Source organism: Neofelis nebulosa, chromosome 3, assembly GCF_028018385.1.
Source record: "Neofelis nebulosa isolate mNeoNeb1 chromosome 3, mNeoNeb1.pri, whole genome shotgun sequence".
NCBI classification, from domain to species: domain Eukaryota; kingdom Metazoa; phylum Chordata; class Mammalia; order Carnivora; family Felidae; genus Neofelis; species Neofelis nebulosa.
The window spans coordinates 156,336,577-156,408,665 of NC_080784.1; the positions used below are offsets into that span (position 1 = coordinate 156,336,577).

A 72,089-nucleotide genomic window follows, 5' to 3' on the forward strand; every position below is an offset into this window, starting at 1 on the left:
TTTGCCCGGTCTACATTGAGCAATGTCCTCCACTCCATTGGTTTGAATTACAATGTGTCGATGTCTAGGAATCACAAATATATCATCCCCAGTCTAGTACTCCTATCTGTGCTCTTAAACTGTGAAAACAGTGATCTTCACCTGAAAGTATCTGTGATACAAAACACAGTGTTTGTAAAATTAAATACATGATTTCCCCACTCCTAATTTGTCCCTTATCCAATTTGTCCTCTCAGTTTATGGTTTACATGGCTTTCATGTATGCCAGGGTTTTAGAGGAATCATGATACCCAAGCTTGGTCATCTATCATTCCAGTCATTCACCAGCAATATTCCTTTTTCCCTTCAAAAGTTTTCTTAAACCTATCCATTCATTTTCATCTTTACTCTACCACCTTGAGCCCACCATTTCTCCTAGGCTCTGCACTGACGTCCTATTCACTTACTCCCTGTCAGTTCCTCACGTGGAGGCCACCATTACCCTTATGCTTAAAAGAGAGAGAGAGAGAGACAGAGAGACAGAGAGAGAAGAGAAGAGAAGAGAAGAGAAGAGAAGAGAAGAGAAGAGAAGAGAAGGGAAGGGAAGGGAAGGGAAGGGAAGGGAAGGGAAGGGAAGGGAAGGGAAGGGAAGGGAAGGGAAGGGAAGGGAAGGGAAAATAAATTTCTAGGAAGTCTTCTAAGTGCTCTAGGGTAGATTACAATGACTTCATTTGGGTAAAATTTGAAACCTTAAACATAGTGTAAGATGCTCTTAACTGCTGTCTATCTTTTAAGAGTCTTTTAAGAAGAATTATACCATTCTTTCTTCTTAACACTTGTTCTCTAGACATTACTATTATTTCCATTTCTTAATCTCACTGTGGTAGGCAGAATAACCCCTTCACCACACACACACACACACACACACACACACACACACACACACACCCCTAAAGTATCCACTTTCTAAACCCTGAAACCTGTGAATGTATTATCCTACATGATAAAAAGGACTTTAAAAATGTGACTAAGTTAAGGATTTTGAGATTGGGGAGGGGGGGCAATCCTGCATTATCCCAGTGGACCCAATGTAAGCACAAGGGTCCTTATAAGTAAAACAGGGGAGGCAGGGGAGGCAGAGAAGACTTTGAGATAATATTATCACTGGTTAGGAGGGGGTCACAAGCCAAGAAATAATACAGGCAACACCTAGAAGCCAAAAAGGCACTGAAACAGATTTTCCTCTTAATTCTCCAGAAGGAACACAGTCTTGTCAACACCTTGATTTTAGCCTAGTGAGACTGATTTTGCACTTCCAACCTTCAGAACTGTTATATAATAAATTTGTGTTGTCTTAAGTCACTGACTATGTGGAATCTGTGACAGATACAACAGGTAACTCTTCATTTTCTTTCTTACCTCAAAACTTTACCTGCACTATATTCACCTTACCTGGGTATTTTTGCTCCTCTTTACCCAGCTAATTTTTGCTTTTTCTTATGCATCAGATTAAATATCATTTCATATAGAAAACTTCTCTGCCTCTCTCCTATAATATTAGGTCCCTGAATCAGTTTCCTACTTATCATTCACTTAGTGGCTTAAAACAACACACACTCATGACCTTACAGTTCTGGAAATCAGAAGTCCAAAATCATTTTGAAAAGGCTAAAATCAAGGCACTGGCAGGGCTGATTCCTGCTGGAGACTTGAGAGAAGGATCTTATTTTCTTGTTTTTTTGTTTTGTTTTGTTCTGGATTCTATAGGCCTTCTGAATTCCCTGGTTAATGGTTTCTTTCTTCCTTCATTTCAGTCTCTTATTTCCATAGTCAAGTCTCCTATGAGTAACTCTGATCTGCTCTTCTAAGGGCTCTTAGAACCCTTAGAACCTACTAGGATAATGCAGGATAATGAATAGGGAGCCAATTCAAGATTCTTAAATTAATCACATCTACAAAGTCAAGTTTACCAAAAAAAAATGTAATATTCATAGATTCTGGGAGTTAGGATGTAGACATCTTTGGGAGGCCATTATTCATCCTATCATTGCCTCCCATTATATGCTCCACAAGATACCCTGTAATTATTTTTAAATCCAAAAACATCTTGTAATGCTTTGCATAATCAAAATAATTTATTATCATTTGTTTAATATTTACTGTCCATGTTGGCCATATTCTCTGCGAGTGCATTGAAGAAAACATACATGCCTGGCATATAATAGAGAGTGGATATTTTTTGACTACTATGATTTCTATATTTTGAAGCTTGAAAATATTTCCAAATGGCAAAAATAAACATTTTAAGGTATATTTTATGAAACTTGTGTTCCTTGTCACTTTCAAACTTTTAGACTTCTGCCTACCTTTTGAAGCTCATCTCTGAGGAAAAAAAAAGTAGGTAAAGCCATGTCATATCTAAATATAATGAAGGGGATGGGCAAGGTATCAGAAGTGAATTTAAGTTGGGAATAGTGGTTTTTAGTTCACTAAAAGAGGCTAAAGCAAGCTGAGTTGCAACATGAGACATTAGCTATTAATTAATAAAAGTTGATGGGAGCAGTGGTAAAAAGGAAGCAGGATCCAGAATTGGAATAGAGTATCAGAGAATGCTTCAGAACAGTGACTTGTAAGCTATATTTAGCGAAGGACTACTTTCATTAGTTTAAATTAATAATCAGTCATGTTTAGAGAGCTTTGTAAAATACAACAATAAATTAGTAGGAAAAATAAAATAAAAATATAAGGATGAAAGACCAAATTCTATACATATAAGGAAAAAGAAACACACACACGTTGTCCACTGACTGTTCAAAAGTGCTAGTGTAGAAAATGACAAATTCGTACCTATCATTTCAAACAGTACCTTAGCGAAAAGTTATGAGCAAACTGGCTGGTTTTTGTGTTAAACCTTTTTACAAAAACTTTGATGAATTACATGTGTATCAGTACATTTAATAGGATGAATGAGTTTGCTTCTTGCTTGTTAGCTTATCTAATCTAGGTGAGATTGATGGCAGTGGTGCTTGCTTGGGATAATGTATATTTACATGGTATTTATATTTCATTTTAATAACATGGGTAGAGATTCTCCAAAGGTGTTTTGAATTGAATGCAAGATGAAATATAAATCATTTTAGTCAGTCTCTGTATGTTTATTTTTAACTTTTATCCAAATCAAGAAAGTTATGATGATTTTCAAAATTCCTCTTCAATTAAATATAAGTAGCAATTCCAACGATTTATTCTATCAAATTATGATTAAATTTAAATCACTCTATGATTGGGGCACCTGGGTGGCTCAGTCGGTTAAGTGTCTGCCCCTTGATCTTAGCTCAGGTCAAGATCTCATGGTTGTGTGATTGACCTATGCATAAGGCTCTACCCTGACAGCACGGAGCCTGCTTGGAAATCTCTCTCTCCCCCTCTCTCTGTCCCTGCCCACTCATTCTCTCTCTTTCTCTCAAAATAAATAAACATTAAATTATTCTATAATTAAAGAAAAGAATTCCAGATTCATAGACATCCTATTTGTGAATAGGATTTTCTGTTGGAAAATTCAAATGAAAATTTTCTGTAAAATTCTTAAGTTTTGCAATGATAACTTTTCTCAGATATGCAAAATCAACATCCTTCGAGAATCCTTCTTAAATTAAGAAACATGTTACAGAATCTGTGGAAATGGTTCTTCTAGACTTCTACCTTTCATTTCTGCTCTTTGGTCTTCTCTGCCTTTGAAAACTATATTGTATTCATCCTTTGTATGCAGAAAATCAAAAGATTACAAATGCTGAATATATGCAATATGAAAACTAAATGTCCAATTTCTAACTCTAAAAGTTTGGGACAAAACTGACTTTTGTAGAAATACTAAATGTTCAGTAATTCAAACATTTTGAAAAGAATGTTTGATTTCTAATATGCAAATTGCTATTTATGATTAGCTTCCATATTATCACTTAATAATCTCAACTTTAATATTTTAGCCTTTTGTTGTAACTAATAAATATTACTAAGTCTTGAGACACTTTTTGTTCCACAGCAAATCTTTCTCCATGAAGGAAGCAGGGTATCAATTTTCAATCTGGCATAAGCTTACTCTTTCATCTATATAACTACTTCAGAAGGTTTTTCTGATATCACAACTGTTTCTCCAGAACCCATTCCTGTACAAACTTAATTTTGAAACAATGTAACATTTTATACTTTTATGAGATCTTTCAAAAGTTAGTTGTGTTTCCAGAAATTAAGCTGAAAAAGACATATTCTTCTTTCCCATCACTACTATGTTCAAAACTATGTGTGTGTGTGTGTATATGTGTGTGTGTGTGTGTGTATTCTTTTTTTAATTGTCATGTTAGCCATATCTGGAAATTTGCCAAGTTGCAATGAAAGATACTTTAATAGTTAGTTGGTGCTCTAAGATGCCCTCCTATGATCAGCCTGTTCCACAATACGTCATTGTATATTGGTGTAAAGTGGTATTTTCATTGCCTTCTCTACTACAAATTCACCTAGTATTTCTCACCAAATATAACAACATGGTAATTGTATATTTTTAGCCTTCGTTAATTGCTACTTTATTAGAATGCTTAGCAGTAATGTTCATAGGTAAACTATGAAACATCTATCTGCTTTGAATTCAATACACTTACATTTTCCTTCAAATAATTTTTGGGAGTTTTGAAATTATTTATTTATGATTTGTTCATAATTACTTCTAAGACTTCGATGGTTTTATTGCTTCCTTAGTCACATCCTGACCCTATCAACAAGATACTCATTTTAACATTCTCCATCAATTATGGCTATAAGCTCAAACTTGGTACACAAGATATCATATTTCTCAGTAAAATTAGTAGGTGGTAACTTTTAGGATTTCTTCAGAGTTAGTGTCATTGCCATAATTTGGCTTATGACTGACAAAGTGGATCCTTACATAGGCCCAGTGCTCCTGGAAACAGCAACAGCTAAGAACTGGCCCTCAACACACACACATGTACATGTACACACACACATACACACACACACACACACACACACACACACACACTCACACACTTTGCTTACTGCAAAGAACGACCTATTATCATAGGACTCAGAAAAGGCTCAAGAATGCCCTGGTTTACCTATCTCAAGGCCAGACACAGAGCCTCCAAATTTTCATTCTTTGTCCAGATTGGTCAGTGTGTTAGAACTGTTTGTATCCAGTGACCAATCTGGACAAAATACCTGCCAACATGACAAACTTTAGTTAGATTTCTCTCCTACTTCCAGGACCCTGAAATTTACCCACTCTTAGACTGGGCCATCTGCAAAATGTGAAACAACCACCACAAAAGACCCTCCGAATTATCAGTGGAACATAGGAAAATTAGTTCTCTGATCAAATGTCTGATCATATCACCTGTTCAACCCATATCCCCATACCCAATTCTATCTAGCCTTGTTTACCTTTCCCTACAAAAGAAAATTCCTTTTTGCCTGAAATTTGAGACATTTGCAGATCTTATTGTTGAAAAGCTCTTCCTAACACAACAGTCTACCCCTTCATATTGCAATGGTCTTTTCAAATAAAATCCTTCCTTGTCTAGGTCCTAATTTGTTTTTATTTGAAAGCTTTGGGGTACTGAGACTCAGATGGAGTGCTGATGACTACAAGAACCTGCTATCTTCATCTGAATTCATTCCAACTTCTCTGGTCCTTTGTGTCCTTTCCCAGCTGGGGAACTCACCACAGTGGTGAGTCTTGAATCCTCATCTCTTGTTCCAGACATTTGTCTGTTGTAACATGGTAAGGAGTTACTTTGATTATTTCATGCATAAGGAATGTTTTTGACCTTCTGTGGAGTGAGGGATTATGTGAGGGAATTTCCTTAGCTCCTTGACTGGGTTATGCTTGGAAGAATTCCCTTGGTTCTTTGAGGATTGTGTGAAGAAAATCATCAAGTGGACCTCTTTCTCAGCTCACTTAAGGTTGTATCTTTGATTTAATTATCTATTCTTATGGGTAATTCTCACTCTGTTAGGATCCCTGCCTCCTCTACTTCCATTGACTATGTGTTTTCCCATTATGTCACTGATATAGTCTGGTCTGGCTGCTATAACAAAATGCCATACATCAGGGGGCTTAAACAACAGAAATTTACTTTATCACAGTCTGGAAGCTGGAAGTCTGAAATCATGGTATCAACAAGGTCAGGTTCTAGTGAGAATTCTCTTCCTTGCTTGCAGATGGCTGTCTTCTGGCTATGTATTCACATGGCTTTTCTCAGAGAGAAAAGCTCTCTGGTATATTTTCCTATAGGGCACCTTCATTCCATCCTAAAGCCCTATCTTCAAATACCATTGCCTTGGAAATTATGGCTTCAACATATGAATTCGGGAGATACACAAACATTTAATTCATACAGGCACTAATTCAGTTCAATATCTTGAGAAAAAGCAAAATGTCACTATAGAACCATTTAAAACTTCAACATTCTAGGGGCGCCTGGGTGGCTCAGTCAGTTAAGCGTCCGACTTCAGCTCAGGTCATGATCTCACAGTCTGTGGGTTCGAGCCCGCATCAGGCTCTGTGCTGACAGCTCAGAGCCTGGAACCTGCTTCTGATTCTGTATCTCCCTCTCTCTCTGCCCCTCCCCTGCTCATGCTCTGTCTCTCTCTGTCGCAAACATAAATAAAAACATTAAAAAAAATTTTTTTTAAAATAAAACTTCAACATTCTACATGTTTTGGAAATTTGGGACTGTCTCAAACTGCTTATAATTTCCCATTCCCATGACCCACCCCTTCTCTTTTTTCTTTTTTACCGACTTTGATCTTCCTTTAAGCTCAACATCTCCAACTTCTCCAGTCCTCTATCCACTTCTGCCAGACCTTTCCCTTTCCACTCTGGCCCTTCAACTTCCTATAGCCACTCCACACTCCAGTTTTAGGTGACCCTCCCCTTTACTGGGGACTTTGGAGAGGGTCAGAAACCCCAAAAGCAACTACTTAAGACTGAAAAAGCTAATTAGAAGCAGGCTGGATATAATGTCACTCATAACAGAGCTTTGGAAGCACAATGGCCACTTGGTCTCTCCTTGGTCCCTTGTCCAAAATTTAACCTGCAGACTAAATAAAATCATTCACCAGATTAAAAAAATAAATAAAAGGGGGCACCTGGATGGTTCAGTCAGCAGAGCATGTAACTCTGGATTTGCAGGCTGTGAGTTAGAGCCCCACATTGGATTTAGAGACTACTCTAAAAAGTTAAAAGTCTCTCTCACAAATGTTTGTGGGTATTCTTTAAATCTTATATTGAGCAAGTGACTTCAAATTGTCCCATAAGCCTGAAGCACAGTTCTGATGATATACAAGAGGAGCAAAGATGAGAGCCAGTCCTTTCCTATAAACCTGTGAGTTTTGTATTTCTGTGTTTATGTCTGACTCATAGCTGAAATTTTAGAACTGAACCCATACTCTCTGTATTTGGGTGTGTTTGTAATATATATATTATCACACATGTGTGTGATATATATATAGATATAGATATAGATATATAGATATAGATATATGTTTATATATATATAAACACACATATATATATGTTTATATATATATATATACATATATATATATATATATGTTTGTGTGTGTCTATATGTATATATATATATATATATATATATATATATATATATATAATTGTGCCCCCCCCTTACCCACTCACCCCCACCAATTCATATATTAAAGTTCTGGTCCCCAGTGTGACTGTATTTGAAGACAGGGCCTTTAGAGAGGTAATTATGATTAAATGAAGTCATAAGGCAGGGGGAGTCTCATAAGGCTGACATCCTTCTAAGAAGAGAAAGAGACACTAAAATGATTTCCCTCTCTCTACCACTACCCCCCTACACACACAGAAGAGAGGCCATGTGCAAAGCAGTAATTTGCAAGCCAGAAAGAGAGTTTTCACCAGAACCTGAACATGCTGGCACCTTGATCTTAAACTTCTAGCATGCAGAACTGTGAAAAAACATATTTGTTCTTTAAGCCAATCAGTCTGTGGTATTTTGTTATGCTACCCCTTTCAGACCAGTATACAAATTTTGGTTCTGTGAAGTGAGGCACTGCTATAATGAATACCTATATAGGTGGAAACAGCTGCAGAACTGAGTGATGCAGAGGCCAGAAGAGTTTTGAGGTGCATCCTAGAAATAGCCTAGATCCTCTTGAAGAAACTGTTGATAGAAACATGGATGTTAAAGGTAAGTTTGTGAGGTTTCAGATGGAAATGAGGTGTAGCTTATTGGCAACTGGAGGAAAGGTTATCCTTGTTATAAAGTGGCAAAGAACCTGGCACTGTTCAAGTGTTTTGTGGAATTGTGTTGTAGGGTTTGGTAGAAGGTAGAACTGGAGAGGAATACATTTGGATATTTGGCTAAGGAAATTTCTTTGCAAAGTACTGAAGGAGAAGTTTGGTTTTTCCTTACTTTTTACATACATTACAAGAGAAAAGACAGTTTGAAGGAATTGTTAAGCAGAAATGAACCAGAACTTGAAGATTTGGGAAATTCTCAGCCTAACCATATTATAAAAAACAAGGAAACATGTTCTGACAAGAACACTAAGAGTGCGGCTGTACAACCATTTGGTAAAGAAATCATGGATCCAGTTCATGGATCTAACTGGTTTCAGCCATCTCAGCAGAAACCAGGGATAGAAATGGGATCACATAAGCAGAAACAATGTTAGCTAGAACTAAAAGGGACAGAGAATGCTATCAGATTTCTGGGGTTCTAGAGCATAGGACCATAAATGTATCCAGTGGTGAAGAGGCATGTGTCCTTCTTCAAGAATAGGGGGAAATGACTCAAAAGGCAATTCAGAGATCATCAGGGCTGCCACTCCCACCACAGACCCAGAGGGTAAGGCTGACTCCTCGTTGATTTCAGAGGGTGGAATCGCCCCTTTGGTTACAGCAGGCCAGGCTGCCCTTCTAAAGAGCTACAGGAGAGGGGCCCCTACAGAGAGCCATTGGTCAGGGCCACTACAAAGAGCCACAAAGAATACTTTGTTCTGCCTGCCCAAGCTGACTGACATGGTAGTATTTATGAGTTATATATGTGTACTATTTCCCTACCTCTAGATGATTACCAAATTAAGTTATAAAATGCCTTCAAGGAGCTTTATTCTAATTGGCTCAGAGATCAATAGTACTTATATAAATGGAATAGTCTTAAAATAGTCAGAAATTGAGGATAATACAATCTTTTTTTTCCTATTTGTATATTCTTCCGAAACTTATGTTACTAAATAAATTTGCATTATATCTACTAGACATTTAAGATGATGAAAATGTAAATTTGTGATTAATCAAATTGAATAATTCTAACAAACTTTATTTCAACAATAATTCTGTTTTTTTCATATGTCCATATGAAGATATAATCTTCAAGTTCTTTTGGTAACTTAAAATCTTAGATATAACATTAGGTTAATTAATGACTATTCTTTAAATACCTAACACATTTCTAAAATAAAATACTGAAATGTAAATTACTAAACCTAACCTTAAGGCTGTATGTATTTGGGTCTGTTAATGAATGTATTCAGGGGTGCCTGAGTGGCTCAGTCGGTTAAGTGTCCAACTCGTGATTTCAGTTCAGGTCATGATCTCATGTGTCGTGAATTTGAGCCCCATGTTGCCCCTGTGCTGACAGTGTGGAGCCTGCTTGGGATTCTCTCTCTCCCTCTCCCTCTCCACCCCTCCCCCACTCATGCTAATTTGCACTCTTTCTCCCTCTCATAGTAAATAAACTTAAAACAAAAACATATTCACTTAAAAAAAATGTATTCATTTGTGGCCACACTGACAAATTGTATTACAAGGACATATATGGTTATAAAAGTGATAAAAGGTATATTCCTAAGCTCTACAGCAAACCCTGATGGAAGACATTCGCAATTATATTCTTTATACATTTCTCTGTGAAATAGAAGTTAATGTATTTAAAATTTATAATCACTAAATGCTAATGAGGTTCTACCAGGAGAAACAGTGGCACAGAAAAACAGTTTTCCATACAAGGTATGCAGGAAGTGTTTTTGTTAAAGGAAGAGGGGGTTGTTTTGTCCAATGTAAAATAATTCATTATTCCATATGAGAAAGGGGAGAGTGTAGGACAAAACTTGCATGGGTATAGAAAATTATAAAGTTCCACAGAAAAATAATTTTACTTTTTGTACTCAAAGCTATCAAAGCTCTGATGGGTTTATTTATAAGAAATTTTTGTAAAGGATTTTTGTATAAAATGTTGCAGTTGACCCTTGAACAACATGAGTTTGAACTGCAGGGATCCACTTATATGCAAATTTTTTCAATAAATACAGTGGAGTACCATAAATGTATTTTCTCTTCCTTATGATTTTCTTACATTTTCTTTTCTCTAGCTTACCTCATTGTAAGAGTAGAGTACATAATACTCAGAACATACAAAATATGTTATCAGTAGGGCTTCTAGTCAACAGCAGAGTATGAGTGGTTAAGTTTTGGGGGAGTTGAAAGTTTTACATGGATTGTGGATTGCATTGTAGGTCAGTGATCAGGGTCAACTGTATATTGATGCAAAACGAGAATCTGGTTTTCTCTGTTAAAATAACAAAATTCTTGAATTATTGGTCTGCTCTTAAGAAGAGGTTAGAAAAGGTGTATCTTTACCTTCTGTATAGTCTGCCTAGAAGCCAAAAGTTCTGTGTCATATCAGAATTGTTTCTTGGGGCTCCTGAGTGGCTCAGTCAGTTAAGTGGCCAACTTTGGCTCAGGTCATAATCTCATGATTCATGAGTCTGAGTCCCATGTCGGGCTCTGTGCTGACAGCCCAGAGCCTGGAGCCTGCTTCAGATTCTGTGTCTCCCTCACTCTCTGCCCCTCCCCACGCTGAGTCTCGCTCTAGCGTGCGCTCTCTCTCTCTCTCAAAAGTAAATAAACATTAAATAATTTAAAAAAAGAATTGTTTGTGTTTTCTTTTGACTTTATCATGGTCTTAATTACTTAAGAAAATAAGTTTTCTCACTTTTGTACTAAGATTCAATCATGTTACATTTTATGTATACTTTTAAAATTTTTTCACTTTGATTTTTTTTTAATTTTTTTAAATGTTTATTCATTTCATGAGAGTGAGAGAGACAGAGTGCAAGCAGGGAAGAGGCAGAGAGAGAGGGACACAAAGAATCCAAAGCAGGCTCCAGGCTCTGAGCTGTCGGCACAGAGCCTGATGTGGGGCTCGAACCCACGAGCTGTGAGTGCATGACCTGAGCTGAAGTCTGATTCTTAACTGACTGAGCCACGCAGGTGCCTCTCACTTTGATTTTCAATCAACTTTGTTTTGCATGCCACAAAACAAATTTCCTTGTCAGTTGCATTATTTTCAAATGTGCTTTTATCAGATTTCCACTTTAGAAAATTATGAAAAGTAGGTTAATCACAACTATTTTGAAGTCTTGCATCCTTTACACATAGTTTTATCTCTTGTCCTTCCCTAAAAGCACTTGCAAATCAGCTACAGGCCAGAAAGATTTTTCTCCAAAAAAAGACTCTCTGAGACCCTTAGAAAATGATTATGCCAGGTACTCTCTAGCATAGGTTTAAGATGCTCAAGTCCTAAATAACTTTGAAATTATATTATTAGTTTGAGTCAGGATTTCTTAAATGGTAGTGTAGAAGCAGATGGGTTCATAAGACTGTTAACCCTAAATTGATGAGAACAAAATTAACTATATAGGACTGAATGAACTGATAAAGGATGACTATGGGTTTTCCTTGGAATACTGCTGATAATAACCCTGTTTTCTAGATACAATGAACCCCTTTCTCTTTTCTCTTTTGCTCTTTGTAACTCCTAAAAATTTAGTAGGCTGTACTTTCATAAACAGAAATGAAACCTCTGTCTACCTCATCCCTCCAGATTTTTGAAACACTTATTGATTAAATATTATTTCATGGCAATATAATTTTTGCTTGTTTGATAAGAATCTGTCTTCCTTTGTTAACAGGACATAATTGGAAACATTGGTAATAAACCAAAGCTTTGACTGAAATGTCATATTGGAAAATGATGCTTTTCAGTCATATATGACTAGGAAATTTTTTTAAAAACAAGTTTTAAGGTTATTTATTTTGAGAGAGTGAGTGGGGGGAGAGGGAGAGAGAGAGGGAGGGAGAGAATCCCAAGCAGGCACTGCATTGCCAGCATAGAGCCCAACATGAGGCTTGGGCCCATGAACATTGAGATCATGACCTGATCATGAGTCACCCAGGAGCCCCATGACTAGACACTTTTATTTAAGGGGTTAAAGTTAACTTCATGGAGCCAATGTTCACAAGCCTACTAGGAAAACTGGTGAGGTAATGACTAGCATATGGAGATCCCAACCCTATAGGTGAGTAAGAAAGAGACTTTCTTTGCAGGCAAGGAAAACTTAGAATATTTGGGAGACCTCTACAAGATGGAAATTCGCCCAAACCTATAGATATTACAGGTGAAATATGATGGAGAGTCTTTGGCTTGGCTTCTAGCCATAAGAGAATTTTAAAACGTTGATCTAAGATTCCTTACAAAAATTTTCAGCAAAGTAAATATTTTAACATTCCTCCCTGTAAGGTAAATCACCATTCTTACTACAAGCATGCAATTAATAAAGCCAAGTCTAATGAGAGGAGCTTTAATTTATGATCTATAATCTGTATTTGACATCTTTGATCAAAAGAAGGACTATAGAGAGAAATTCTGTGTTTCAGTGAGAAACCACAGTACATCCATGCAGGTTATCATTATCTGGCCCTGTTAACAGTCTTTGTGCTATTTTGTACCTCTTTACAAATTCTAAGTAACTGTTGGATATGATGGATTTCCAATTTTATTACCTACATGGAAATTGGACTAAATTCTTTCATCTGGTATGCATTGTTAAACCTTATAATATTTTTGACTCTTCCAGTTTCCTTCAGTGTCTGGGCATATCCCCAACTAATGTTTTCAGCTGCTCCCCTTCCTAACTTGGTATCACCAAGAGCTAAACCTTGCCTAACCAGATTCTTATTTGAACTCCAGGTTGTCTTATAGTGGAGTTTACTCTCAACATCTGAAGTACTGGGAGCTAAATTCTGAAGACTTGGTACACTTGAAGGGCTCATCACTGTAGTAGACCAAACAGAGGAAAGATTTCTCCCTGTACAGTCTGCTGTCTAGGTCATCAAGGAAGTCTGATAAAATGTGTAGGTCATGCAGGCTCTTAGAGGAGAGATAATGTACATCTCCAGGACTATCAGCATCTTCCTGGCCTTGAGAAATTCAACAAGCAGGACTGCCTCGCAGAAAGATTTGTATCCATCACATTCTTGGAACTCACTGGACTGGTTACCTTTCAGTGTTCAACTTTGCCTCTTTATTTTAATCAATGTTTTACATTAATCTTTTTTATTTTAGACATCCCTATTTAAAGACATGTAAACTTAACACAACTGGCCTTTGCCACTACCTCTCAAAAAATGGTTTAACTGATTTTACAAACAATGCCAGCAAGAGTCGTCAGGAGCTGATTTCTTAGAACCTGCTTTGCTCTGCTCTGGTTTTTTGCTCACCTCTGAATTGTTCAGAGATGAATGATATTCATTTGGCTTAAGCAAATGGAGGGACTGACAATGTTAAACCCTACCTGAGCCCCGTGCTCCTGGAAAAATCAGTGACGGTTAAGAAATTACCGCTGATTCTTTTGTGTTCTATAAAACAACTTAGTGCACAGCACCATTCTTCCTTATATGACTCAGATAAGAGTCAAGGAGGCCCCCTGATTTGTTTACCTATGACAAGGATAGACACAGACCACACTCCCATTCTTTGTCTCATCCATGATTAGCTGAACCATTTGTATTCACTGACCAACCTGGACCACACATCTGCTAACTTAACTTGTGGGTACACTTAAATTTCTCTCCCCTTTTCAGAACATACTGAACCAAACTTTTAATCATGCCCAGCCTGAGCCATCATCAGAATGTGAACCAATGTTTCCATACAGAATTCTGGAGGACCAAGTTGACCTCAAGGGAAGATGTTTTCTGATCAACTGTTTCATCCCACCACCCATTCATTCCCCTCCTCCTCACTTAGTTCTTTCTAGCCTTGTGGGAAAATTCCTTTCTTCCTGATGTCAGAAACTTGTAGATCTTATGGTCAAAGTCTCCCTCGCCCTATTGCAACAGCACCCTTCTTTCTATTGCAATTGTCCTTTTGAATAAAGCTCTTTACCTAAGCTCAGATTTGTTTTTACACTACCATTCTGTGACATTTAGAAAAAGTTTTGTATTGTCTTCAAAAGTAGTTCAGTAAAGAATGTTTCATCATCACTTCATTAGGAGTGAAAATAATGTAAATGTCACTTCTGCATTTTATCCAATACTGTTCAACTGTAAGTTTAAAGCCAATGTTAATTAAAACACAAAATAAAATGACCTTGAAATAGTAAGTCATTTAAAAAATGATATATTGTCCCTGATTTATGTATCATTTTGAGTCTTACTTTACAGACTAACTCTGAAGTACCACATGTATCGTGATCCTACTACACATAAGCATTTCAGTCTACATCAACTTAATTCACAAGATGAACTTCACCAAAACTGGTACAAACCTGCTCAATGAAATGATCTCATGCTCATACACAGTATGTTGTCAAATAAGCATAAATTTACTAAAAAGGATTCTAACCTCTTCTTCTCAATTTTAGTATTTCTCTGTTCACGTACCAGTAACAAATACATTATAGGCCAGTCCTACTGGCCTTTCAATCCAGGAATACAGAATATTTTTCCTTTTATTTGTGTCTTCCTTCCTTTCTTTCATTAATGTCTTACAGTTTCCAGTGTACATGTCTTTTATCTCTGGGGTTATTTATTCTTAGGTATTTTACTCTTTTTGATGCAATTATAAATGGATAGTTTTCTTAATTTCTCTAATAGTTAATTATTAGTGTATAGAAATGCAGATTTTTGCATAGTGATTATGTATCCTGCAATTTTATGAAATTTATTAGTTCTAACAGTTTTTCAATGGAGTCTTTAGAATTTTCTGTGTGTATTATCACATCATCTGCAAATAGTGACAATTTTACCTCTTTCTTTCCAATCTGAATGGTGATGAACTACTTTAGCTTTTATTTGTCCTGAAAACTCTTTATCTGTCCTTCAATTCTGAAAAATTTGGACATGTAGGCTATTCATGGTTGGAAGGGTTTTTCTTTCAGCACTTGAATATATCACGACACTCCCTCTGGCATACAAAGTTTCTGCTGAAAAATCTGATAGTCTTGTTCCCCTGTTCCTAACAAGTTGTTATTCTCTTGTGGCTTTTAAGATTCCATCCATGTCTTAAATTTTGACTTTTTAATTATAATGATTTTGGCTTCCTTTAATTATAATGTATTTTGGTTCACCGTGTTTGGAACTCTGTAGGATTCCTGGGTCTACATGTCTGTTCCTTTCCTAGGTTAGGGGAGCTTTCATTGATTATTTCCTTAACTAAGTTATCTGTTCCTCTCTCTCCATAATGTGAATCCTATAATACGAATGTTAGTTCTTTTGATATTGTCCTGTAAGTCCCTTAAACTATTTTCACTTTTTTTCATTCTTTTTTTCTTTCTGCTGCTCTGACTGGGTGAGTTCCACTGCCTTGTCTTCAAGTTGACTGAATTTTTCTTCTGTTTCATCTACTTGGCTATTAAATTCCTTTAGTGTATTTTTCAATTCAATCATTATACTTCTACTCTGTGACATTTATTTGGTACTTTTTTATTTTTCCATCTCCTTGTTGAAGTTCTCACTCCTCCCCAGTTTGGTGACCATTGATTTGAACTGTGTGTCAAGTAAACTACTTATCTCCATTTCATAATTTTTTTTTTCCTGAGGTTTTATCTTGTTATTTAATTCTTACTATTTTTGCTATTTCTAGTACTTATTGATACATAAAGTCAGGAAGCATATCACTATTCACCAAACACTCACCTTGAATGAAATCATATGTACATTAGTGTTAAAGTACACCCAAACTGGCTCACAATATAACCCCTCCTCTTTAAAAAAAATTGCAATGTTTATTTTTGAGAAAGAGAGACAGAGAGAGAGCATGAGGCGGGGTGGGGGGGGGGGCAGAGAGAGAGGGAGACACAGAATCCGAAGCAGGTTCTAAGCTCCGAGCTCTTGGTACAGAGCCCAACACGGGGCTTGAACCCACAGACCATAAGATCATGACCTGAGCTGAAGTAGGATGCTTAACCACCAGGCTGAACCACCCAGGTACCCTGATAACCCCTCTTCTTATTCCCAACTCTCCTTGCAAGGCCACAGTCAGAAATGCCAAGTTCATAAAATAAGTGGTAATCAAATAAAAAATCTCTTATCCTACGGCATGAGGTTTTCATTGATAAAGAGCCATCAAGTATAATTCTCTAATATCTGTACAGTGTGTAAGCCAAGTTATTATTCAGTCTGCACAAATTGTTTCATTCTATTGTTTAGCAAAATATCTGCAGGCAGTTACCACATAATTATTCTCCTTCCTTTAATACATAATTAACATTATGCATCATCCTAAAATATCATTTGACAAAGGTTTTTCAACAATAACTTCTTATGCTTTCTCTTTGAGTGTAAAATTTGTCATTAATATTGCAGTTGGCTATTGTTTCTAAGTTGCTTCTGCTATAAAGAGTAGAGCCATAAATGCTTCCCAACTTTTGGTCTCTTCTGTAAGTCTAACAACAAAATCAGTGTTATTGCATGAAAATTATTTTATGCATGTTATGTTTAAAAATCTCCCTCAGCTTACTGAATCAAAAATAGAAAAATCAATGGCTTTGAATAGATTCCACTGGTCAAGTATTCTAGCTTCTTCTTTCCAGCTCCCCCAACTCCCACCTTGCAACGGGAGTATCGCCATCACCACTACCACTCCATCATACGGTTGGTGTCTAAGTTGCCCTCACTGAGGGAATGCAGAATGTGCCCCAAACTATAGAGTGGCGGATCAGTCACAGATAATGAGACATTTAAAAGTGGGTAAAACTAAGTTAGAGTCCTTAGGTTATAGGACAGTTCAACTGCAACTGGATGTTCAAATCAAAGGGCTGCAATTTATCTGTTGGTGGACATCTCCATGGAAAACAAAAACAACAGCTACACAGTTAGCCAGAATCCATGCATTTCTGCTGGTTAAGTGAAGGTATATTTTCTGCCTACTCTTCAAACAAGATTGTGGGCTTTTAAGGCCTTCCTCTTTTCTCTGTCCTCTCCTTTTCTTTCTCTTATGCCCCCTCTTGATTTCTTCTCTTCCTTCTTTTCTCTTTTCTTCTCTTCCGTTATGATTTAGGCTTTTTTTTTTCTTTAAATGGGTGATTTCCCTAACTCACGTGGTCCAGGAAAGTGGAATATTTCTCAGGGTACAAGCTGGAAACTTCACAAGAAAGCAGAGGGAACACATCAATTAATCCTTCAAGAAATAGCCTTGCCAGACATTTATGCCCCTGTTTGACAAGGCTTTATAATGGAAAATGAACTGGGGAATTGTGGCAAATTAATCTCCAGTCAAATATAATTCAATTTTTTAAGATATTCATAAATGTACTTCCTATTTGCACTTTTCTTTTCCTGTCGCATATGTGAAATCATGACACTCGAAGATTTATGTGTCCCAGCATATACAGATTTGCATTCCATATTCACCACGAGAGACCACTTCACTCTTTGTTTATGATGTTATTTTGGGCTGTACTATTTGTTACTCTTTTCATCACTTTTTATGCTTCAGTAAACCACATTTTAGTCATGGGTCCATTTTTTGAGAACTGAAGATATAATGCAGCACAAGCATAAAAAACAAAATTACAAATTTAAAAATGTTAACAGTAGCATGAAAATGGCATGAAAATATATTAGGTGAGACAAACTGTATCCTATTAGCTACTTATTTGCAGACAAACAAACCAATGTGGTCCTTAAAAGGACATGTATAACCTTAGAGGACATAATTAGCATTAACTGTATGAGCAATGGGATTTCTATGCAAATAAAAATTAATCTTACATTTCAGGTTTAAGGCTGTGAACAAAATAGTTTCATGGATTTTGGATTTTTGTTCTTTAAACCGACACCTTCTCCAACATGGCTACAAACCATATTTTAATACATGTTTTTCTGGCTGTCATAGTATCATGTCTCCTTTCATATCTCTTGTCTCTAAATCCATTAGACATTACTTTTTCCCCTTTTTCCTTGGAGACATTATTTGTGTATCCACATACACAAATATACACAGAGACACACATACATAATAATTAGGAAATAAATTAGAAGGACCCCTGTGTTTTGACCTCTTATTATAATTTAAAGCAATTAATAAAGAGCACAGGAGCATAAAAATTTATCTTGACCTGAGAGTGCTTATCTCTAAGAAGCCAGATAAAACACAGCAGTGATTTTCATCTGTCCATGGCTTACATCTTCTCCATAGAATATGCAATCACTGCATCCTTACTCAAGAGGGGTGCCGTGTTATCTCAACAGCACAAATAATCTGAAGGAAGGAGACTGATACCACAGGACAGGAAAATTATTGCTGATTACAACAATAATGATATTGCACATCCATTTAGAGAAGAACCTTCTGGAAAGATCCAAAATTCACCTCTCATGACACATACCCAATGTTATGTCGAATAAGTATAGGGGTTTACCTATAAAAATGCTTTGATGATTTTTCTAAACATCAATATTTGGCAAGTTAATTTTGTTGCAAAAATAACTATTCACCACTTCAACATCAATAAACTGGTTGATTCAAATTAACTTCAATCTTCTTTTGTAAACTAGGAATACTAATATCTACTTTTCCTTTCTGAAGATGTAAAGATCAAATGAAAAAATGTTTGTGAAATTCGAAACCTGAAAGCAGTTAAGTATAAAATTTTGACACAGACCTCTGTTCAAATAAAATATCATAGTTGAAAATAAAAGTGATTATCCTAACTAATCCATAATTTATTTATTTGAATAAGTTTACATATGTGTTAAAGAGTGTATATACAAGGACTTTAAGTATAATGAACATGTAATCATACCTAAATCTTTATATAGCTGCATATGTATGAATAAAATGGTATGACTGTACACGGATTGATTCAGTCAGCATGTACTGAACTCATACCTTGAGCATTAGTCAAGGTAGAGACCCTCACTGTGTGCTCGGGCATCGCTACATGTTCCTAAAAAATTCATTGCACTGAAATTTATAGAAGGCAGAGAAAAGAACAGCATTTACTGAGTTGTCAGCATTTCAATTTATGTTATAGCATTAATTTCAAAAGTTATATTGAGTGAGATACCTTACTTTATCTGGTGGCATTTATGGCAGGATCATTTGGCTCAGAAATGAATAGGAGGAAGGAGTAAGAATGCAGCCAAAGATGTCTTTACAGCAGGGTCAGCGCGGCAAGTATTGGGTTGCTACATATAAAGGATTAGTGCTGATAGCTTCCAACCTCAATGGCGGACGATTCCTAAGCAAAACTTTCTTGGTACTCATGGCTAGATATATTTCTACAAGGTATCATCATAAAGAAATTGCCAAAAATGTCATTGTGTCAATACTTTCTAAGATCTTTTGTAAGGTTTTACCGTGTTTGGTTTTATCCATTTGGAGCCTCTTATAAATAATGAAACTTCTAGCATCTCTTCTATATTGACAGAATTCTAAATTCTATTATGATGGTAAAATGATGTCATCTGTGTCAAAAGTCAGCCATTATGACAAATATATTTCACAAATCTGAGAAGAGGGGGATATGAAAACTTCTTAGCTCTTATTTTCAAGAACTAGAGGATTCCTAAGGCAGTCAGCCTAATGGGTACATGATCTGAAAAGGTGGACACTTTAGGAACTAAAAAAAGAAGAAGACGAAGACGAAGAAGAAGGAGGAGGAGGAGGAGGAGGAGGAGAAGGAGAAGGAGGAGGAGGAGGAGGAGAAGAAGAAGAAGAAGAAGAAGAAGAAGAAGAAGAAGAAGAAGAAGAAGAAGAAGAAGAAAACTAAAAAACATAGAAGGAAAAAAGGGCGTGTGCTTTTTTAGGGGCAACTACGAAAAAATATAGACTGAGAAATATAGACTCTGCTTTAAGTGATTCTGTCAAGGGTCTTATTAGATATATACAGTTATGACCACTTTTGCCACTTAATACTTAGCAGAATGCTTTACAGTCATCACCATATAAGCATGTACAACAAAGAGATAAAGACACGGACTTACTTGTTTGTTACCAAATATCACACGGGAGGTCAGATGAGGAAGGCGAGAAACCCAGGGTTTTTCTTTTTCTTATAAACTCTGATGACACATAGTCTCAATAATGAAAGATTTCAGGGACAAAGAAAAGCTACTGAGATATGTAAATGCAGTTATAAGAAAGCAATAGGTCAAATAAAGGTTTTAAATAACTTAATGAACACATATGAGACCAAGTTTGAGAAGACAAGGTTTGACTTGCCTTTAACAAGTCAATTTCCTTAGACCAAACTTCATCAAAAAAAAAAAAAGTTAGCATAAATTATGTCTAAAATCTCTCTGAATAAGGAAGGAATCATGATAAGATAGAAAGGGTACAGATTTTAGGGTCATTATTGCCTGGATTTTAATCTAAAATTCATCACATATTGGTTGCGTGAGCAGTGGCAAATGAATTAACCTTCACGAGTCTAAATTTACTCTCGGAATAAGTACCATCAGGATTGTTGTGGGAATTATAAACAATGGAAATAAGCACTTGGCACAGAACTTGGCACATAGTAGACACCAAAATATATTATTTCCTCCTATTCCTTTATTACCTTAAAATTCTATGAATTATAGAAGCCAGATTACCCAGGTTATAATTTAAAGATTATTGTCTCTAGGTCTTTCTTCTGAAGTGAACTTGTGCTAGTAACTATGCTTATTCATGAGTTAAACTATGGTTAATATATATGCTTTGCCTCTTCTCTGCTTGTTGTAATAAAATAAACAATATAAAATCACAGCCACAAAAAAGCTTTACTCATAGACAGGGAAGCAATTAGCACTTCTGGGTGTGTACAGGGTTCTAGCTGATTTGTCTGCAGTATCATCTCAACTTCATTACAATACTGTGATGAGTTATTTCACAAGTGAGAAAACCCTGAAAAGGTAAGTAACGTGGCTAAGGCCACCCAACTGTTAAGCCACAGAGCAGCAGAGTGAGTGCAGGTGTCCTCACCTAGCCACTCTACACAGGACTTCTGAAGCACCAAGGTTGGTAGTGAGAGAAAGGGACTATTGATATTTAAGCCAGGGTTAGGAAGGGAAAGGTGAAGAGCAGGCTAATAGACGCTATGAGCAGCTCATTAAGCTGATGAGGGATCATATATAATACATATAATATAATATAATATAATATAATATAATATAATATAATATAACATAATATATAATAAATATGATATGATATAATATGATATAATATATAATATGATATAATATATAATATGATATATTATAAAATATAATCGAAGTGAACAAATCATAGGAAAGGGATAATTATTAAATACGGCAGGTCTTTAGTGTATATATATAACAGTATATTTTTTCTCTTTTTATAAAACTGACAGCGAGAAAAGGAAGAAAAGTCCATGTTAATTCATCATATATTCTAATACACTTCAGCTGCAGATTAAAGGAACCATGCCAGTTGCTGCTACCGCAGAGAACGGAGAAATCCTCTACGAGCCCCATGGGTTTACAGAAGTCTATCCATCACTCTGTCAGTCTTCCGGATCATTATTCAAGTTGCTATCCCCAATTTTGCTGGATATATCAGATCAACTCCAGCTCCATAGGTAATTTTTCTCCCTAATGGGTTTGGAATTTGTTCTTTTTTTTATTATCTTTGGGCTAATGTGCTGCTCAAAACCTTTGAAAATTCTAGGAAGAACGTCAGTCATTAGCTCTGAGTAGGGGGAGAGGAGGGTGGAAGGTGTACTTAATTCACAAACTATCACCTTGCTATTACTACGCAGGGGACTTAAAGGTATAGACAGAACAGTTATATTAACAGTGAATGGCATGCTTTCTTCGGTTTCTGTTAGTATATTTTATATATTTCATTATTTATTTCAAGGATCTTTAAGGACAGGGGAAAACGTGTCTACATGGGTCCAGGTTGGTGTCAAAATTTAGCAGATATCTAATCATTTGATCAATGAAGAACACTATCCTGGAAAATGCAGCTAAACATTTGTCAAAATGCAGTCAGCAAAACAGAAAAAAAGCAAGGATCATTTTTGGACGTATCTGCAAAAGAAGGTTATTCTTCCACTGAACAAATCTGTATAGTGCAGCTGTGTAAGGTGTTGGATTTTGCAAGGGTGATACACATACAAAGACGACGGGGGCTCTGACTTTAAGTTAAAAAAATACTGATAACAGTGAAAAATATGTGTCATGTGTAATATTAAAGGCACATAAGATAAAGGAATATTGTCCCTATTGTAAAATTCAGAAAAGCTTCCTGAAACATGTGAAAACCAAGCAGAATATTGAAGATTCAAGAAGGGATGGAAAGAGCATTGCAGATAGAGGGTGTGTAGGTGAAAAAAATGGTTATGCCAGATCATTAAGCATTTTAATATTTCTGACTACAATTTAATCTTCACTTCACAGGAGCAGAACTTTTCATCTTTTTTGTTCACAGTCCCGTTCCCAGGATCTAGAACAGCACCTGATACCAGATAACTGTTGGTTGAATGGATGATTAAATTATAAAATGCAAGTCAAGGAACAGAGCAACAGGAGTTTGGAGTGGAACCGGATCACACAGTATCCTTAAGTGTTCCTTCGTGACCCTGTTTGTACGACTTCTTTTCACTTAGGCCCTCCCAGCTCCGGGATACCTAGTGATAACACAGGGCTCCTTCTCAGTATCCGACTCCTATCACACTCGTCCTCTAGACCTCGTTCTTATAATGTGGAACTGTCTTGATAGAGTTTCCCATCATAATCTCCCTATGTCCATTTACCTGGGGATTTATTTTTGCTGATAGGAACTAATTTAACTTGCCTTAAATTTTGCATGGGAGGAAACCTTTCCAGATACCATTTTCAGTCAGCTATGGCACTGTGAAGAGACCACTGCCAACACTCAGTGGAGTCAAAAGCACTGAGTTCATCTCTTAGGCCTGATGTGAATCAGGCCTACAACTGTGAAATAATAATTGTTATTATTTTTTTAATTTTAAGTAGGCTCCACGCCCAATGTGAGGCTTGAACTCACAACCCTGAGATTAAGAGTCACATGCTCTACTGACTGAACCAGCCAGGCACCCTGTGAAATGATTATTTTTAAAGTGCCTAAATCACAGGGCAGAGGGAAGATTAAAATAGATAATAAGCAGAAACGTCTGGCAAATTTTAAGACATGACACAAATGTAAGGAATTATCAATTTACTTGGGCCTTTGAGGCCTTGAAAGCAAGAAATTAAATGGTATGTATGAAAATTTCACATTATCACCTCTTTTGTGGGATAACATCTTGTAAAGCATGGACAAACATTTTTGGCATCTTTCAAATGATGTTTTATAGGCAACTCCCTTTTATGTCTATATTAAAATGGTATTAAAGATACAGCAATATTGGAGATTATTATTTTTTCTCAAATCACTTAATCTCTTTGTTCCTTAATCTCACAGCATCTTCTGATCACTATATAAATATTTTCCCAGATGATCCTAACAAATAAGGCTACAAGGTAGTAACCATCATAATTCACACTTGATATATGAAACTATTATGAAATCTGCACAAGGTCAAATGTACTATGTCTGGCTCCCTTATCTTGGGGGCTTTCTAACATATGCTGATACCTCTCTCTTCTTGAACTTAGTCAATGAATCTGAGATAAAGTCATTGAAAGGAGATACTCTTCATTAGAGTATAAATTAACCTACAGTAATCTTTTTTTTTTTTTTTTTTTTGCCTTTGCTGAAATAGGACAACATTTGCTCTAGGGCAATATAGAGAATTATTTATGTGGATTATTACTCACAAGTCTCATACTATTAATTAGTCTCATACTATTAATATCAATGCTTATTAGTTTGTGTGTATATATAGGTAGACGTAGCACAACATATACATGTATGTATAAACATATACATGTATGCATGCACACACATATTTACACACACTTGACAAATTTTCATTCCTTTCATTCACTATCCCCATGGGCACTTGTGAATCCCCATATTTCTCTTTGTGAAATATACTGCCAAATAAGTCTCTTATATAAACTAAAACTGTCTTTGATTTTATGTTACTAAAATAAGAAGTAGTCTTGCAAATCAGAAATATACAAATTAGATGCAACAAACATATTAACATTAAGTGATATAAATTTTGGTGAAGGTGTCTTGAAGAGAATAGCTGTATTGGTCTGATAAAACTAGGGAGGGAGAACATTACAAAATGGATACTGAAAATCTACAGATAACCTGAAGTTTGTGAGATTGTAAAAACAAAGTTCAGTATCTAAGTCCCTCTGTTTCTTATAAAAATAGAGCCATTAAACCTCAAAATCATCATGTTGAGTGGTTAATACATGTGAGAGGTCACAAATTTTCCCATGACTGTTCAGACTAAGGCTATTATACCATAAAATACATCTTTTCCTATTTCTGGACATGGTGACCCCCAGTATAAATAATTGCACATGTTATTTTATATTATATTTAATTATGTATTTATTATTTTCTTTTCTTTCCAGACGGATAGTGTGCTTTCTTCCTATATTTAAAGACAGCAAAGTGGAAAGCTGATGAATATTATAAGGACACACTGAATAGTGCATCGTTACTATGGCAATAAAAAAGAGAACCAATGTCCACATATTTTTTGGTAAAATTCCATCTCTCTGGGTAAAATTTTACAGTTCTCTGCATTAGATGTAAGCAAATATTCTTCATGTAACATTTTAAATTAAATATTTCCATTGAATTTACATGTATTAAATATCTATCATGTTCCTGGAATGGTATACAAACATAACTAAAGTACCTTTTCTGACCTCCCTGCAGACTATTTGGGAAAACTAAAGAACTAATAAACTCAACACAAAGCAACTAGTGTGTAACAGAGGTTTGCACAAGAAGCTAGGCATCTAACACCATTCTTCCCCTCCTCCTTCCTCTCCCTCCCCCTCTTCTCCTGCTCTTCTCCGTTTCCCCTCCTACTTCTCTTCTTTTTCTCCTTCTTCTCATTCCATTATTTTTCGCAAGTAGTGAGGGAAATATATTAGAGAAAGAGGGCAAAGAAGGAATCCAGGATTTAAAGCTCCCGAGAATGTAACTGGAGAACACAGAGAAACACAGAGAACTAGAATTATGTAAAACAAAGTACACATGTCCTAATTCCAATCTTGCATAATCTTTCTTAGAGACGTTGTGATAAAAATGTTACTTTATTAATCACTTATTGCTGTATAAAAGGATCCTCACTAACGTAGGAGCTTAAGACAACACATTAATTGTCACAGTTTCTGTGGGTTTGGAGTCCAGACATGCTTTAGTGGGCTGCTCCACCATGCTGCAAATTGTCAGCCAGAACTGATGCTCATCCGTTGTGCGGAGTGGGAAAAATCTGTGCTTGCCCCTTTGTGTGGCTGTTAGCAGCAGTCAGTTCCACGCAGTTGTAGGACTGAGAGTTTCCGTTCTTGCAGGCTATTGACAAGGGCAGCTCTCACCTCCTAGAAGCCGCCTACACTTAGTTCTTTACCAGGTGGGATTCCCCACCATGGCCTTTCCCTTCCTCATAGCCAGCAAGGAAAGGAAAGAGTACAGGAGGCAGGCACTTCAACCTAGGTAACATAACCACATGCACATAAACACATACATCCTATCACCTTTTCTCTATCCAGTTGGTTACAGGTTAATGTCATAGGTGTCACTCACATTCAGAGAGTATATTTACACAAGAGCAATCATAGGTCCACCTAAAGAGTTTATTATGCTACAGTTATTATCAATAGAAAATATATGAGATGAGCCCTATCAAAATAACTGGGGGCCACTGTCTAAACTAATAAAAATTAAGATGCTGTACTGTATTTCGTAGTGCTAAATTTTATACCCTCAGCTATGTCATTTTTGTTAGAAAAATGACAAAATACATGGAAATATTAGACATCTCTATTACAGTTATCCAGAGATACAGAACTACAGTTGACCCTTGAACAATGTGGGGATTAAGAGTACTGACCCCTCCCCACAGTCGAAATTCTATGTATAACTTTTGGCTCTCCCAAAACTTAACTACTAATAGCCTACTTTTTACCAGAGGCCTTACCAATAACATAAGTAGTTGACTAACATGTATTTTGTATATTATGTACTATATACTATCTTCTTACAATAAAGCTAGAGAAAATATTTAAAAAGTCATAAGGAAAACTGAAGTACATTTACAATACTATACTACATTTATCAAAAAATATCCATGTATATTTGCACATTTCAAATCTGTGTTATTCAAGGGTTTATTGTAATAGGATGTGTCCGAATGCATATACAGACACATGTGCACATACAGAGAGAGAGGAATTAATTTTTAAGAGCTGGATCACATGGGCCCCTGGGTAGCTCAGTCAGCTAAGCATCCAACTCTTGATTTAAGCTCAGGTCATGATCTCACAGCTCATGATATTGAGCCCCATATCAGGCTGTGCACTGACAGTGGAGTCTGCTTGGGATTCTCTTCCTCTCTCTCTTCCCCTCCAGTTTGCGCTCTCTCTCTCTCTCTCTCTCTCTCTCTCTCTCATAAATAAATAAACATTTTTTTAAAAAAGCAAAGAAAGCATTAAAGAATTGGATTACAAGATTATTGGGGCCTGCAAATTCAAAATCCATAGGCTGGTCCTGCAGACTAAAGACCAAGGGAAGAGCAGAGGTTTCAGTTGAAGTTTTAAGGCAGTGTCACATCAGAATCCATTCTTGCTTGGAGGCGGTCAGCTTTTGCTCTATTCAGATCTTCAATGAATTGGATAAGGCCCATTCACATTATGAGAGCTATCTGCTTTACTCAAAGTCCACTGATTTTTTTGTAATCTTATTTTAATAACGTGTTAGTAAATCCTATCCAGACACCCTCACAGAAACACTCAGAATAATGTTTGAGTAATAATGTTTGAACAAATATCTGAGCAACATGGCCCAACTAAGTAGACACATAAAAATTAACTATCACTAACTTTAAGATTTTTAGCAAACATTTTGACATATTACATATATTTTTCATCTACTGTGCTAGGCAGTAAGTTCTCTATAAGTGTAATTCATAATGTTCTATGAAATTGATTTATTTATTACCATCCCTATTTTATAGATTAGGAAGTGCCCCAAATTCAAATAATATGCCCAATGTCACACCATCTGTGAATGATAAAAACAGGATCTGAGCCTGAGCTTCTTGGTTCCATAGTCCTATAAGATACAGATGAAAAAACGGAAATAAATTCTGTGTTCATAGATTACAATTAATATTGTTAAAATGCCTGTATTACTCAAAATTACCTATAGATTCCATGCAGTTTCTATTACAATTCCAGTGTCATTTCTCACAGAAATAGGACAATCTTAAAATTTATATAAAACTGCAAAAGGTCCTAAATAGTCAAAGTAATCTTGAGAAAGAAGCACAAAGGTAGACACATCACACTTCCTAATTTCAAACTATACTATGAAGCTATAGTAAACAAAACACTATGGCATTAGCAAAAAACAGACACAGGTCAACAGAACAAAACAGAGAGCCCAGAACTAAATCCATGTACATATGACCAATTAATTCTTGACAAAGGACTCAAGAATATACAATGGGAAAAGGATAGTTTCTTCAGTAAATGGTGTTGAGAAAACCAGATAACCACATACAAAAGCGAAACTGGACCTCTGTCTTATACCATACACAAAATCTACTCAAAATGGATTAGAAACTTGAACCTAGGATTTGAAACCATAAAATGCCTAGAAGAAAACATGGAGACTAGGCTCCTGGACATCACTGTCGGCAATTATTTTTTTGGTTTGATATTAAAGCAAGGGTACCAAAAGCAATGTAAACAAGTGGGACCTTAATAAACAAAAAGCTTCTGCATGAAAGGAAACTATTAACATAATGAAAAGGCAACCTACAGAATGGGAAAAAAATCTTTGAAAACTACATATCTGATAAGGGGCTAATATCCAAAATTATATTAACATAAAATTACGTAACTCAGATAAGCCAATAGCAAAAATAAACAGACAGATAGATAGACAATGGGCAAAAGAACTGAATAGACATTTTTTCCAAAGAAGACACACAAATGGCCAACAGGTATATGAAAAGACACTCCACCTCACAAATCAACAGAGAAAAGCAAATCAAAGGCACAATGAGATGTCACTTTACATATTGTTAATATAGCTATTATCAGAAAGACAAAAGATGTGCAGAAAAGGAAACCTTTGTATACCACTGATGTATGGGAATGTAAACTGGTACAGCTACTATGGAGAAATAGTATGAAGTTTATTCAGGAGTAAAATAGAACTACAATATGATCCAGAAATCCCACTTCTTAATATAATTCCATTCGACAGAATTAAAATAATAACAAATAATTATTCATAAATAAGGCAAGAATGGAAAGATAATGGAGGAAAATATTAAGGTGGTAGATTTAAACTCAACATATAATTAATTACATTAAATGGAACAAATGCTCAATTAAAAGACAAGATTGTTTTGCTGAATAAAACAAAAGTGTGCTGTTTATAAAACATACTTTGAAAGACTAATGATACAGAAAAGTTGAAGGTAGAATCTGGAGGAAGATATACCATGCAACTACTAAAAGAAATGCATAAAAATATAATAAATTAGTAGAGAAAATAAATTTCAAGTCCAGAAGCATTCCAAGACATTTTGAGAATCTTTACCATGGAGCTGAAGGTTTAAAATGCTCAAAACATTTGATAAATAAATTTTCACCTAATCATGTCCTCAAAATACAAAAAGCAAGAATTGGCAGAGCTATGAGGAGAAACAGACAAATGATTAGTTACAATGAGAGAACTTTAATACAATATTCACAGAAAATAAATAATGATTTAGGAGATTTTGCAAAACACTGAACAAACTTAACCAAATGCGCTTGCATAGGATATTGCCAGTGTTGCAGAATTCACACTGTTTTCTATTGTATAAGAATTATTGGCAAATTTGATAATATACTGGTGCAAATGTCAAAAAAAAGTTTTATAAAACTGAAATAATGCAGCCAATGAATGTATTTTACTGGACAATAAAGCTAGAAGTTAACAAACTTCACATACTTGGAAATTAAAAAAACACTCCTCAGTAATCCATGTGGTGAAGAAGAAATTACAGTAGAAACTGAACAGTGTTCATATGAAACTTTATAGCCTAAATGCAACAATTGAGAAAACTGAAATGGCAGAAAAATAATAAGCTAAGGATTAATCTAAAATTACTAAAAAAAGGAACTATAAAACAGAAAGAAGAAATAAAAAATATGAATGAAAATTGTTGTAGTGGAATGTAAACATTCAACAGAAAGGCCTACAACTTCCTTGAAAAAATGAAATTGATAAATTTCTAGCACAATGATTATCGAAAGAAGAAAGTAAAATATAAAATCAGTATTAGGAACAGATCAGATCAGTATTAGGAAAGTTAATATGAATATATATCCTAAAGAAATTTAAAATATAAGAACATATAAGAATCTTTTGCAATAAAATTGAAAGTTATAGAAAACACACTAGCAATGAAAACTGTTATAGAAACTATAGAAATATTAAATAATATGGATAAATCACAAAATATACTTTTGATCCAATATAAATAAAAGTAATGGAATGATTACCATCAAATGAGAATAATGCTTAAATATGAGAATACTGGTTTATCTTCAGGTGGAAAGGAACAGTTGTCACTAAGAAATGTCATGCAAAGGGATGCTGGTGGTCTGATAATGTAATTTTTGTTCTCATAAGGTCGTTATATTGGTGTTCATTTAATAATTTGTTGATATGGCTGCTTTGTGTACTCCTCTTTATAATACACTTCACAATAAAAATTAACATAAATATGTATGAAGTATAAGATGATTAAAATAAAGGCTCATGTAATCCTAGAAAAATAAAAAATGGATATGAAAATAATTTCAGTGGTAAGTAGAGCTCACATAATATTCCCTAGTGGATGGATCAGTGTAGTTGAACTGGGTTTTATTTTATTTTTAAAATTTTTTTAATTTATTTGTGAGAAAGCACAAGCGGGAGAAGGGCGGAGAGAGGGGGACAGAGGATCTCAAGCAGGCTCTGTGCTGACAGGCTGATAGCAGCGCACCTGATGTGGGGCTCAAACTCATGAACCGCAAGATCATGACCTGAGCTGAAGTTGGACACTCAACCAACTAAGCCACCGAGGTGCCCTTGAACTATACAGGTAAAAGCTTCATAAGGACAAAGTTAAAAAGGAAAGAACAGTCTGTAATGATGTATACAAAGTCTCTGAGATAAAGACAACTAGTTATTTAGCAGAAGATCATGAGACAAATGTTTCTTATATACTCTCAATATAAAGACAATGCAAAGGAAAGAGGTATTTATACAATAGTGAATTTAGTAAGGTTATTTAACCTTTAATGTAGGCTGATAGCATAATGTGGTTGAAAACTCATGAATACTTATTCTGAGGTTTATGATGTATAAGAAAATGGCAAATAGTGCAGTGAAGTGAGTAGCGATAAAGCAAAGTCTACAGATACGGAATCCTAATGAGTTTAGACTTTAGTACATAGTCTAATGACTCTCAATTGTGTGTGGACGTGCGTGTGTGAGAGAGAGAAATTGAGGCTCTATGTACATGTGTAGAACAAGAGAAGGGAAGGTTATGGTCATATTCCTGATTTAGGAGCTCATCAAAGCACGAGAAAGTATATTTATTATACATATGCTATTTTCCCTAAAATAAAAACTGTAAGAAGAAAATCTTGACAGAATCTACTTAACCAGTAGGTATGCATAGAAGATAGTATGAAAAATTATTTTAAGATATAATCAGACTCTAAGAAACTATCAAATATTTTTTTTTTTAAAATAAATGTAATTATCACAGAGATCCCTTTAGAACTCAGATATAATCGTGGGGATTCACTGCTTAAAACCCACAGTTACTAGTGAGAACTGGTAACGTGGCTCAGAAAGCCCTTTGAGATCCAGCCCTTGCCCACATATAAAGCCCCATTCCATGTCATTCTCTCTTTCTCCATAGCTGGTCACTCCAATTTTCTTTCACTTCCTTCAGTATTTTTCTGTCCCAAAGTCTCTGCATCTGCTCTTCTCTCTGCTTGGAATATCCCCCAAACTTCACATATCACTTAATATCCTGGCAAAAGTCTAAACTCTCCTTAACCTCCACTATCAATATCACCACCAGTACTCCTGCCTCCACCAGACCAGCTCAGTTCCACTATATAATCTTATTTCCATTAAATCTATCCCATATTATAATTAAATACTTTTGTGATGTGTAAACTTATTAAGAAAAGTGTTTCCTTTGCTTACATTATTTCTAATGTCTATCACAGTACTTGACATTTAATAAGGGCACAATAAATATTTGTTGAATGAATAAGTATTTTCAAAGTCTTATAGTAATGATAAAGAAGAAATCTGATTAACAAGAAGTGATACTAAAGACAACAAAAACAGTTAAGAGACTTTTTAGTGATTCCAAGCAAACATAAGTCATAAATAAGTCTGGGATGGAGGGGGGTAATACACTCTATATGTAAAGAAAATAAAAAGCAAATAAATCCCAAAAATAGTTAAGGAAAAAATTCAACATGGAAGTGATATTCCAGTTGAATTTAAAGGAATGTGAAATGTTTAAACAGCAAAGATAAAAGCAAGGAATGTTACTATGGTAGACAGAATAAAGGTCTCCAAAGATGTTTAGGCTCTAATCTTCCAAAGTAGTAAACATGCTACCTTCCATGGCAAAAGGGGGTTGGTAGGTGTGATTAAGTTAAAGAATCTTGAGATAGGTAGATTAACCTAGATTATCTACATGGCCCCAATGTAACCACAAGGACCTTATTAAGAGAGAGGCAAGGTCAGATTCAGAAAAAGTAGATGCAACAATGAATGTAGAGGTTTTGAGTGATAGAATTTAAAGATGGAGGAAATCCAAGAAATGCAAAAGGCCTCTAGAAGCTGCAAAAAGCAAGGAAATATATCCCCATTTGCAGAAGGCATAGAAGGGAACTTCTTCAACTTGATAAAGAGCATCCATACATACAGATACATACATACATACCCTATAGCCACTTAATGGTGAGAAATTAGATGTTTTCCCCTAAGATCAGGAATAAAGCAAACATATTTCTTACATATTTTTATATCTTCTGTTTACATACTGGACGCCTTAGCTAATGCAATAAGACAAGAAAAGGAAATTTTAAAACATACATATTAAGGGGGCATCTGGGTGGCTCAGTCGGTTGAGCATCCGATTTCAGCTCAGGTCATGATCTCACAGTTAGTGAGTTTGAGCCCCGCATCGGGCTCTGTGCTGCCAGCTTAGAGCCTGGAACCTGCTTCAGCTTCCGTGTCTCCCTCTCTCTCTGCCCCTCCCCCACTCATGCACTTGCTCTCTCTCTCTCTCCCCCCCTTCAAAAATAAATAAACATTAAAAAACATACATATTGGAGAAAAAATACTGTCTTTGTTCACAGGTGACATCATTATTTATGTAGAAAACACAAAAAAACCTGTAGAAGAAAAAATCAAAGTGGTATTAAGTTTAGCAACTTTTAGATACCACCACCAAAAGCATGATATATGAAGGAAAAATTTAATAAGGTATATTTCATTAAAATTTAAACCTACTCTGCAAAGAACACCGATAGGAACATGAAAAGACAAATCACAGATTAGAAACAAAAATATTTGCAAAACAGCTGTAAAGAACCTGTATCCCCCAAACATTCAAGAACTGCTGGAACTCAATAATAAGAGTTTTCAAAGAACCCAGTATAAAAAAACAAGGTAGGCAGAAAATCTGAACAAATAATTCACTAAAGAAGATACAGGTGGCAAATGAGCATGTAAAAAGATGTGCAACCTCATATGTATCAACAGGGAATTGCAAATTAAAAGAAGATGGCAGCACATACCTATTAGAATGGCTAAAACCCCAATCCCTGACAACACCAAATGACGACAAGGACATGGACCAGCAGGAAGTCTCATTCATTGCTGGTGGTAATACAAAATGGTACTGCTGCCTTGGAAGACTGTTTGGAGGTGTGTTGGTTTCTTTGTTCGTTTTACAAAGCTAAACGTAGTTTTACCATATATTCCAGCAATCACATTCATAAATATTTGCCCAAGTTAAGTTGAAAACTTACATCTACATAAAGAACTGTACATAAATGGCTGTATCCACAAATTTTATGCAAATTTTATGCAAAATTATATGCAACGAAAATGTCTTTCAATAAGTGAATGGATAAACTGTGGTACATCGATACAATGAAATATTATTCTGTGATAAAAGCAAATGACCTATCAAGCCACGAAAAGACATGGAGTAAACTTAAATGTATATTGCTCAGTGAAGGAAGCCAGTCTGAAAAAGCTTCATTCAATATGATGCCAACTATATGACATATTGGAAAGGGAAAAACTATAGAGACAGTAAAAAAAAAAATTAGTAGTTGCCAGGAGTTGGGAAGGAAAGAGAAGAAAGAATGTATAAGTGAAGCACATATCATGTTTGGGACAAATGACTCTGTACAATATTTTACTGGTGAATACAGGCCATTACATTTTTGTCAAAAACTTACTGAAAATTACAACACAAAGTGTGAACCCTAATGTAAACTACAACTTTAGCAAAATACAATGCATCATATCAGTTCATCAATTGTAAATGTATCACATCAATGTAAGATGTTAATAAAAGAAAAAAAAACGGTTAAGGAGAGGCACTAGGCAGGAGAGAGGAGGGGATGTATGAAAACTCTGTACTTACTGTTAATTTTTTCTGTAAATCCAAAACTTCCCTGAGAAATAAACTTTATGAAAAAAAAAAAGAAAGTAAGAATTTGGAGAAGGCTATTTAAAAAAAAAAAATGCTGCCTAGTGTCATATTGCCACCAGGAAAAAATTAGAAAAATAAAAAATGGCTAATGTCCTACTTTTTGTTTTGTTTATGTATCTATTTCTGGTCTATTTCTCCAATTCAAAAATGTTCAAAGATGTAGTTGGAACAGTTGTCAACTTATTAATAGAGGTAGCACTTCTGACATCAAGTGAGAATCAGTTCTATAATTCAACAGCAGCACACAAAAAGGCTCACATTCCTTAAGGATTCCACAAACGGCTTATTAAACTTTCACAGGGCTACCTCAAAAAGCAGAACAGGATTCAGGTTTTTTAAAACAAGCCTTGAAGAAATAAACCACAAAGAAGGCCAACTCCTATCTTATTCTACACACAAGCACAGCTTCTATTGAAGATCGTATTTGTTTCTTTTGTTCAATGGCAGACCCCAAACATCCTACAGAGAAACCAATCTATTCCCAAAGCCTACATAACATGTACTGCCTAACAGAAGGTTAGACCTAAAGGTGAAGTTGACCTCTTTACCATGAGAACTGTAGAGAACCAGTAAGTTCTTTCACCTGGACACTTTACAGAACAGCAGTCCAAGCCTTGCTGGGATTGTTAACTACAGACGACATTCAGAGCCTGAATTTAACCACAGCCTCTGAGAGTATAGCTAGTTTGGCCTAAAGGGCATGTATTATTCTTTATTTTTTGGAGAGGCTTGTCTATAAAAAAACTGAGAGCAACTGAAAATTTGAATCTTTCTATGTGGTTATGAGAATATATAATCTTTATTCTCCCCCAGAAGAAGATGTTTCCAGTAATAAAATTTCCCTAAGCATTCAATTTATTCTACAAAATTTATTCTCTATAATTATAATATGGAGAGTAAAAAACAAAGTTATATGAAGATTTACATCACTAAATCAAAAATACAGAAAGAGGCATAATATGTAATAGATTTAAATGTCAATGTATACTTTTTCATCTACATGAAATACTGCTGGTAATTTCATACAGGTACCAAAATAGAGGTGATATTTTTCATCATTATGATTTGCTTATAACAGGAGGCTATTTCATAGCTGCAATCTTTTATAAAAAATTATGTTCTTCAAATGAGTGGAAGCTCCAAATATAGCCTAGGACAAAGAACTACTGTAACTATGATTAAATTTATCCATGAAAGCATTGCTCAAAAATCATGCAGGAAATGATCCATGGTAATAAATAATAACTTTTGAAAATTAAATTTTCATATGTGTTGAGAAAATGTGTATACGGAAGGTATGCTTAAGAGTTGGTGGGATTTTGTACCCTTAGTTGGCAGATAACAAGAAAATATCTTCATATGACTGATTTCCAACACTACTTTATCCTCTTCTGCTAAAAGCAGCTGAAAACTCATCTCCTTCAAAAACTCTTGGCCGAGTCGCCTTCTTGAAATTCACTGTTATCCTACATTTTTACTCATTATTTGTAGAGTTGTAATATGAATTAAATGTATGTTTGCAAATATTAAATCTTTATTTCACAGGCAATTTTCTAGAGAACTGAGTTCTTGAATTTTATTGTTTTATACCCCCATAACACAAGTGTAAAATATGCAGTGAGCATTTTGTTTTGAAGAACTTGGAGGTGTCATCATTTTCTGCATATTGATGACTTAGGTTATGAGAAAACATTTAAAATAAGTGTTGTATAAATACATCAGTAAAATTTATTAAAATTTAAATGCTCCTAAATTTTGATTAGGCATTTATAATTCTTAGAATCTAAACAAACAAAAACAAACCAAACAGTATAAATTTTGAGTGCCCAATCATAAAAGCATAATCAAATTATGCAACCCAGTGTTATAGAAAAGTACAGCTTGACTAAAAAGAACTCATTTGATCCAGATAATTTACCAATTACATCACTTCCTAGGTATGAGTCAATTAGCATTCAAGAGCCTAGATTTCTTATCTGTAGAATAGAGACATGATTTGTCCTAAGAAGAGCCAAGTAGGAAGAATAAATGAATATACTAGTACACATTGAATAAATGAATAATTATGTAATTTTATGTATTTTATATAATGTATATACCATTTTTAAATGAGTGTGTAGTTATATACACTTCATATGTTCTTTGAAATTCCCATTTAATAATTCAACGTGAAAACTGAAAACAATGGGATGTATATTATTATCTTGATCTCTTTTGCTTGACAAAGTGTTTCTGGTGTATTGGTATGGGATGAACTTGCAGGAATATTTCATCTGTGCCTCACTGTCCCAGTACTTAATGAAGATATAGAAGTCTCACACAGGAGTTACTTCGATCCCAGCAATTTGGTTAGAATACTTCTATTTCTACCTCCTGAGGAACTCTCATGTGTTATTATGATTATACACACTTGCGCACATGCATAGCACACCTTTACATATATATACGTGTATATATGTATACACATAGAGATTTAGATATAGATGTAAATATATAGCTATGCAGATATATAAGGATATAGATAATTAAACAGAAATAGATACATTAATGCAGATGTAAATATGGGTATGGTGTGTGTGCATGACAAAACATCAGCAATTTGTTAATAAATTAAAATTAAGTTTATTTTAATTTATGAAATTTAGGAGAACATCACCTTGACAGGTTCTTAGAGGAAGTAAGCTATTTATTTGGGTTTTGTGATCTGCACTCAGGTGCTTTAAAGAATGGCTTTCAAGGGAGGGATTGGATTGAATGGGGGAAATTTCAAATTTTAGTTTAAAATAGTTTTTAATAATTTAATAAAATTTAGTAGTTTAGTTTAAATCACTTAGGATTGTGGCAAAACAAGGCAAGAGTCTTAAAGCAAGTCCTATTAATTGAACTGTTGATTCATTAGTTAGGTCTTTGCTCAGGTATATTCTCAGATTAATTTTTAGAAATTTCCTCAAATGATGGAATTTCTCAAAACAAAGTTATTTCATAATTTAAAAAATTATCTTTTCTAGAAAAAAATTGTTTTAACAAGTAAATCATGTTGATGCAATAGTCTCAGCCCTCAATATGTGTATACATACATACACACACACACACACACACACACACACGCACACACACACTCTTCTAAGTTCCTTAACTCTGATAACTGAGATGGCCAGCAAGTAGTAACACCCCACTATCAATGAGCAAACTTAACATCCAGATTTTTATTTCTAAGTGGAATTCTCCACTAAAATGATGCGGAGATTCTTGAATAAATTATTGATTCCCCTATAGATTAGGGGAAAAAAAACCAAGATGATCTTGTAATATCTTAGGCCATAGGGTAAGTAATTGCTCAAGGAATTACAAAGACATGGAAAAGAATTTCAAATTGAAGGGGCTTCTACAGGCCAAATATAGGACAAAGAAGTATTTAATTAACTAGCGGTAGTAATAAATTATAACCCACTGAATGAAACAGGCATGAAAATATTTCCCAACAGAATATTTATTAATTACAAAGGGGGAAACGACTAACTTACAACAGGAGGTTGGCAGACACCACGTCAATCAAGTTACCAAAGTGAACGTCACAACAAATAGCATAAATCAAAAGTGTGTGTCACCCAGAAGAACACATTGAGAACACAACATTGCATGTGTGATTTTCCTGCCAAAGATGTACAATTAAATGTAAACATGAGAAAACATCAGATAAACCCAGGGAATTCTAAAAAATAACTAGCCCGTATTCCTGGTTACGGTACTTCAAAGGTTCAAGTCCATCAAAGGCAAGAAGAGACTGAGGAATCCTTCAGACAGGAGTATAAGACATTGTAGCTAACAGCAACACAAAATTCTGGACTAGATCTTTTTGCTACAAAGTAAATTTTGAAAGAGTCTCTGAAACTTGTCTGAGGCAACTTGAGATCTAAAGATTACGTGATTGTAATTTCCTGATTATCATAAATCCACCTGGCTATTAGGAGAATGAACTGGTTTGTAGAAAGTGCACATTAAGTATTTAGGAGTAAAGTAGCAATGTTAGCAGGTTACAATGAAGGTTTTCAGGAAAGTTATCTGGGGAAAGAGAGGAAGGGACAGAGGTAGAAAGTCAGGAAAGGAAGGAAGGGAGGGAGGAAATGGAGAGTAAAAGGAGGAAGAAGACAGGGAGGGAGAGAGGAAAAAAATATTTACACTTCTTCCTTGTTAGAAGTATAAAGTTGTTTGTACTGTACCTGTTTATACCATACTTACTTTTTGGGTAAGCTTATCATTGTTTTATAACATGTTTCAAAAGTTTTAAACAAGAAGTAAGGATGGAATGAATCCTTTTCAATATGCAAGTATCTCTCACCTACTCTGTGTTGCAGCAAATGAGAAAGTATGAAAGAAAGGAAGGATGTGCAATCAAAACAGTATTTGTTGGAGGACCTGGGTGGCTCAGTAGTTGAGTATCCAACTTAGGCTCAGGTCATGATCTTGCAGTCATTGAGTTGGAGCCCCACATCAGGCTCACTGCTCTCAGCGCAGAGCCAGCTTCAGATCCTCTGTTACCCTTTCTCTGACCCTCCCCCGCTTGTGCATGCTCTCTCAAAAGTAAACATTGAAAAAAAAAAAAAGAAAACAGTATTTGTTTCTCAGGAGAGAATGGACAGGAACTCAAGAACAATCAAAGAAACTGCTTAAAGTACATGCAGATGACTCAGAGGATGGACATTCCAGTTAGGACTTTAGGGAAAAAAAACCCTTCAAATATTTGATACAATATGCTTAAGACCAACAAATACATGCTTACACACACAAGCAAACACACACTAACAAACACACCCAGAAGGAAAGATTATTAGAAAATAAGAAAATAAAAAAAAATGCAAATCTCAGGAGAATATAAAACCCTATCTGTCTCCCAATATCCATTCTTACCTTCATCCATATTAACACTGTAGAAAAGGAGGAGTCAGGGAAGATAGTAATGGTGATTTCCATACAAGAAATAGATAATGTCTAAACTTAACATATCAAGAATTAGCAATATGGAGATATCACTACTCTAGAGAGGTTAGGATCAGCATTATCAAAAAATACCAATCAAAAATAGCATCAGGAAATAGCAAAACAGAGATATCAGTTATCCATAGAATATTAGAACAGCCACTATCAAAAAATACACAAAATCCAGAAATGCTGATGAGGATATGAACAAAAGAGAACTCTTGTGTACCACTGGTGGGAATGTAAACTGGTCCAATTGGCATAGAAAACAGTATGGAGATTCCTCAAAAAATTTTTAAAAATAGAACTACCGGGGCGCCTGGGTGGCGCAGTCGGTTAAGCGTCCGACTTCAGCCAGGTCACGATCTCGCGGTCCGTGAGTTCGAGCCCCGCGTCAGGCTCTGGGCTGATGGCTCGGAGCCTGGAGCCTGTTTCCGATTCTGTGTCTCCCTCTCTCTCTGCCCCTCCCCCGTTCATGCTCTGTCTCTCTCTGTCCCAAAAATAAATAAAAAACGTTGAAAAAAAATTTTTTAAATAAAAATACCATACAATCCAGCAATTTCATTTCTGGATATTTATCCAAAGAAAATGAAAACACTAACTCGAAATAACATATGTACCTCCAGATTCACTGCAGCATTATTTATAAGAATCAGAACATGGGAACAAGCTAAGTGTCCACCTGTGGATGAATGAATAAAGAAAATGTGGTACATACATTCAATGGAATAAAGAGGGAAATCTGGCCATCGTGACAACAGGAATGAACCCCTTCAGGGCATTATGCTAAATGAAACAAGTTACACAGAGAAAGACAAATACCTAATGATCTCACTTATATGTAGAATCTAAAACAAACAAACAAAAACACTGTACTCATAGGTACAAAGGAGAGACTGGTTGTTGCCAAAGAGAGAGGCAGGGGATGGAGATGGGAAAAATGGGCTAAGAGGTCAAAAGCCACAAAGTTCTGGTTATAAAATACCTAAGTTCTGAGAATAATATACAGCATAGTGTCTATAGTTAATAATGCTGTATTGTATATTTGAAAGTTGCTTAGAGAATAAAACTTACAAGTTCTCATCACAAGAAAATAAATTTGGTAACTATGTATGATGATGAATATGATGACAGATGTGAACCAGCCTTATTATGGTAATCATTTTTCAGTGCAAATATTGAATCATTAAGTTGTACATCATAAAAGTAATACGATGTTATATGTCAATTACGTCTCAATTAAAAAAAAAAAGAAATAGCAGTATAAACCTAGAGATATGGAAACAATAACCAAAAGCAAAAACAGTTTAAAGTGATTGCCTCCACAAAATGGAAACATGGATATGAGAATGAGAGAATAGGAGGAAAAATTTTCATACTAATATTTTATCTTTTAATATTTCTTCCAGGTCAATATATTACTTTGATTTTTAGTGAGTGGTTTTGATCTGAGTTCATTTCTAATTTTATGATAGATGGTATTACTTAGACATTATGAGAGATGTTTGTAGAAGAGGAATCTGTTAGAAGTCAGTCCCTGAGTTTCTAGACACCTATGCCAGCATTCTCTAAACAGTAGTTTATAATTCATTAATAGATTATGAATGATCGGTAGATCATTATTAGATCATTTTAATGAGTCTAGTTTTACATTTTTTTTCTTGAAACAGAATAAAATAGAATAAAACAGAATAGCATAGTGTAGAATTAATCAGGGTAAAACACTGGCCAGTGTGAATGTGCGTGTGTGTGTGTAAAAGAATACTGGGTCATGCTGTAAAGGCATTTCTTACTGTGGGTCCAGTGACAAATTTTGAAATCTACCTTACCGAGATAATTGTTTTTCCTAAATTTTGCAGATGGTCTCCTTATTTCAATTTCAGAATTAACAGTAAAAGAGGGAGAGACACTAATATATGCAATAATGCCAATTGATAAAACAGGTAATTATCTTTAAAAAAATACTATGTGTACTATTTTAAATGTTTAATTGTGCATAAATACTGTGATTATTTGTGTTTGTGTGTATAAGCACTGAGTAACAGTAGTCAATGATTATTTACCAGTAATTTATATCAAGGATATCCAACTACCACCCACAGGCCAAATGTATCCACAGTCACAGTCTGTTTCTCAAAGTAAAGTTTCATTGGAACATAGTTACACTGTTTGTTTATATATTGTCTATAGCTACTTTTTTGCTACAGTGACAGAGCTGAGTAGTTGCAACAGACCACATGGCCAAGAAAGCCTAAAATATTTACCTCTGGACCTTACAGAAAAAGTCTGCTGACCTCTGAATTAGACAAATACCATAATACACCAGCTGTTAGATCTGAGCATTGGGACAGTTTGGAAAGAAAGAGGTGGTGAGTTTGGAAAAATGTCATGTATTTTATTTTATTGTAAGAAAATGAGATGTATAAGAAAAAAGCAGATGTGGTTTGGCCTTTGACTAAACCAACACTTTTGAAAATTTTAAAGATAACACTAATGGTATCATTTATTCAATTGCTTTGCATACAGTATATCCTTTAATAATAACCCAAGTATTATTTTACTTCTTTTACATGTGAGAAAAGTATGGTTTATACAGATTAGGGAACTTAGCAAAATTTACCTAGTAATTTATTTAGGAGGTGACACGACTAATACTTGATTTCAAGTCTGTTCAATTCCAGAGTCCCACTATGATAAACTGCTGTACTTCTGGTCCTGAGCAGTGAAGTGACTCATCAATACATATTATCAATATTAGGAAATAAATCTCAAACTGAACGTCCCAACTGAGAAGGAGTCCATAGAAACTTCCTTATTAAAAAACAAGTATACACACATACTTATTTGTATTGTAACCTTTTCCTTTATGGGGGGGGGGGGGGGCGGGGAATGGCTGGGAACATAGTACATCTAAGAAGACTGATTGATGGTTTCATACAACCAATTACCTATTATCACTGAAAACAGAACAAGAACATAAGATCTTGGTAACTCATTAGCAGTGTAACTGCACTGACATCTACCCGTGGTTCATCCTTCGCCAAAACTGTTAAACTGGATGAACCTCAAAGTCTTTATCACTAAAATAAGAGTAAGAAATTTGCTCTCACATGGCTACTGTAAAGTATCTAGTGAAATCACGGTATAAGAATGCATAGTAGATAATAAATCATAAATATCTGATTATGAAGTACACTGATTATATAAGAAGACTTTTTCTTGCAACAGTGTTTTTTTTTTATTCATTTTCTAAAGGTATTGCAAAACAATATGTTTTCATTTCTCTAAGATAATATTGGTCTGGTTTTTATGTCTGAGTGGATAGATCCTATGAAAGTGGGAACCGATAATCTCTTGAAATCTTTTCACTTCCTCTATCTACAAAGTTGTATTATCAGTTTACTGGATACAAATCAGGGCTGAGAGCTGCCCAACCCTAGACACAGAGGATGTCAGGCACATTTACTCCCCAAATCCCTGTCCGCCCAATCCAAATACCGTCTAATTCATACTCTCAAGGGCCTTTGTCACCAACTTTACTAAGTTTCAGAAGCCTGGGTCTGTGGACTCTTTCCAACAATCTATCACTACTTATTAGAAAATACAACAGTGTGAAAAAAAAATAGTTTTATGACAAAGACCTGATCTTACTTACTTACTTACTGAGGCTTAGAAATCGAGGTCTCACAACTAGCGAAACAAGAAAACAGAAGTCAGAGATGGCCCTAAAACTAAAATGTCTGTGATTATACTTTAGGGAAATATATTTGCATTTCAAATTGTGGTCGTTTGAAATAGTATGTTTATCACTTGCAAATAACTATTAATAGTCAATGTGTGAAGGATCAGAAACTATGAAAAGGCCTATCAATGCTGAGAGAGATGAAAGTTCCAATGTATTTATGACTTACTTTCATTTCATTAGATATGCAAAATGAAACCTGGTTTTAAATGAGGTTTTTTACAACAAATTCTTTCATACACTGACAAATCACTAGTATCAAAATGTCTTTACATGAAGTGAGACTAGTTAAAAAACAGGCAAAAAAATTTACATCTGATGAAGATTATTTTTAATGTATTTGTGCTCCTACAAGGAAAAAATATTTTCAAATTTGGCTTTTTCTCCACCTGTTGAATTTGTACAGCAAGCCAGGTGCAACTGAGTGTGAGCGGTGTCTTTTATAAGCCTAAACTCTTCCTTTATGCAGTTATCCCTCATTTCATGGATCCAATAAACATATGTCTGCCCTTCGCACCCATTTCCTTTAAGCTTCTAAAGAAAACAAAGCTAATACCAATTAGTACTTGTGGCTATTGTCTCTAATAAAATTACGTCATATTCGAAATGCTGTCTTTCCTGGGCATAATTGCACATTAAGTCTGTTAATTCTCATCTACCACAAAAGACTTAACTTTTCTTCTGCTAAAGGAATTTTTGACATCATAAAGAAAGAGGACAGGGGCGCCTGGGTGGCTTGGTCGGTTAAGCGACCGACTTCGGCTCAGGTCATGATCTCACAGTCCATGAGTTCGAGCCCCGCGTCGGGCTCTGTGCTGACAGCTCAGAGCCTGGAGCCTGTTTCAGATTCTGTGTCTCCCTCTCTCTCTGCCCCTCCCCTGTTCATGCTCTGTCTCTCTCTGTCTCAAAAATAAATAAACGTTTAAAAAAATTAAAAAAAAAAACAAGAAAGAGGACATATTTCAGAGAGGAGACTAGCCCATGCAACTTGTGCAGTTAGTCATTTTAGAATAAGACTCCTGTTTATAGCCATACAAAAGGCCTACCCTGAGGAGTGACGCACATACATTATCTAGAGTCCTAATCTCAGAAGCCTTCAAGGGTGGTGGAACCCTTTCCCTCCTGCACCCAGAGACTAAACTGCACGGCTGGGGCTCCTGTGCCTTCCCTCCAGCCTTCCTCTCTCTTCCCCTTAACCCACCCATGCATCTTTAGGTACCAAGAAATCTGTATTTGTCGATTAAACTCTTTGGTTCATGATAATATTTTTTTTAATGTTACCATTTATAATATACTATTGATGTCTGTCTTTTCCATTTATTTCGATCTGGCTATGAGCATTAGAGTGAATCAATTTGGAAGTAGCATACACAGATATCTGGTCTTTATTAATAGCGCCATTATTGCATGTAATCTACTAAGCAATGCTGCTTCTAAGAATAATCATTTTAAAAATTAAATTGCACCTTATTTGCTGGATGTATATTTTGATACAGAGCAACAAGTAAAATTTCTAATTTGTGCTGAAGTGTCACTTTGTACTTCCTAGAGATAAGTTATGAAAACAGATCAAATTATTATTCTTCATAAATCACAACTGAAAAGTTATAACCTCAAGGAGATCAGCCTGACAATACATAAAATACAGGCTAAATGTGGCAATCACATTGTGCTCTAGGAGGTCAGAGTGGAACTCCTCAAAGTAATTATTTTCTAGTCCTTTTCTGAGACAGGATAATTGATTTAATACATCCAACCAATACTTATTTGTTTCTGCTATTTCTGATTGTGGGTTTCTTCAGAGAATTCAGATCACTGTTTAGCTCTTCAGTGCAAATCTTTGCATACCCAACAAAAAGCACAATGTTTAGATAAACAGAGAGCTACAAAACTTTAATTTTACCACCTAAAAACTTAGAAATAACCCCTAAGTGTATTTTCATAAATATCTCTACTTCCTTTTTAAAAGATGAATCAGTTTTGCTTCTTCACTTGATTCCAATTTCTCCCTTGTTCAATCCATGGCACCCCTTTAGGGACTTGCTCAGACGAGTATCACTTCTCAATTTATCATCTTTCCGTCCACCACCCCGCCACCTCTCAACACTTGCCAAACAGAATGCTAGAGTCTCTCTGGACATTAAGAAAATAAACAATCTCAGCATTGCCCTAACGCCCTTTTTCTTTCATTATCAACTTTAATAAATATTAGACCCAAGTTCATTACTTTTACTTTCTTGTCTTACATTTGCATCTCAATCCTCAGAAATCTGTATCAATGCATTATGATGCAATGGTTCCCCCTAAGATCATCAATTCTTTCCTCGTGACCAAGGTCACTACATCCTTTTCATTGGTTGACTTTTCCTTGAAACTCACGACTGTTCACAACCTTCTCCATTGATAATACCTCTTCTCTTCACGTCCATGAAAAAGCTTTTCCTACTTTCACTCTTTACCACTTCCTCCTTCTCTACCTGGTCCTTTTCACTAACTATACCCCTGGGTTCACATCACCTATATATAGGTTGTTTTCTTTCTTTTGAGCCCCAAACATATCCATGTTTACACTTAACTATCCATTTGAATAAAACAGACCACTGGCTCAGCATAGATAATCTTATCACATATACAAAATCCCTTCCTCCTCTGCAAATATCCTTTGTAAAATAAGAACAGGGGCACCTGGGTGACTCAGTCAGTTAAGCATCTGATTCATGATTTCAGCTCAGGTCATGATCCCAGGGTTGTGGGATCAAGGCCCATGTCAGGCTCTGCTCCGAGATTCTCTCTCTCCCCATGAATCTGTCCCTCTGCCCCTCTCGCTGGCTCCTGCTAAAAAAGAGAAAGAGAAAGAGAAAAAGAAAAAGAAAAAGAAAGAAAGAAAGGAAGAGAGAGAGAGAGAGAGAAAGAGAGAGAGAGAGAGAGAGAAAGAAAGAAAGAAAGAAAGAAAGAAAGAAAGAAAGAAAGAAAGAAAGAGAAAGAGAAAGAGAAAGAGAAAGAGAAAGAGAAAGAGAAAGGAAGGAAGGAAGGAAGGAAGGAAGGAAGGAAGGAAGGAAGGAAGACAGAACTAAGAACTGTTCTCCAGGCCTCCTTCCCTAGCCCTGTCAAATGGTTCTCTCAGCTCAACCTTCTCAATCTCTTTCCACCAGCCCTACTGTCAGCACTTAAATTCAGCCCATTAATATTTCTAGATTTTTGTCTTTTCTTTCAGCTTCTGATATCACTATTCCTTCCTTTCTTTAGTACCTGCAAATCTTTTACTGATTCCTAAACTTGATCCCTATTTTTAACACATCATTGTTTCCCCTCTTATCCTCAAGATAAAATCCAAATTGCTTAACATACCTATGTCATCTGAACTCCCCTCTCAATTACCAGTAGACAGGCTGTATCCCAGCCATGAAAGGTCATTTGCCTTTTCCCAGATGAATGTCAATTGCTTGGAGCTCTCTGCTTTGACACATTCTCTTTTGGAACACCATTCTTCCTTTGGCTAATGACTCCCTAGTATTTGAGCTCAGGGGGAAAAAACAGCACATGTAGAAATCCACCTCTTATCTACAGTGCTAGATTGGTAATCTTCCCTGCTGCCAGAGCATAATAAACACAACCATTATTATACAGTCAGCACTTAAAACAAGATTAAGACTTTTGACATTGTTTTTAATGTTTGTTTGTTTGTTTGTTTGAGAGTATCTCACCCTCTCTCCCTCTGAGAGCAGGCTCCACACTCTCAGTAAAGAGATCAGCACTGGGTTCAATCTCACCAACCATGAGAAATGACCTGAGCCGAAATCAAGAGTCTGACACTTAACCAAATGAGCCACCCTGGCACCCCAACTTTTGATATTCTTACCAATGCCCTTAGTGGAATTTTGGGAGGACATGGAATGTGTCTGATTCTTTGGGTTCACTATGCCTAGTAGTTTAGTTAATCTTAAATATTTATGAAGAAAAAATATTTTCATCTATAATAAAAATAGAAATATCCAATTAATCACAGATCAATACACGACTAATAAAAACCAGAATGTTAAGATCCAGTATGGTAAAACTAAATTATTGACAAATATTCAATCTTCAAAGAGGGATTTCCAGATTCCCAGTATTTATGGGTAGGATATTATTCAGCCCTTAAAAGAGAACATAATCTAGGGTTCCTGCTGGCTCAATTGGTTAAGTGTCTAACTTCAGCTCAGGTCATGATCTCACAGTTCGTGAGTTCGAGCCCCACGTCGAGCTCTGTGCTGACAGCTCAGAGCCTGAAGCCTGCTTCGGATTTTCTGTCTCCCTCTCTCTCTGCCCCTCCCCTGCTCTCAATCTCTCTCTCCCTCTCTCTCTCTCTCCCCACTTTCTCCAAAATAAATAAACATTAAAAATTTCTTAAAAAATAAATAAATAAAAGAGAGCATATTCTTCATTAAATTCCTTAGATAAAGCCATGGGCATAAGAGAAAAGGAAGGAATTTTTAGAAAAAGAAGCCAAGAACCATGAAAAACAAGGGTCTGAAGAGCTAGAGTAGAGGCAGGACTGTGTCCTAAACAAGGAATATTTCCTATCTCAAGGTCAGAGAGGTACAAGACAATATTTACCCAGCAGGATTGGGGAATTATTACTGTAGGTCTCTCATTGTTTCCCTTTCTAGATGGTAATGTCTTTTTTGAAGGCTACTAGATGCTGTAATACATAGTGACTAAAGATGTTGCAATATATATTGAATTTATAATTATATTTATATTTATATATTTAATCAACAGATATGCCAGGTATAGAAGGACACAATTCTGAATCTTCTTTTGCATTTTTTTTTTTGGAAAAATGAAGGAAAAAAATATTTTAAAAAATTATTCCCAATGCCTCTGTACTGACAGTAGAATGTCCTTCTGATAAATATCTACCTTATTTACTATTTTATCGGCTTCTGGTTTGTGCTCAAATGTCATAAACAGAGATGTCTTCCCCAAACACTTGCATAAATTAGCAAGACACACTAGAACCACTTCACTTTCTATCCTATTATCCTGTTTTATGTTTGGAATGAAGCACTTATCACCATCTGATATTTGTGTTATTTATTTTTATATTTCTGCCCTCGTTTCTGCTATTTCCTCAGTGCTTAGCTGACGGTAGGAACTTAATATTAAATACATGACTGCTGTAAAAATAGATGATTAAATATATGATTGAACAATCAGAAAGCATTAATCTCTTAATAGAAAGATTTCTCCTCCCATTCTTTATATGGCAGTCATACCGATCCTTGAAAATTATAAAATATGTAATATTACCTAACATCACACTTAATGCAACCCGCCTAACATGGACTACATGATTTAGTCAGACATACACGATCTGACCTCTACCCATAACTCACCCAACACACGGCATGGGGTAGCTTCTGATTGCCAAAGGAAGGCCTTTAAGATCCCTGTAAATTTTGTCTGCCTTCCCATAGTTGTCCCAAATGAATCTGCAGCCAAACTAAAAATAGTGTGTTTATAAGTGTCAAGATAATCCCCTAACTCTACTTCCAGATTTATTCCTCAGGCCCTTTCAATGTAGAAAATTTAAGCTTCCTATGCACTATCTCTTAACCATATTGGCCTTAATTCTATTGACTTAAATTTTCCAAACCTTTATTTATAGACCTCAGGGCCTTTACATTTTCTGAAACACTCTGATGCCAGGTTTGCACACAGTCTGCTTGTTCTTGTAATTTAGGTCTCAAATATTACCTTTCCAAAGAGGTCTCAGCTTAAAAGTCATATCCTCCAGGTGGGTTATCCCTAAAGTATTCCATACACACCTTCATACACACACACACACACACCCCTCAACCTCAAAGTACGTTGTTCATTATTACATTTGTCAAAATCTGAAATGCATTTTCATTTATTTGTTCTCTGGCTTGTGAAATTATTTTTTCTTTCACTACAGACTAAGGAACCTTATCTATTTCCTTAACCACTGGGTTTCCAAGGCCTGAAAGAAGAGTATCTGAGACACAGGAGGCATTTAGTGATTGCTGAGAGAACGCATGAAACTTACATTCAGCCCAAATTTTAATGCATTAAGACATTTATCTCAATCTTCTAGGCAGATGCCACTTATGTGTCTAAAACCTATATTCTAGTTCCAGTTCTTTGAAAATCCTCTGCGTCTGTCTTGAGTTTGAACCAGTTTATGATGACCGTTCAACTTCTAAAGTTCTATAATTCAGTAGCAAATGAAATATCAAATGTCATTCCCATTATATATATTTAAAGTCTTAGCTATGCTGCAGAGTTTGTGAGGTTCAATTTTCTACAGACTCACTCTTTAAAGGAGAACACTGCAATAGCAATGTATCTTATATAGCTATGGCTGGAAAAATTTGTTGTTGCTGAGCAAAGCATTTAAGCTCTACTGTTGTCAGCAATATCCTAAGAAAAGAAAAAATGAGTCAACTGAATATTCTCATAGCAAAGGTAGCACAGAACAGATTAAACAATATTAAGGTATTCCTAAACTTTCCAAATGCAGGTAAAGTAGCTCTAGGCTTAGAAGTCTATACGCATCAGTTGGCTAGTTGAGCCAACCTCAATGAAAGATGATGACAGCATTTCTAGAAAACTTGGGAAAGCAGAAGTCAGACAAACTTGCATTCAGTTCACATTTTGATCACTTTGGACAAGTTATATAACTTCCTCACCTCTCATTTTTATCATATCAAAAATGAGGATAATATTTGTGTTGTAAGGGTTAGAAATAATGTGTTTATTATGCAATAGCACAGTACTTGCAATGCAGTGGGTACTAAACTCTGTCTGCTATTATTCAGATAGTGAGTAATCATGGCCATGGGAAAATCTCCTATTTATCTTTCCTCAGTAATCGGGATTATTTCTTTTTTGGAAACATAAAATCATGAGGATGGAATTATCTTTTGATAGAAATCATGTTACATGAAGTTTTCCTGAATATGTAGTAAAATCTTTGTATACAGTTGCTATTGATATATACACATATTTGACTTGCTCGAGTGCCAATCCTCATGTAGTTAGTAATTCTTGAGAAAAAAATATTTTTGCAAAACAGAGTGATTTTTTTTCAAACAAGAAATGCTATAAATTTATGGATTAATGCAATAACAACAACATAATTGTACCATTTACTGGGTCCCTGCAATTCCACCAAGAACTTTACAAGAGAGGACGTGTCAGCTTGATTTAACAGATGAAGAACCTGAGGGTCTCATTCTGCAATATAACACATGCTGTCCAAACATAACGGTAAAACTAATATAGAAGATAATCAAACCAAAATAGCTTGCATGGATTTTTCCCTGATAAATATGAAAAGTGAATAGATGTACACCTAATTATATATGGGATTTCATAGCTCATTTTAATCTATGCACAGATTCAGTATGGTACCTGAAATGATGTTATTTAGTGGATTTTAGGTGATTTGTTTATGACAGAGTGTTTGTATTGAAAAGTAATTGGCAACATTTAATGGGTATGTTTTGCTGTGCTCTATACTTTTCTAGGTTAATTTCAATAGCGTAATCTGTGAGACTCATTGGCTTCCTCCTTGGTTCTCTTTTGTGATTCTGTTCTAAATCTCTGATTATAGCCCAGAAGTTCTAACTACTCAAGGGCAGGAAGATTAGATGCCTGCTTGATTTAGAAATACAAGGACCCCAAGGAACTAACCTGAACTCTAAGCACCTAGAGTAAGGAGATTTGAAAACTTATCACATCCATGAAAAAAATATATCCAGAAAATATATGTGTCAGGAGTTAGGCAAAGAAAAAAACAGATATTCTCATTCCTTCTGTGATTGTAGAGTCTTCTGCATAGAATACATTTCATTTGTAAGAGTTTAATATCACTAAATAACCAAATTAATTGAAATAAACTTGCAAATAAAACATTAAGTGTGAAATATATATACATATATCTGAGGAAATATTTTAGACCCTAGAATATAAAATCACATACATCTTACTTATAAGCATATGGATATCCACTGTGACCAAAGTTATTTTAGCTTTCACTAAATATATCTTAATACTCTCGAACTGCAGATTTCTAAATGTAAAATAATATGAACTATAGAGTTAACTCTTTATTTTTACTTAAAATACATAGCAAATGACTTCTCAGTGCATTAACTGATACCATTTTACTTAAATTCCATAAATAATGAAGCAGATGCAATATTCTTCAAGGCAGAAATAAGCTTTTATAGGTTTTATCATTTCTATGACATCATATGTGGTCTGAACTGTAAATAGAGGTGAACCAAATGTTTCCCATTTAAAGCTGGCCACAGCAAAGATTTCAGCTTGATCCATGTCATATAAACAAGCTATGGGCAAGAGCTCAAGAAAAGCTTATAAAAGAGGCACCTGTGGTTTTTAAATTAAGCCCATTTGCTGTAATTAGCCAGCTTTATTTTTCATAAGTCAACTTTTTTCATTGTTTTTTAAACCATCCCTGTGGTGGTCATAAACACTATACAGTTTTAATGGAGGAGGATTTTGTTTCTTAAAACCCCAGGCGACTTGAAATCAAATCAGTCAGGCCACTACTAAAGGGAAAAGAAAAAAAAAAAAAAAAGAAAGAAAGAAAGAAAGAAATTGAGGGCTCTGGTTAACTCACCTCTAGTTGTAGGCAATTCAATCCAAATAAAATGGACTGGCATCAGTTCAGTTCCTTCTTCTACAGTCTCAGTAGATTTACCTTTCCCTTAGAGGTTAATACCCAGAATGGCCATTCTCGATTCACAACTTACTTTTCTGCAAGGTTAACCCTTTAAAAATGACTGTGTATCCAAAAGGAAATACATTTTGAAATAAAATCTCAGGGAATTTCATAGAAAATATACGGCTATAAAAAAACTTTAAAAATATGTTTATGAATAACCAATGCCATTTTAAGTTAATATAAAACAATTACAGATTTGATATATACTGGAGGAACTTTTTAAGAATTATTTAAACTTTAACTTTTTTCCCCAGGTATACTTCAATACTGGCAGCCCTAAAATCTCTCCTAGAAATGTGATTATTTATATAAACACATTTTACCTTTATTGTTTTGCTTACCTCTTGCCATAAAAACAGAAACACGTGGGAGGGGAACAGAACCACAAAACTGATGAAGCTCTTAATCAAAATAATTTTAAAATCTGAAAATTGATGACTGAAAAATAGGAACTTTGACCCAATGTATAAATTGCACAAAGATATTGATTGTAGCATAATATATAATCATAAATAAAGGAAAACAACCTATATTCCAACAACCAAGTAAACATTTTACTATTCAAGTAAAAATGTTTCAAGGACTACTTAGCATGATGTAGTTGGTGTAGTCTATTTGAAAAATAGCTTGGCATTCCAAATAAAGTGGAAAATATATATACCCTGTGCTACAGCAATTTTGCCCGTATTATATACCCTAGAGACATTCATACTGTTTCCATAGGATATACATGTACAAGAATGTTCAGAGCAGGGGCGCTTAGGTAGCTCGGTCTGTTAAGCTTCCGACTTTAGCTCAGGTCAAGATCTCGCGGTTGGTGGGTTTGAGTCCCAAGTTGGGCTCTGTGCTGACAGCTCAGAGCCTGGAGCCTAGTTCAGATTCTGGGTCTCCCTCTCTCTCTGCTCTTCCCACACTCATGGTCTATCTCTATCTCTCAAAAAAAAAATAAATATTAAAAAATATATTTTAGGGGCGCCTGGGTGTCTCAGTTGGTTAAGCATCGACTTCAGCTCAGGTCATGATCTCACGGTTTGTGACTTCAAGCCCCACATTGGGCTCTTTGCTGTCAGCTCTGGAGCCTGGAGCCTGCTTCGGATTCTGTGTCTCTCTCTCTCTCTGCCCTTCCCCTGCTCACACTCTGTCTCTCTCTCAAAAATAAAAACATTTAAAAAGCTTAAAAAATATATTCTTTATAAAAAATAATGATCAGAGCAGTGGGTTTGTTATAGCAAAGTAGTGAAAATTCATGTTTTTATAATAGGATGAATAAAAATGTGTTACCTAGTCATATGATGTAATACTATGTACCTGCAATTTCATTCATAATTATACACAATATAATTTCATTAAATAAAGAAGAAAAGCAAAATATACAACATTATTTAGAGAAATATGTATAGGTGATAAAGTCTACATAAAAACAAGAGAACTTTTATAATGGCATGTTAGTGAATACTTCTTGGAGTAGGGAAATGATTATGACTAAGAAGGAATATATAGTAAGATTCTGATGTGTGAATTTATTCCATAAAGGTATGCTTTATAATTATTTATAAATTATATTTCACAATATAAATAACGTTTTTATTTTTTTAATTTAAATTTTAGTTAATATACCGTGCAGGGGTGCCTAGGTGGTTCAGTATGTTGAGCATCCAGCTTAGCTCAGGTCATGGTCTCACACTTCGTGAGTTCAAGCCACCCGTGAGGCGCTGTGCTAACAAACGGCTCAGAACCTGGAGGCTGCTTCAGATTCTATGTCTCCCTCTCTTTCTCCCCCTCCCCTGCTCATGCCTGCCTGTCTCTCAAAAATTAAAAAAAAATGTTAATAAAAAAATTTTTAAATATATAGTACAATATTGGTTTCAGGAGAATACCGTGATTCATCACTTACGTACAACACCCAGTGCTCATCACAATAAGTGCCTTCCTTAATACCCATCACCCATCTAGCCCTTCTCCCACCCATGTCCCTCCATCAACCCATAGTCTGTTCTCTATCATTTAAGTCTTTTGTGGTTTCTCTCTTCTCTTCTTCCCCCCTTTCCCATATGTTCATCTTATGGGAATTTCTTAAATTCCACTTATGAGTGAAATCATATGGTATCTGCCTTTCTCTGACTCATTTCACTTAGCATAATCCATTCTAGCTCCCTCCATGTCACAGAAAATGGCAAGATTTCATTCCTTCTGATGGCTGATTAATATTCCATTGTCTATATACCACATCTTTATCCATTCATCAGTCAATGGACATTTCCACTCTCTCCATATGGCTATTGTTGATAATGCAGCCATAAACATCAGACTGTATGTACCCATTCAAATATGTATTTTTATATCCTTTGGGTAAATACCTAGTAGTGCTGGATCGTAAGGTAGTTTATCTTTAGTTTCTTGAGGAACCTCTATACTGTTCTCCAGAGTAGTTACACCAGTTTGCATTCCTGCCAACAGTGCAAGAGGGTTCCCTTTGTCTGCATCTTCATCAACACCTGTTGTTTCTTGTGTTGTTAATTTTAGCCATTCTGACAGGTGTGAGGTGGTACTCATCATGGTTTTGACTTGTATTTCCCTGACAATGAAGTTGAGCATCTTCTCATGTGTCTGTTAGCCATCTGGTTCTCTTCTTTGGAAAAGTGTCTATTCATCTCTTCTACCCATTTCTTAACTGAGTTATTTGTATTTCAGGTGTTGAGTTTGATAAGTTTATTATAAATATTGGATACTAACCCTTTATCAGATATGTCATTTGCAAATATCTTCTTCCATTCTGTAGGCTGCCTTTAAGTTTTGTTGATGGTTATCTTCACTGTGCAGAATAACAATGGTTTTAAACATATGACTTCAAACTTAATTTTTGAAAGGAGAAAATAATTATGTTATATAATATCAGATAGAATGGCAGGATTTCCTTAGTATGTGTGTGCATGTGTGCCTGTGTTCACATACACAACTGACCCTTAGACAACAAGGGGTTATGTGCCCCAACACCCTCCCCTGCCCCCTCACCATTGAAAATCCACGTATGACTTGACTTCCCAAAAACTTAGTTACTAATTTTCTATGTTGACCATAAGCCTTTCCAATAACATAAACAATTAACACATATTTTGTATGTCATATGCATTATATACTATATTCTTACAATAAAGTAAGCTAGAGCAAAGAAAATATTAAGAAAACTATAACAAACATAAAAATGTATTTATAGGATTGTATTGAGAAAAAAATCCATGTATAAGTGGACCCATGCAGTTCAAACCTGTGTTGTTCAAAGGTCAACCATATACTTACATAATAATATTTCAATAGATGCATAAATATTTATGTACATATTTTAATCTTTGCAATGTAAGGTTTTTAAAATTCACTTACACTAAAATTAGATGATCTTTAAAAACTAATGTGGTCCTCCTCTCAAATCCCCCCACCTTTGGGTAGCAGGGGAACTTGTATTTACTTAACGCTGACTTAATCTTTAGTCAAACCATTTTAAAAATATAATTAGTCTTTTCCGATAGTGATTGAGCTTCCTTTTAATTTTGTTCCTCATCAAATTCCTGCTCCTTTTCAAGATGATGTCCAGATGAATGAAGGCAAAAAAGCTCACGTGACTTTGCTGAATAGAAGCAGATCACTGCATCAGCAAGCTGCTCATTGGCTACTGTGGGCTCAGTGGCAATACCTCTTGTCTGCCTGACTCCTGTGTTAACATTTGAGCTTGATGTCAACAGATGACACAACTCATTCTGTTTTCCCCTTCAGCCCTTTCTCAGTAGCGCTTCCTGTTGACGTGACTTCCACATAACTCTCACTGGTTAAAATCATTTTTGAAGCTTTACTGTATTTTCCATTCACCTCCTGATCTATCTGTAGCATCTGCCGTGAGTCCGCTATGTCCCTCCAATGGCCTGGCCCTGTTGGCATGCTGGCACTCATTTCAACATGGCACCATGTAGCAAACAAATGAATCTTGCTTATAAACTACATGCACACTCTCTCCTTCACTGTGCCTAGTCTCACAGCTCTGTCTCCTGGAATGACCACTTCATTTTAGTTCAATTCCATTCTGTCCTCAGGGCTTTCTTGACCCTGATTTCTAAATTGCTGCCCTCACTACCATCCCCAATCTCACCCAATTTAAGTTTAAATTGGATAAGATCCTTGGATTGGAGATAGAAAAATAAAGGACACAATTATCCCTAGATCTTGACTGACTCAATCTCCTTTTTCTTCAATTTTTTTTAACGTTGATTTATTTTTTGAGAGACACAGGGAGACAGAGCATGAGCGGGGGAGGGTCAGAGAGAGAGAGAGAGACAGAATTCGAAGCAGGCTCCAGGTTCTGAGCTGTCAACACAGAGCATGTCGCAGGCCTCAAGCTCACGGACTACGATACGACCTGAGCCGTAGTCCAAAGTCGGCTGCTTAACCAACTGAGCCATCCAGGTACCCCTCTTTTTTCCTTATGTTCCCACATTTCCTTGGTCACATTTCCAACTTCTTCCCAATTCTAACATCTTAAGTGTCAGTGGAAGACAGGATATTTTCTCTAAATCATTAAAAACTCTAATCTGCCCTTTGAAGGTTAAATGTGTGCTACAATAAATTTAGAAAAATCATTCTATTTTATGAAGACTGGCTTTGAAGACTTCCTAGACAATCTTATTCCGAATGTCAAAAATTTATTATCATTCTTTCTTTTTTATATATCTTATATAACAATTTCCTCCAGATAAAATACCTTGAGTCAAATAAAAGGAAGATTTTGTGATAAGAAAGGCATAAAAAATCGTATTTATTTTCTCTCAAAATGTTATCCCATTACATATGCATAAAAAGTCTTAAAACTAATATTAATACTAACACTATTTTGATGGTATAGTCATAGGTGATATTAATTGCTTCGTAAAATTTCCCCAAACATCGTAGAATGATGATGTATTATAATCAGCTTAAAACATTAAGAAATACTTTATAAAATCTAAAAATTTTACCCCTAACTATTTATTATACCTGTGTGGTGCAAAGGGCTTGGTTTCTACTGGCCTGAACCATGGAGTCACAAGTTAAGTGCCAGCTCCAATTAACATGGGGAGATTCTAAATAATTTATCTTGATAATAGAACAATTATAAAGAATAATTATTTAAGCTATTTTTTTTTCTTTAAACACTGAGGTAATCAATGGTCTAAATTCTGGAATCAACATGAAATAAAGCACACTTTTTAAAGCTATTCTCAAAAATGATTAGATAAATATAACCTAAATCATTAGAATTCAGCCCAATCTAACAATCTCTGCAATTCTATTTTGACTTAAGGTTAAGCATGTAGCACTTCAGATTCTACATTCCTCTTAGTGTCAAGTCATTTTAGAAGTTCGGTCCCCCAAAAAAGACATTTCTATTCAACATAGCTTTAATTATTTGGATAACAACAACAAAATAACTAATCAACATAAAGTATTTAAATTCAATTTAAATTCAATCAGTGAAAGAAAATAAAGCCTCTACCCCAAGCTTAGGAGGTTTGGTGGTTATTTTTCTATATTTTTAATGACAATTTGTCTGGGATAAAATAATCTTTTCAGATATTCTCTGTATCTTTGATGTTAAAAAATAATTATTCAAAAATTAAGTGTTATTATGTTCATAAACACAAAACGGAACAAATTAATGTTTGAAAGAGAAAAGGTGAAGTTATTAACTGTAATTACACATTTGTTTTTAACCTTCACAAATAGATCCACATGAGGGCAGTAGACCATGGTAAAGCCTAGAATATGAAAAGTAATGCAAAGATACACCAAGAGAAAAAAACAGATTCAATTCTGGAATCCTTCCCTTGGGCAAAAGGCATACACTTCATGTTTTGGAAACTACAACCAACCTGAGTTACCAGTATCTTTCTCATGACTAAATTTTTCTTTTTATATTCCAAAATACTAGCAGAAAAAACAGTTTGCTCTCTATTCCATCCGTATAAAAGCCCGTAAAGAATCCTATCTCATAGAACTCTCAATAACAAAGTCCCGCTGTACTGTTTTCCTTTAAGTATTGACTCAGATGAAAATATCCCAGTGAAGTGAAAACTCCTGCTGTGAAGAGGGGAAAAACTGAGTATTCAATTTACCATTTTTAAAGCACTTTGAGGAATAATGACTCTTTTAGTTAAAAATCTAGACAGAAAAAGAGTAGAAATGGATAATTTTTTACACCAGACTGTTGAGTAATCTGAGAAAAAGATTTGGAGAGTATATGTATGCATGCGTGTAGGTACACACATGTGTACATATCCCCATTATTACCTGGATTTGAAGTAGGGAGTAAAGAAAAGTGATAGAAATTTTACATTACTTGCTCACGTGCCGCCTCCCCCCCCCCCCTTATAGTCTTTTGTACATTGTCTGTATTAATTTTCCACTACTGCTACAACAGATTACAACAAAGCTTGGTGCCTTATAACAGTACACAACGATTATCTGACGGTTTCTGGAGGTCAGAAACCTAACGAAGGTCTTGGGGTCCCTGGGTGGCTCAGTGGGTTAAGGCTCTTACTTTGGCTCAGGTCTCATGGTTCGTGAGTTCAAGCTGCGCAGCGGGCTCTGTGCTGACAGCCTGCTTCAGATTCTGTGTCTCCCTCTCCCTCTGTCCCTCCCCTGCTCACACGCTGTCTCTCTCTCCTGCAAAAATAAATAAATATTTAAAAAGAAAAGAAAGAAACCTGAGGAAGATCTCAATGGATGAAAACCAAGCTGTCAGCAGGGCTGTGCTCCTTACTGCAGCCTCTGGGGAAGAATCCAGTCCAAGCACTTCCACATTGGCAAGATCCAGTTTGATAAAGTCATAGGATTATTTCCCCTCCTTTACTTGCTGTCAGCTAGGGACACCGTAACTTCTAGAAGCCACTCTCCAGTCCTCACGCGGGACTTTCATATCTCAGAGCAGAAACAGAATCCTGAGGCCCCTGCAGGCTTACGATCAACTCTGGTTTCCCTTCTGCTGTTGCTGCATCTTCCTGATTCCAACCTGAGAAAGTTTTCTGCTCCTAAGGGCTCCTGGGATAAGACTGGGCCCACCCAGATGAACCAGGATGATCTGCCTGTTTTGACATTCATATTCCAAGTTACACCTGCAAAGTCCCTTTTACCATGCAGCATAACCTATTCAACGGTTCTGGGAATTAGGGTGTGGAGATTTAGCGGGAGTCATTACTGAGGTTGTCACAGCATGCAAGTAAGAGGAGGCTCTGAAGGGAATAGAAAAATATGGACACAGCAAAGGAGGAAAAGACAACAGACAGATACAAAAATAATTTTTTCTGAGACTACTTTCTCCATGTCCTTTATGTCTCATATATGTTACCAGCTCACTCCTGCACTTGTGTCTTGACTCATGCTTTCTGTCCTGCCCAAAGGCACACCCTCCTTTATGCACTGCCCATCCAAAGCGTAACTTGTATTCAGGTTCCTAGGAAGATCTTTCTTCCTACCAGGAACCACCAAAATTTATTCAAAGCCTTATTGATTTTTTTATTTGTCAGAATCCCTAAGCATTTAAGAACTGAACATTAACCCTCACTAATGATCACTAATGTAAATCTGACCTCCTCCAAGTAATGTGTGAGAGTTAAGAGCATGGCGTCTATAGCTGAGTTCCTCAATCATATTCCAGTCACATCTCAGATCTGCCACTTAGTAGCTGGGTACCCTTAAGCAAATTAATAAACTTCTATGTGCCCCAGTTTTCTTTTCCATAAAATAGGAGTAACAGTAATATAATGGATTTAAGCAACTTAATACACATAAAGTGCTTAGAACATTGCCAACCACATAGTAGGTACTCAATAAATGGTAACCTTGATTACAGTTGTTAATAACTGTTTAAGTGATTTGAGCATATATCTTATTTTGGGGTTATATTCAATAAGATTCCAAATTCTTTAGCTGCTTGTAATTTTCCATTTGATGTTCATATATACTCCAGTAAAACATAGGTGGAAATTAGGAAAGAAGCTTTCTGTTTCTGAAAATTCCCTGCTTAAGAAAGAATATATTGATGCTCTTATAGTCATTATCATATGCATTTAATTTTATGTCAGTGAAACTGGCAGACTCCTTTAAAAAACTATATATGAGATCAAACTAACAGAAAGGAAAGCGAGAGAGTGTAGAATATGGATACAGGACCATGGTTACCTTGGTAGAGGAAAGCAGAGGGTTCCACATCCTCATGTGGTGATAATTGGTGGGTAGCAGCCCTCCCCTATGTTAGACCACAGTCTCACAACTTCCCTATAAGCCGTACCACTCTGTTGCCCTACCCAGCCTGCCTCATGCAAATACACACACACACACACACACACACACACACACGCACACGCACAAATTTTCTGTGTGCATTAACTATAATTTGTATGAGAAGCCATCCTTACTTGACTCTTTTAAAGTGAGGAAATTTTATTTGATTATTCCAGACAGCTCTTTTCAAACAAAAGAAGTGAATATACATAAATTTCATTTTGGCCTAAACTGTTAAAGCAAAATATATGTAATTAATGCTGCAATATGATGCCGAGGCGAAAATCCACGAGATAATAAACAGAGCATAGATGGCATCTTCTGAAGGGTCCTAGGTTCATCAACATTTCAACTTTATTTAAATTTCTAATAACTGGTATTGTCAAGTGATGTTTTCTAAAATGAATTTTGTTCCACTCTTTTAGGAGAACTAAACTTTAGGCAAAATAGATCATTAGTACCAATGAGAAAACATGCCATTTGTTCATTCATTTAACTATTATTTATTGAGGTTAGGGATAGTGCTTAATAATGAATGGTAATATTAATCACTGATCTTTGAAGTGATACTAGAGGTAGGGATCATTATATCCTCACTTACTTCAGAGAAAGTAAGTATTGCCTGAAGGCGGTAAAGCTTATTCATCCTGCTCGGATGTACTTATGTCTAAGCCTTTAGGATTGCTGTTGCTCATTAACTATGCTAATTCACTTAATAACCCCCCACCTAGCATTTACAAATTTTTGTTTCACTTTTGGTGAAGGGACACTTTTGGTGAAGCTTAAGGGACATGTACTGAATCAATGTAAAAATGAAATATATCAATTGTTAGATTTAAGCATTTGGGGATATTTTTCCTTTCTTTCTTCATTTGGGATCTCCCAAGGAAACAATTTAATAGAATCATACATTTTTCACTGTAGCAGCAAACTTAAAATGCTTTTGGTTTAAGTAGCAGCATATCTGCTGCCAGTGGCTTAAACATAGGTTGTATTAATAAATCTTGAATGGCAAGGAGTTCAGAGGTTAATTCTACCAGCTCACACTTGCCAGGCTTTTCCATCACTTACGCTTCTCCCAAACCCTCCCCAAGATCACCTGGGGCTGTTGCAAGCCTCACAGTCACATGTAACTGTGTTCAAAGGCAAAGGTGGGAAGGGAGTGATGTACCCCTTATGCACCTCTTCCTTTCAGTCACACAGAAAACTGTTCCCCAAAGTTTCACAGCACAGTTACCGTCAGGACTTTTTAGTCAGAACAGGATCACAGGATGAATCCTAAAGCAGGTAAAAAGGTATAGTAATAGTATCATTGACGAGATGAAGCACTAGCCATGCCCCATTCAGAGTGCCTTTCTTCCCCCCAAATGTGAATAAAATCTGAATTCTGTCTGCAAAAATGAAAGAAGTAATGACTACTTGGTAGGCACCTAGCAGCAGCAGGTGCTATTTCCTTAGTACTCTCTCTTGCCACATGGCAGTTGGAGCACTGTGCATTCTCCACACGTCTCAGAGACACAGTATGTTTTCAGTAATGTAACCGCTTGTTTGGACATCACCAAACAAATACATAAAATGACAATAATTCACACAAACCAACGCGACGGGTGCTTTTATTTTCTTATTAATCAAGAATAAATGTAAGAGTTAAAGAATATAATTACCTTGTTCACTATCAGCAAGTCTCAGCCATTTCAGCAAAGAAGCTGAGAAGAGTTGGGACTCAAGCTCATGTATCTCTGACTCCAGATGCGTAGTTCATCATGACTAAAATACACTACCCCAATGTCATTTGAGGACTGCCATTTAGAATAATTGAGATAAATTCTTGCTCCATGTATTTCCCTTCTTTACTTTGTAACAGTTTTAATATCAGTTCCTATTTCTTTGGAATCAGAATTAATATCTATAAGAGCATAATGCTGTGCAAAGTGACACATGTTTGAAAGCACCAAAATCTAGTGTCTGCCTTCTTGGAGATAACAGGCTGTCTGAAAAACCTGTAGGGTGGGGCGAGGGAGCTCTGTATTTTCAAACTTAAAGGGATCTCAGCAAAATATCCTCTCTCTCAATCTCTCTCTCTCTCTCTCTCTCCCTCTCTCCTCTCTCTCTCTCTCTCTCTCTCCCTCTCTCCTCTCTCTCTCTCTCTCTCTCTGTCTCTCTCTCTCTCTCACACACACACACACACACACACTCTTGACCTTGAGCCACAACCTTCATAAAAACTAAATATAATGTCTCAGCTATTGTCTCTCCAGGCTACAACTATGAATATACAAGTGTTGTTAATGACTGCAAATGCCTAGAAAATGTCTAATAAAACCAAGTATCTTCCAATCAATGATAGATTAATTGAATTTAATATGGTGGGATTGGAAAAGTCACAGTAACTAATTACCCTTATAGGTCTGTGAATGCCTCTAAATGTGATATATAGTACCACACTTGAGTATTTTAGTTAAGGGTCTTGTTATTAAATTGCCCTGAAACATCAATGCTGGAGGTTATGGAGCTCGTTTACTATTTATCTGTGTTCTAAGATGGAAGGTCACCTTTTAACATTTCGTTCTTGTATTTTTAAATGTGCTTGTGGCTAATGATATCAACCTTAAAATAATGCAATGATGTTACCTAATGAGACAATAGCAATCAATTCCCACAAATATCTGGAGATATTAAAAATATGCTGTAAAATTGATTGATTGCCTAAACTCTATTTTATTACCCAGTAGCTTGTAAGCATAACTTAATTACAGGATGAGTGCTACCTATCATCTCTGATTTCAAATTTAGAAGCCTCAGAAACATTGTTCATTTATTTGCAGAATGTCACTGACACATACGTTAGCTCTTTTGGTGGCATAAAAAATCCATCTGTCTTCTAAACGCTGTGGGACTTTCACAAAGAGTTAGTATTTGCCATCATTCCCCTAAAAGCATTTCTAATTGCAGAACCAGGAGTCTGTTGCACACACATGCACGATGTATAATTCTCTTCATGAGAATTCATTTTGGGGTCAAGATCAAGGAAATTGATAAACTTCACAATTAGGGCTTCACAAATATTCTTTCCAGGGGTGAGATAAGAAGGGCAAAAACCAGAGAGGTAGAAAGCATACCTAATACATACCACACACTGTCAGACTCTGTCTAACATGATCTATCTTACAAGTGAGACCACCTCATAGCAGAAGTAGTGGGAATAGTAGCAATTTCTTCATGATGTGGGAGGTAAATAAAAATAATTACTGCTATAATTAAGTGCCTATCATGTGCCAAGCACAGGTACTTTACAAGCATGTTGTCTTCTCAAAGCTTATAAAAATTATACAAATGTTGTTGATGTGTTAAGTTTGTCTACATTGGGCCCTCCTATGTACTCAATACTAGCGAGTGACATTACACATTTAAAACCAAATTCTTCTTTGGCTTTGTTACTTCAATCGCAACTGCCTCAATTAGCAGGAAATTAAAATCAAACAAAGAAATTGCCTCCCTCTTGAGTTTTTGATCGTAATTATATTTGGGATATTTTCCAACATAGTTTAGAGGTTTTGTCCAAGCTTTCTTTACCTTCCTTTTTAGCCATTTTCAATGAAGAGATTTTAATGATTTTAATGTCACATACATTTTTTGGTTTTCAAGACAATATATTAGAATTGTATCTGTATTAACAAAAGCATTCAGATAGGGCATCGCCATCACCTTGAACTCAATTGTTGCTGTGTGTAGCAATGCTCCGTGCACTCAGAGCCAATCAATGTCATTATAGTGCTTTCTACACACTAGTGACCTTTTTGGTCTCCTCTTCCCTGAAGCACGTAACTTTTCCCCAACTGACACTGACATTTGTAACTTTTAATTAGTATAGGTATGGAAACCAGATCTTCAATATGCTAAAGTCTCTATTCCTACCCATCCCCCAAAAGAGGTACTAGTTCTAAATAATAGCTTAAGACGAAAGTAAGCAAACTATTTCTGTAAAGAGCCAGATAGTAAATACTTTAGCGTTTGTGACCATTCCATATGGCTTTTGCCCAAATTACTCTTTTCTTCCCTTCTAGAAAGTAAACAGTCAATAAGTATGTTAAAAAAAAAAAAAGTGTGACTATGTTTCAAAAACTAGGCAATGGGCCTGCAATCGCATTAAAAAAAAAGTTTGGATGGTTTATGACCAAGAGTTCTTCAACTGGACAAAAATTCCTAAAGATGACAATTATAAAGTCCAGACAAAATATAGGACAAAACAACAAGGAGAAAACACACAAACCAAAAGAATCACCTAAAGACACCAGTGAGTGTATAAAGTAGGTAGATTTTGGATGTGAGTCAACACAATAAAGAAAAGGTGCACAAGGTAAATTTCCATTTTTAAGTCATTATCCTGATGGAAAGCTTTGATCAATATCATGCAGTATAGTAATACTGCTGATAGAAAACCTGAAGTAGTTCTGGGCTAAACAAATTTAAAAATGCAAGTATTTTTGGACACAGAAACTGGAACAAAAGGAGGAACCCCCCCAAAAAAAACAAAAGCTAGAGTCGACACACAAATTACACATTCAGACTCTACCTAATCTCTGCACAAACCTGAACCATGCATATGCAGGACAAACTCAAAGCAGCCCAGTCAAAGATAAAAGTAAGGAACTGCATTTTGAGCTGCGTCTGAGTAAACAGAGTTCATAGCTGGAGTCCAATCAATCTCCCGCTAAAATCAAGAACAGCAGCACTGTAACAAAACTCCGTTTCTCCCCAACAAAAGTTCAAGGCCCAGATTATAGTACAAAATTATTCATCATTTGAAGCATCACAAAAATACAATCCAGTCAAGGAAAAAAACAATTAAAAGGAACGGACCATGAGATGAGTTAGATATTTGAAATAGTAAGACAGGACTGTTAAGAAAGCAGTTATGAATATAATCAAAAAGGTAAAGGAAAGCATGCTGAAAATGAATTAAAAAGGTAACAAATTGTAGCAGAGATACAGGAACCAAAAACAGGGAAATTCTTTAAGTGAAAATACAATAAGTAGGTAATTAGGTTCATTAGATGGAAGTGAATCAGAATGGAAAGGACAAAGCTACAGAAAATTTAAACATGGATCAACACCAAATACCTAATCTTATTAAGAGACAAAGATTTTTAAAAACGAACAGAAACTCCACAAAGCTGTGGAACATCAAAAAGTGCAAACGTGTGCAAATTGGAGATAAAACAGATGAACATTTCTCAACCTTGTTGAAATATTACATATTACAGATTCAAGAAGTTCAGCAAGGCAAAACAGAAAAAGTTGTTCCAACCTTTTTCATTTTCCCTCTCCTTTACAAGTCCCTCAAAACAAGCAGTGACAACAGAAGTTTTTGTCTCAATAATCACACGACAGCTGGATGCTTTCTGATGCTTACTTTGTTCCTGCACCATGACAACTTGGTTCCCTGATCCTCCTAGAAATTTTGCCAGGTAACTCACACTTTCCATTGAATGCCTCCCTGCGAAACTAGCTGCAATGGATTCGGTTTTCTCCAAGGAAACACACTGACCAAGATGGCAATCAGGAACAAAAGCAGTTGAGGAAATTTGGATCATTTTCCTAACTCGTGTGAGTTTGAAGATAATTAAGGTCCAGTTGATATTAGAAGACAGGACGGCTGACCAGTGGTATACAAGAAAGGTTTAACTTTATAGGGGCGCCTGGGTGGCGCAGTCGGTTAAGCGTCCGACTTCAGCCAGGTCACGATCTCGCGGTCTGTGAGTTCGAGCCCCGCGTCAGGCTCTGGGCTGATGGCTCGGAGCCTGGAGCCTGTTTCCAATTCTGTGTGTCTCCCTCTCTCTCTGCCCCTTCCCCGTTCATGCTCTGTCTCTCTCTGTCCCAAAAATAAATTAAAAAAAAAAACAAAAAAAACAAAAAAAAAAACAAAAACGTTGAAAAAAAAAATTTAACTTTATTGAGTGTGTAGTAGGCACACAGAAAAAAATGACTGAAGGAAATTTTGGCAGACCAAGGGCCTGTTGTGACAGATGACTAAGAGAGACACAAAGAATTCAAAAACCTTGGTGAGGCAGGCTGCTTTTAACTAGACTAAATTCAATATACAAGCTCAAAAAGTAGGATTCTATCTCTCATTTGATAGATGAGCTGACAGAAGCACCTGGGTGACTCAGTCAGTGAAGTGTCTGACTTTGGCTCAGGTCATGATCTTGCAGTTCACAAGTTCGAGCCCCGTGCTGGGCTCTGTGCTGACAGCTCAGAGCCTGGAGCCTGCTTCAGATTCTGTGTCTCCTTCTCTCTCTCTCTCTGCCTCTCCCCTGTTCATACTGTCTCTCTCTCAAAAATAAATGAACATTAAAAAATTTTTTTCAACAGAAAGGTTAGCTGATCTTTTTGAGAAAATCTATTATAAATGGAATTGAGGTCCTCAAAATTATTTGAAAATTCCAAAGATTTAGTGATACAGTTGATAGAACAGATTTATTATGAGCAACACACCCAGGACAGCCCTTAATCCTGACTCTAGAGAGGCTGTGTTATAGGCTGAACATTTGTATTCCCCCAATGTCTTATGTTGAAGCCCTATGGTTCCAGGAACTTACTATTAACCAAGGTGATTATGCATTAAGGAAAGAGAAATGTCCAGACTTTTCAAGATTTATTTGGCACAGTCTCAGAATGTTTTCTACTGCTGCTGTAACAAATTACATAAGTTTACAGTATACACACAACACAATATTATAGTTCTATAAGTCATAAGTCTGAAACGGGTGTTACTGGGCTAAAAGGAAAAAGTCAGCAAAACTACATTCCTTTCTAGAGGCTCTAGTGGAGAATCTGATTTTTTCCTTTACCAGCTTCTAAAAGTTGCCCATATTTCTTGGTTCCTGGCCCACTTCTATCTTCAAAGCCAATAATTACTGGCCAAGACTTTCACATCACATCACTTTGACACAATCATGTGCCTCTCTGCCATTATAAGAACCCTTGTGATTATATTGGGCAACATGGATAACCCAGTATAATCTTCCCACCTCAAGGGCAGTTAACTAGCAATCTTTATTCCATCTACAACCTTAATTCCATAATATACACACAGATTCCAGAGAGTAGGATATAGGTACCTTTGGGGGCCCATTATTCAGTCTACTACCAGGTTCTAAACTAACAACTAATTTCTGGCCATGTAGGATATTTTGGTGAACTAGCAATGAAAGCTGGAATTTAGGAGGGTCAAATAATAAGTGGAGTTTGGTCTGAGATGTTCTCATAGTGATTTTCAAAGGCTGACAATGTCATGACATTGGGTCCCTAACCCATGAAGTAAAAGGTTATTTTCAAAGGGCAAGTGAAAGCTTCCGGAACCATACTTCTATGCCAAAGTAATAAAGTCAAAACAATACCCCATTTCTGGGAGAAATGGAAAGATTAAGGCCCACATCAGAACTGAAAGGTGCATAGGTGGAAACAGCTATTACGTCCCACATTTAATTTGCCTCTTAGGCCAAAAGGAAGTAGAGAAGGCTTTTGCAGTCACTGTTCCAAATTCAGTGTCTTTACTGAAACAAAGTATCACATCCTTTAGTTCACTTAAAAGACACGCACTCACACATATTAACATATATATTGATTACATTTATATGCATATAATCAGCAAAAATCACAGTAATATAGAAAATATACACATACTTTCGCTCTCCCTTTTTTCTTTTCTGTTGATGGTAATGTTAGAGTTGTGCCCAAAGGTTACTGGATGTTAAATCCAGATTATGAAGACGGGACTTCCACATTTTTTTTTCTGCTTTAGTTACCATCCATTTAAATTTTAAGTCCTAAATCCAAAGCAAAGTAATTCCTTAGAGTTCTGGATACACTGGATATACTAAGTAGATTCAGCCCTTTAGGTCAGCTAAGACAAAGAGCCAGCTCTCTTTCAACCAGTGGTTTGGGAGGCTGTTGGGGATGAGTGTAGGGGGAAATTTTCCACCCACAGTAGAAATATAAATACAAAATCTTAGAGATTTTAATACTACTGCCATGCAAGATTTATGAAACCAAATCATCTGATAGCTAATAGAAACCAATCTTGGGTTGAGATGACCACCTCCTAATTAGATGGTGTGAGCATTCTCTTTGAAACACTTAAAAATCATACCAGCAATGAAATTAGGAACATCCGCCAATGGTTTGCTTGAGATTATTCTTCTTTGTATGCATAAAAATAGAAATAATAGTAACACTGGAGGGCACCCCACAATTTGATACAAACAGCTTAACATAATCACATTTTAGCAGCCATTAATATAAACTGTTGGGGTATCATATAAACAAAAACTTAATGGCCAAGGAAGGTAGGTTGTTGTAAAAATATTTAATAGCTTCCTGGGGGCAAAATAAAGTAAATATGTAAGATTTAGGTTTATTGTTCCCCAAAACATCAACTGCTAGAGAATGTTTACCTAAGTTGCCCTTCCTTGAACTGTGAAGTTGTGTAACAAATAAACCTGCAGGATGACAGAGTAAAACTGTTTCAGGGACAAAGTTACAAGGATGCAGTCTTCAGAGATTTCTCTGTAGAACTTATGAATGTCTAAGATAAATATTGCACTGTTCTCACTTTACATTGTTTTCTTTTTCCATAAATTTTGTTACAGATGATAGTGTAACTGAGGTATAACCTTTAAAAATAAATGTTTAATTGTTAAAAAGGCCGAAGCATAAAAATCATGACTAATAATAATTAATAATAACAACTTATATAATACGTACAGATAGCTGAGAGTAGATTCACTCTTACAACACCCTCCTTCCTTGAGACAACCTTTGCAATTGCATCCAGAAGTCTTAAAAAAAAGTTTAATCTTGCAAAGGCAAGCTTAAACTTTGTAAACTTATTTTGGAGGCACTAAGAATTATAATTACATTTCTTTAAATAAAATATATGAAACTAATAACACTTTACTTTTGTTCACTGTATTTACCTCCTGGCATGAAATCAACTTTTAGTAATATAAGTCCTATACAGCCTAGAGAAACACATATTATGCTGTCAAAGAGAATTAAGATAGATGAGAACTCATCCTACCTCCTAAGGTCCACCATCACTTATAGTAGCCGGAGGGAAAAAAGATGGAAAGTTATTACCCAGGACTACTCTGATTTTTCTACTGCTTGTTGGTACTAACCCCGCCCACCACTACCAGTGTTGAGCCCCAAGCATTAAGCTATGTAAGGACAGTTCTAAACTGCCATAAACAAACTAGAAATGACTGCTTGTCTCTAGTTGGATGCAGGACCAAGAAAACTCCAACTCTGGGGGCGATGCAGATAAAAACAGTATCAAAGGCAAGTTGAGGAGAGTGAGAAAATTCATAAAAATGGAACATATGGTCACAGTTGAGATGGAAGACGTGGCTTAGCAATAAAGAATATATCTACAAACCAGTCCAAAGTGTACACACTTCTAGTCATTTGTTTATTAGCACCCATTGGCTGAGCCTCTCCATTTTCCTCATCTCCCATCACTGCCATATAAGAGTAAAATAGCATTCTTACCACCAGAACACAGAATTTTTAGCTTGAGAGAATAGTAAAGTTTCCCAAGGATTGCTTTGGTCAGGTTGAGAAATGAAAAATTCCATTCTTAATTTGGACCTGGACAAGTCACTTAAAATTCTGAACTCCAGGAGCCCCCTGTGAACACATACCTAAGGATTAAAATAGTGTGCACCATCAGGCTACCAAAGCGCCTGGTATACGAACATTCCATATGGTAACTATTTTTATCACCCCCACATATACTTTCATGAAAACAATGGCAATCATGATATTATGAGATATCTTTAGTTATCATTCACTCTAATCAATCTGATTATGACTTCCTTCCTATACATCCAACTCTCTAGGATTCTATCTGATAGCACATACACTAAGCATTGAAATTATACTGCAAAAGAAAAGACTTAAAGATCACTCTTTTAACTAAATGGTATCATACATACTCTATTCCAAAAATTCATCTTTAGATGATGGTTTGTTATCTTTCTCCTCAGAGTGTTGTACTCCTCAAGTGTCTAGATATTTCGGTCCATGAAGAATATTTCCCCAGGGTATGAATTACTTTAAAAAAGAAAAGGAAGGAAGACAGGAAGGAGGGAAGAAGGGAGGGAGAAATGAAGAGCGGTAAGGATTCCCCTTGTGAATAAAGAGAAGAAATATAAAGCAACAGATAAATGTATTAAGAGATAGCATTATAGTCTTAGGTGCTACAGACTCTGATCTTGACTTACTGATCTTCCTGAAGATAGATTTCAGTGGCCTATGGAGGCAGAACATAAGGACCTCAGTTGTTGTAAGATTACACACTATAGCTAAGATCCCTAGATATCATTGGGTCCCTAGAGTACCTGATCCCTCGACAAAAGGAAAAATTGAAATTTCCAGAATAATTCCACTTTCATTAATAATTATCTAGGTAATTTTGACCAACCTTCCTGCTGAAAGCAACTTTACAAGTAGGACAAATTTAAAACAAAAATTCTTAATTTTATTAGATAAGGATACATTTATAAGAATTAGCAGGCTGAGTAAAACAGGATTCTTTGGAATCCAGAGAAGTGAAGTGGACGCTATACTCAGGTTGCTTTTGCTCTAAGGTCTTTTTATTTTCCAGAAGATGAGATCAGGAAGCTGAGCTGAAAAGTTTACAGCCACACAGAATTAGGAGAACAAAAATATTGATCTACTTAGTCTCCAGTGCTTGCCGAGATGGGGAACTATTAAATCATTCCCACTATTGTAAGTGGATATGAAATGGTTATACCCTAGAAGATTAACTGGAATTAAACTATCTCTATTGTACCTAGCATTCAAATCATCTGGACAGACGAGAAAATCTTCAAATCTGAAATCAGATTAAGGAGAAACTAAATTACTAGTGTCCTCATGTGTCTAGCATAACCCTTGAAGGAAGAAAACAATATCTTACCATCAGAGAATTACTATAAATATGCTTTCTTCCCACCTAGGCAGTGTATGCTGGGGCGAGGGGGGTGGGGAGGGGCACAGAGACAGAGTAACTATAAACATTGGAGTTACGTGTAACTAGACCGTAAAACAGCTATGCTTGTTATATTTAAAAATAAAGAGGAATGCCAAGCTTGAATACTTAAGCAAGAAATCAGCAATTATAGAAACTGATTGAATGGATCTGAAAAAATCAAATGGAATTCTAGAATAGTATGACAAATGCCACTGTCAATAGACTGAAACAACTGAGAAGACACAGTTAATTTAAGGGGAAAATAATAAATTAACTAAAATGAAGCACAGAGCACCAAAAAAGAATAGGAGATACAAAAGAGAGAGAAACACGCAGGATAAAGATAAAAGCTATAGCAAGGATTTAATTAGAATCTCAGAAAGAGAGTAAAATGTGATATGCAGTTTTGATGAGATTATGGATGACAAATCTCTTCTATCTCAAGCAGGTAAATGAAAAGAAATCTACACTTACCACATCATACTAAAACTACGGGGTAGGGGGAAAGACAAAACAAAATAAGAGAAGCAATTATAGACAAAAAAAAAAAAAAAAAAAAGATTACCTCCAAAAAAGGAACAATTAGATGTTTAGCTGACTTCTCAAGAGCAAGAATGGAAACCAAAGGTAATAAAATGGTATCTTCAAGGAGTGAAAGAAAATAACTACCAACCTATAATTCAATATCTGGGGAAAATAGTTTTCCAGGTTGAGGCTGGATGAAGACGTTTTGAAAGCAAAACACAATTTGAAAACAAAAAACAATTTGATGAATTTACCACTAGCAGACCCAAACATCACAATATCAAAGGAAGTTTTTCAGGCAGAAAAACAATCTGTGAGAGAGAGAGAGTATAGTAAATGTAGACAGTCATGTCTGGAGGGGTTTAGTGGAAGCTAAACCGCTCTCCAGTCCTTATACTATCTGGGAGGAGTACAATAGTTTATCAGCCTAAGGCTTGGATAAGTCAGAGGAGCATATGATAATATCCATAATAACAACTAAAGAGAAACTGATTGTA

At 35.8% G+C, this 72,089-nt stretch overlaps 1 long non-coding RNA gene across 3 annotated transcripts; it reads left to right on the plus strand.

The window, feature by feature from the left end:
- The first annotated feature begins 16,194 nt into the window (after positions 1–16,194).
- Positions 16,195–25,075, plus strand: LOC131507531 (uncharacterized). 3 transcript variants are annotated; one of them, XR_009259546.1, is made up of 6 exons: positions 16,195–16,315; positions 18,918–18,967; positions 21,691–21,918; positions 22,742–22,897; positions 23,769–23,827; positions 24,842–25,075. It is a non-coding gene; the product is annotated as an uncharacterized LOC131507531 (long non-coding RNA). The 3 variants fall into 3 exon arrangements; XR_009259548.1 differs by lacking the exon at positions 23,769–23,827 and having other exon boundaries at positions 16,201–16,315; positions 22,773–22,929; XR_009259547.1 differs by lacking the exons at positions 16,195–16,315; positions 18,918–18,967 and adding an exon at positions 20,029–21,334 and having other exon boundaries at positions 22,773–22,897.
- Positions 25,076–72,089: the final 47,014 nt, after the last annotated feature.